The sequence below is a fragment of the Miniopterus schreibersii genome (assembly GCF_964146895.1).
Source record: "Miniopterus schreibersii genome assembly, chromosome: 17".
In the NCBI taxonomy this organism is placed as follows: Eukaryota; Metazoa; Chordata; class Mammalia; order Chiroptera; family Miniopteridae; genus Miniopterus; species Miniopterus schreibersii.
The window spans coordinates 33,223,152-33,295,240 of NC_138117.1; the positions used below are offsets into that span (position 1 = coordinate 33,223,152).

General features: G+C 39.7%; 1 protein-coding gene across 2 annotated transcripts; it reads left to right on the plus strand.

Annotated features, from left to right (window-relative positions):
* The first annotated feature begins 12,425 nt into the window (after positions 1–12,425).
* On the plus strand, positions 12,426–54,426 carry FAM91A1 (family with sequence similarity 91 member A1). 2 transcript variants are annotated; one of them, XM_081116665.1, is made up of 24 exons: positions 12,426–12,757; positions 19,632–19,716; positions 20,717–20,868; positions 22,514–22,571; positions 23,276–23,343; positions 23,889–24,002; positions 25,344–25,434; positions 25,818–25,880; positions 29,723–29,829; positions 31,432–31,470; positions 31,984–32,096; positions 32,542–32,657; positions 33,454–33,566; positions 33,917–34,003; positions 36,623–36,755; positions 39,039–39,187; positions 40,508–40,642; positions 40,783–40,896; positions 43,168–43,240; positions 45,059–45,208; positions 47,247–47,351; positions 47,853–47,976; positions 49,284–49,353; positions 51,316–54,426. In XM_081116665.1, exons 1-24 carry the CDS (start codon positions 12,686–12,688, stop codon positions 51,499–51,501), a joined length of 2,517 nt encoding a protein of 838 aa, XP_080972791.1. In that variant the 5' UTR covers positions 12,426–12,685; the 3' UTR covers positions 51,502–54,426. The 2 variants fall into 2 exon arrangements, with proteins under 2 accessions (XP_080972791.1, XP_080972792.1); XM_081116666.1 differs by lacking the exon at positions 23,889–24,002 and having other exon boundaries at positions 12,435–12,757.
* The last annotated feature ends 17,663 nt before the right edge of the window (positions 54,427–72,089 follow it).

Sequence of the window (72,089 nt, forward strand, 5' to 3'; positions counted from 1 at the left end):
GAGAGTACAGAGGGGGGTTGGAATGGGGAGGAAGGCCAGAGGTCAGTGTACTTTGGATTGGTGAGTGTGCTAGTTAATTTTATGTGTCAACTTGACTGGGCTTAGGGATGCCCAGAAGCTGGTAAAGCATTATTTCTGGGTGTGCCTGTGAGGGTATTTCCAGTAGAAATTAGCATTTGATTCAGTAGACATGAGTGAAGAGAAGGTTGCCCCTCACTGATGTGGGGTGTTTCCAGAAGAGATTAGCATTTGATTCAGTAGACATGAGTGAAGAGAAGGTTGCCCCTCACTGATGTGGGGTGTTTCCAGAAGAGATTAGCATTTGATTCAGTAGACATGAGTGAAGAGAAGGTTGCCCCTCACTGATGTGGGGTGTTTCCAGAAGAGATTAGCATTTGATTCAGTAGACATGAGTGAAGAGAAGGTTGCCCCTCACTGATGTGAGGTGTTTCCAGAAGAGATTAGCATTTGATTCAGTAGACATGAGTGAAGAGAAGGTTGCCCCTCATTGAAGTGAGGGTCTCAATAGAACAAAAGAGGCGAAAGAAGGTCCAATTCCTGCTCTCTCTCCTTGAGCTGGGACATCCATCTTCCCCCACTCTTGGGCATTGGAGATCTGGTTCTCAGGCCTTCAGACTTGGACTGAATTATACCACGAGCTTTCCTGCTTCTATGGCTTGCAGAAGGCAGATTGTGGGACATCTTAGCCTCCATAGCTGTGTGGCCCAATTCATATACTATAAATGTATGCATGTATTGGTTCTGTTTCTCTGGAGAACCCTGACTAACACAAGGTTTGTAAAAGCTGCGGTATTGAGTTGAAAGATGGGCTTGGTATTTCAAGGTTGTTATTACCCACCTCTGTGTTTCATTTCACTTGACAAGCCTAGATGTTTTATGAAATCTGCTGAAATAAACCAAACTGACCTACTATGTGCTGAGCACTGTGAAAATGCTAAAGATACGTGATAAAGAGATTATTGGTGTCATTGATTGCATCATTGTTGAGAAGACATGCAGGCATCATCTCATGCATTATGGAAGGCGCTGTGGAGGCAGGCCTACTGTTAGCCTGTGTGCACCTGGACACTCATTCTGGTACCAGGGAGTCACTATCCCATGGCTCAGATTTCCAATGGGAAGTTGAAGACAGGAAAGAGCCAACAGATTTCTCACTTCTCTTACCCCTACATAACAGTTTTGAGTTGCAGTAGTTTCATACTGATGCTTGAGAGTTGTCGCACAAGACTAAGCAACAAACTGTTTTTAAAAATTTTTTAAATTTATTTATTGATTTTTAGAGAGAGTGGGAGGGGAGAGAGAAAGAGAGAGAGAAACATCAGTTTGTTGCTCTACTTATTTATGCTTCATTGGTTGATTCTTGAACGCTCCCTGAGTAGAGATCAAACCTGCAACCTTGGAGTATCAGGACCACACTCTAACCAAATGAGCTACCGGGGCAGGGCAAACTGTGTTTTCTTGAGAAGCTGTGGTTTGCTCAGGAACATAGTATCTTTTATTTACTTTTTATCATTTCTTCATTCATATTTCCCCCCCTCACTCTTGCTGCCCTGCGATTGTACCCCCTAATAAAGTGTTAGCATGCAAGCTCTATCCATCTGTTTTCTAGAGAATTGGGGCTAAGACGTTATTTTTAATGTCTGGAATATTATCCCTAGGTGCCATGGGGTACGTAACCTAGAGTGGAAGAGAGGAGGAGGAGGGAGAGGGGGAGAAAATCATGGAGGGCTTCCAGAAGGAGATGGCCCTTGTATAGGGTTTAGAAGGAAAAGCAGTTGGGCAAAGTGGGGTCAATAAAGGAAGATGAAACAACATGAACACAAGTACAGAGACATGAAACTTAATCAGGGAATAAGACTTCTACTTACAAGGCAAGTAGAAAATGTGGAAGTCTTGGAGTCTTACTAATATTTTATTACTTATTTTTATTGCTACTTAATGATATCAAGTAGTATTAATACTTAATGTTAATGTTATTACTAGTGATATTATAACTTAATATTATTAGTTGCCTGAATATTAGTAAAAAGGCTGCTTTAACTTTTCTCTCAGTCAAACCTCCCACTAAGAGGCAGGTAAGAGGTGAGAGGGTTTAGGAATACCCTGGAATTTGCATATAGGTGGCCTGAGGACTGAGGGCACACAGTGGATTTTTGTTTGTTTGTTTGAATTGGTTGCCAGTCAATTTCACATAAAACTCAGAATTCCTGTTTCTCTTGAAAGATCAGAACTGGTAGTATGGGAATTATCACCCCCCCATGCAAACAGATGGGGGGGGTGGGCACACTTTAGATGAAGGGCTCATGTTCCCACATCACCACTACCCCCTATCCAGGTCATGTTACTCGTTCACATGACTTGCCTAGTCCCTCTAGCATCTGAGTTTGTAAATCTGGGAACTTACTTGATATTGGGCATTTGAGTTTGCAAATCTGGGAACTTACTTGATATTGGGCAACCTTGAACCAGTGAGAAACTCTCGCCCCCTCAGCCTCCCAAGGCCGGATGTCTCTGTAGCCATGAGAGCTCATCTTGCTGAGACTGAGACGACTGACACAGACAGACTCAGGCGCAGGCACGTCTGATGGGTGAAGCTGAGGTCACATGCTCATGCCTTAGCTGCAAGGGTGGCTGGGAAGGAGCATATTTGGCACTTGCAGTTTCTTTGATTGGAGATAGACTCTGCCTCCAGCCGGATTAATGCAACGTTTAGATGCCAAGCAGCCAAATGAATGATACAAGTCCACTAGAAAGGGGGTGACTGTCTAATTGTGGCACATCTGCCAATGGGGCACATGAGATGATTCCAAACAGCCTTGCATCATTTTACGTATATTAGAAACATACAAATAGGGCATCAAATCTGTGAAGGACACAAAAAGTTTATAAAGAGTGTGAAGTATCACAGTTTTAAGAAAAATCTTGAGTAAATAGTAGGTTTGATGATACTTAGAAATTATTCAAATAACTTAACTTTTGGAAGTTGGTCTATCTAGATAAGTGCAAATCATTAAATTTCTCTTTGTGCCATAACATAACAATAATAATATGTTTACATTTAATAATAATATATTCGATAACAAGAATAATATGTTTACATTTATTTAATTCTATGGGCCAGACAGACCCTATTCTAAGCACTTTGCATTTGTTCGTTTGCTTAAACATCTCATCAATTTTATGAGATAGTGACTATTATTTTCCCAATTCTACAGATGGGGACCCTGAGGCACAAAGTGGTTAAACAACCAGAGATCCCTCAGTAAATAGTTAAATAGAATTCAGGCCACGCTCTCTACCTGAAAACCATGTAATTAGGGTGGATGTAGATTCTGTGCAATGATTGTATGGAAAATCTTCAGAACTGATCTGGAATTTGGAGGTGAATGCTTTTGGAGAACTCCCTTTTATGTCAAATGGTCGGTACTATTGACATTTTGGGCCAGGTAATTCTTTTTGGGGGCCAGGCTGTCCCATGCATTTTAGGACAGCATTCCTGGCCTCTATCCAGGAGATGCTAGTAATACCTTCTCCAGTGGTGACTAAAGTGTCTCCAGGCATTGCCAACTGTCCCCTGGGGACAAAATTGCCCCCTGTTGAGAACTCCTGGTCTAGAAAATTCTGAAGCATCTCAGAATTCCCAGAGGAGCCCAGAAATATATCCAGCCTGATGAAATGATATGACTAAGCAGCTCTGGTATGTTTTCCTGTCTATTCTCTCACAGCATCATGTAATTATTTGTTAATAGCAGGTGTGTCTAGTTTCTCATTTCAGAAATAAATGCATGGTACCAGCTTGTACCAGCTATTGGTTTTTAATGCAGTATGTGGTAAATCTTTAACTCTGTGATTTATTATTATGAACAACTAGCTCCTTATTTTTTCTAGAATCCAGTGGCCACACACTTGGCAAGAAATTATAAGTGACCTCAATCTCTTTAAATATTTAAGCCAGTCCACATTTTTTTTCCTTGACTTGGTGTTTAGTCATATAAAGAAATTTTTGGGGGGTGGTGGTGTTCTGTGTAAAATAAACTAGATCCATTCTCTATAATTAAATATGTTTGTTAAGATTTTAATTACAAAGTTTAATATTATGATCATGTTATATTAATATATCATAAAACATTGACAAGCTACAAAAGGTCAAGTCACCTTTCAGGTGAGGAGTTTCGGTCATTAAATCATTGACATCATACTCTAGCAAGAGCTTTAGCTAAGCCTTTTTATTTTAGTGTGCCTTGGCCTGCGTGGCACCTCTCATACCATTCTCTGCCAGTCAAAACACCTTCCCTTCCAATCCTTTCAGATCTACCCAAACATTAAAGCCCAGAAAAAAAATCCCACCTGCTCCATGATTGCTTCCAGAATTTTTAATCAGCAGAGCCACACTCTTCCACTGGGCCTACATATCACCTTGTACCCATCACCATGTTCAGTGTTTCATTGACGTAAGGACCCAGATTCTCAACCATACTAGAATGTAAATCATTGAAAGGTAAGGATCATGCCTTATTAGTCTATCTCCAAATACTTAGCCTAGGACCTAGAAATCACTTAGCACATTTTTGTTGAAAAAAATGTATCCTTTTGTTAAATGAATCCTTCTCTAGAATCAGAAATCAATATATTTGACAGCAAGACAAAATCAGTTGCTAACTATTTCTGCTGTTCGGCTGCAAGAATCATATCATGGCGGGATCCACGTGTCGAGTCTTCCAGCCTCTCCCAGCTGTCTACAGAGTGAGAGATTTTCCTCTGGGATTTTCCTTAATCCAAAATGTTACCTACTTTGTGTTTCTTTCACATTTGAGAGTTAATCACAATCTTTTGTGTTAATTTCATGGATGGGGCCCATGAGGCAATCTTGCACCCCATATACTCTCTGTAGCCCGGATCAGGATTACCTGCCTAAAAAGAATCCCACAGGAACTTTAATCCTTCAACAGATTCACAGTTCCCTTTAGATACAGGCCCTTTGGTAAGTCACAGTCTGAGTCCTCTTATTTATTGTTGCTTCTGAGAAGCCCATGGAACCTGCCATGCTTCCCCTCTTGACAGGCCCTGCTACCCAAGGTGTGCTACCCAAGGATGGTACTGTGTGGACACTGATGCTCTCTTAAAAGGAACATAGAGTGACTATCCCTCTACTTCAACATTGCCCCTTATCTCCTATGTGCAGAAAATAGGTCTTAGCTCAGAATAAAGCTGGCAGTTGTTTGAGATTGAAAATGTTCATAAGAGACTATTCATATAGACAAAGAAAATTGCGGCTGCTTTATTTTTGAAGGTGGACCTAATTGTCCTCACACTCTCGCCTGGCTGGGCAGTGTGTGTGTGTGTGTGTGTGTGTGTGTGTGTGTGTGTGTGTGTAGGGGGTAGAGGTGAGAGGAGTGGGGCCTTAAATCCACCAATTAAGATGCTCTTAATTTGGCCCTTCCGGTTTAAATACCGTCATCTCATCGGGTCAATCAACGGTTTCTATTCGCCAAATGCCCCACCTTGAAGATTCCATCTTCCTCCCCTGTTTCCCCTTTAGATGTGGCAATGGGAACTAAAATAATTCAGAAAACCCTTTCTCAACAGAGCCTGGATTTCAAAACGGTGTTACTCAGACTAAAAATATCCTACATTTTATTTCAAAAGGTGAACCTTGACTTTCTCTTTGCTTTTCTTTTTCATAATTGTTACTTTCTCAGAGGCAGATGGTTGGTGCTGGCTTTTTCATTATTTTTTTCTGACTTCTGCTTCCCTGGATCTACCTTTTATCAGGTATACAATTCAGTTGGCTACACAATTCAGTTGGCTTTCTATATTCTTTGAAAAATAAAAAGAAGAAAGAAAAACAATAATAAAAAATGACTTTGCATTAAGGCTATACAAATTATAAAAAGATATGGTTTCTAATGACGTTTAATTTAATCTTCCCAAATTCTAAAAGAAAGAGTATTCACATTTCTATAGAGCAAGGGAACAAATGCTTACACAAAGCTGGACCAGGAAAGAACCGATTCACCCTTTTCCGGGATCAGCTGTAATGTTGCCAAGAAGGTCTCCTCTCTCTCACTCAGATCTCATTGATAGAGGTCGTGACACAGTCCTACTATGCCTGAATTTAATTCTGGATCACATTTACACTAGTAGACAAACTTGTATTTCTTGTTAGACAGTTAAGAGATTATATGTTGCTAGAGGCGTAAAGTTTCAATGACATAATGTAGAAGGAAACAAAAAGATTTTATTTCAGCCAGGTTCTAAGGCACTGTGACAATGTACCCAAATAAGCTAAAATGATCGGAGATGGACCAATGCCATATGTGTAACGCAGACTCAGATAATTTCCATATTAGTCCAATAGTGTGTAATTATCTCATGGCTCTCCCAACGGTTATCAAAGGGTGGTGAAATTATTTCCTTGGTCTACATGAATGTTGAACAGAGGCCTGCTTAATTCTCATAAGAAAAAGCCTAGATTTATTTTGCATATGCAAAAAATATATTATAGTTGGCTATGTACTCACAAGTGTGTTCGAATGCACATTAGAAGGCATCTTTGTTCCAACTCCTCATCTTACAAGTTCATTTCAACAAGTGCTTATTGAGTACCTGCGACCTAGGGAAGCCTGGTAAGTGGCTGTCAACCCTTGATGTGCCTTGACTCACCTAGGGATATTTTAAAAATATGCATAGCTGGGGTCCAACTGAGGAATTCTGGTATAATTGCTCTGGTGTGAGGCCTGGATACTGGTAGTATAAACCTTCTCAAGTGATTCTCATTCTGCTAGGACTATCCCCTCCCCTATTTTTCAAAAAAGTTGGCATTAACATTTTTTATTGTGTATCTTATCCAGTTACTTAAATTAACTAATTTAATGAAATAATGGAGGAAAAAAGAGGAACTCTCCAGCTGCCTCCTCACTTCTATAGGCTTTCATAACCTCATCCTTTTGCCTGTTTATTTTTCCAGCTAGTCCAACCTCATTTTTTTTTTTTTTTAAATCTTCACTCGAGGATGTTTTCTCCGTTGCTTTTCAGAGAGTGGAAAGGGGAGAGAGAGAGAGAGAAACATCTATGAGAGAGACACATCGATTGGTTGCCTCCCACACACACCCCCACCATGGCACCGGGATGGAGCCTGCAGCTGACGAAGGTGCCCTTGGTGAGAATCGAACCCGGGACCCTTCAGTCTGCCAGCCGATGCTCTAACCACTGAACCAAACCAGCTAGGGCCAAAATGTGATTTTTTCAAAATTTTACTCCTCATCATAGATATTGTGAAAATATATTCAAGTAAGGATAACTCATGCTTTGTAGCTGACTGTCCTGTCCCCCCTACCTGAGCTACCAAAGGGCACAACACTTCAGGCTCAGTGATGACCCTGAGATTCTACAAACCTCAGCTGAACCACTGCCCAGCGGTCCCAAAGGCATCAATTTCCAAGGAAGAATCCTGTTATCGGGCACTGGAGACAAATTAGATCAAGAATTTCAGGGACCTAAAGGCCGGAGAGAATGGTTTGGAGAAAAGTCCACAGTCAGAAAAGGGGAAAAGTAGAGCGTGCGGGTTTCAGGTAAAGAAGTGCTGGGTGCGATCGGCCCCTAGTGGGCGCCTCCGGTATTACAGCAGCTCCTGGAGCGGAGGGGGCGGGCTTGGTCCTGGAAAGGTCATGGCCCGTCGGACCATGAAGCGTTTAGAAATGAACACCCACTGACTCCAGATTGCAGAAATATCACATTCTCTATATTATTCATAAATACATAATGTTAATCTTTCACAGGCTCTATGGCAAGAGGATCTCTCTACCTCTCTCTGAAACAAACTTGTAAATCTTCAGTTGTTTCCCACCATTTGCACAAAATGAAAATCCTGGAAACTCCTCAATGTAAAAAAAAAAATAAAAAAGTCCCACATTACCTTTCCCCTTTCTCACTGCTCCATCCTCGCCGGGATTCTTCAGGATTCCACTGGCAGATGTAGGACTAGAAGTTTCCCAGGTAGAGAAGAGGGAAAAGGCATCCAGAGAGGAGTATTCTGGGTGCAAAGCCCCAAAGAGATGAAACAGCATGGCTTGTTTAGGGGATTGCAAATGTATTTCTGAAATGTGTAATGCAAGAGAGGATGGCTTTTATTTTCTTTACTTTCAACAGAGACGAGGGCACAGAAATATTTCTCCACTCCAGAATAAACAAAGCTCAAGCAGGATGGTTTTCACAACAGACAAGGTCCATAGCAGGCAGTGGGAGTCGTGGAGAACATGGCCCATGAGAAAGTCCCTGTTCCGACCCCACCAGGCGGTCTGTCCTCAGCTCCTGTCCTCTGGGAAAGGGGGTCTAATGCTGTGGGATTTTCCACATTTTCAAGAGAATTCCCAAATCTGGATTTTTATGAGAATTCTGCTTCTTATGCCCCATCTATTCATTCATTCAATATTTATCCAGTGACTACTATGTCTTGTTCTAAGCCTGAGGACACATCAGAGAACAAAACAGACAAAAGCCCCTACCTTGGGGGCACTTCTAGTCTAATGGGAGAGACAAGTAATTCTAAAAACTACGTAAATTATTAAATGCACAGGATGGTAATAAGTGCTATGAAGGAAAACAACGCTGGGCAGGCAGCTGAGGAGGACTGGGGATGTGTTACAGTTTTGAATAAAGTGGTCAGGGAAGACAACCGAGAAGGTGACATTTCAGAGCTCAGGTGTCATGTCACTAGCTCACTCATTCAATACATTCAGTGGTATTTACTGAGCACTTATTGTGTGCGAGGCTCGTTTCTAAGTACTGGAGATAGACTGATGAATGAAACAGACAAGGTCCTTCCTGCACCGAGATTATATTCTCGCTGGGGAGACAGGCAGCAAACAAGAAACCAAACAGGATAACGTGGGAAAGTGACTCCTTGCAAAGAAGGAAATAAAGATACTGCGTTAGAGAGAGGAGGTGGAGAAGTGGGTAAGTTGGACAAAGTAGCTGGAGAAGGCCACTCTAAATGAAAACAGGTGGAATGAAGGAAGCCTGCTATGCAAAAGTCTGGGGAAAAGAGTGCATTCAAGGCCAAAGGAACAGCAAGGGCAGAAGCTGTCAGGTGGGAACGACCTAGGTCATGGCGTCCAGCATCAGGGGGCAATGAATTGGTTCGTGAGACAGAGCAATGCATATACATTAGGAAAACCCAAGGCCAAGGTCAAGCCCAGGCAAAACTGTGAAATAGAAAATGTTTCCAGTGGCTTCCTCCCCTTTCTTTTCTCCAGACACCATTTCCTCCTCTACAGATGCTTCTCTGGTCTCATTTAATTCCCAAGCTCTTTCTATTTCACACTTACTCTCAGAAAAGAATGTAATAGTTCATGTATACAACCCCCCCAAAAGGCTGAAAAGCTATTATTCCTCCTAAGGGAATTTACATTTAAATGACAATGATTTAATTATGACATTTAATGCATAAGCTTTTGGGGTGTTGGAATATATTTCATTGTTGGGGGAGTATATTAATATCCTATGGCTGCTGATGAATGGCTTAAAATGATACAAATTTATTATCTTGGACTTCTGGAGATCAGAAGTCCAAAATGAGTTGGCAGGGCTGCGATCCTTTTTGGAAGCTCTGAGGGTGAATCTCTTTTCTTTTCCAGCTCCAAGAAGCTGCCCACATTCCTTGCCTGGCTGCCCTAAGTCACTCTGACCTCTGCGTCATTGTCACCATCTGCATCTCTGACTCGGACCCTCCAGCCTCCCTTTCATAAGGACCCTGTGATTACATTGAGCCCACTCAGATAGTCTAGGAAAATCTCCCCATCTCAAGATTCTTAACTTAATCACATCTAAAAAGTTCCTGTTGCCATGTAAAATAACGTACTCTCAGGTTCCAGGGATTGAGACATGGACATATTTGGAGTCATTATTCCATATAACACACAAAGTGGTATTCTGGAGTCTGTGAAATTAGATCACCAGGAAGCTCCCTATGTTCAGGTTGTTTCTGCTCACTATTTTTGTTGGAATTGCAGGAATGAAACAGTTCTGTAGTCTTTCTGAAGGGCAGCTTGCCCAAACCATGGGGTAATTTTCCTTCATCTGAGTTGGTAAAATCAGATAAGACTAAATCTCATTGCCCTTGAATTTTTGAACACACTGTTCACCCACAAGGTTCATTTGCATGGCAGCTTCTGGGAAAGGGCTTCTAACACTCTGCAGTTTCTGACCCCTCTGGACTTTGAAAAGCAAATGTCTAATGAAGCAGAAATAGCAGGGGCCTGAGTGAAGGACCTAAAAGGATAGTCATTATTGTTTACCAAAAAGGCGCAGTGACATAATGAGTGCTCCATGTGGAGCCCAGTGAACAGTTGTTTGTGCTTCCTGCTGGTTGAGGGAGCAGTCCTGTCCTGAACTTCCCAGCAGAGGGGCCTTTGAGCCCTGTGGGTTAACCTGTGGTCTCTTTGAACAGCTTTGTTTCCAAACTCTCAAACACCGGTCACCTTGGGGGAAATGAGGCAGATCAGTACTTTAATTAGCACCCTGTATTTCATAAGCCAAACTCTGTCACCAGATTCTACTCTGAAGGGCTTGTCATTTGGATTCTTCCCATACATAGCTTTGACCCATTACCATTTCCTCCTTCAAATTCTGCCTTTCTCAGCTACTTACTAAGTTAGAGTCTTTTCTATTTTTTTCCTACCTACTGAGTCAGAATCTTTCCTTTTCCTGGTCAAATTTTCAAAGGTCTGTGCCTTATTGATTCAGCAGGAGTTCATCTCCATCATCTCCCATCTACTTTCGTAGTTTTTGATGTGTCCACACTATAGTCAATATTTGCTGATAAAAAAGATGAATTTAGCAGGTGTTCATCTGTTATAATTAGCTAAAATAATTGTTTACAGGGATTTAAAAATGATGTTGACTTTAATTTTTGTTGTTACATTGCATTAAATCAAAGTTAGACTTTGGGTTCTGTATTTAGAATCATTAAAAATTATTTTTGAAGGAGATTTATGTTGCTGACTTTAAATGAACATTGTCTGAATTGGAAAAGGGGGCAGAAGAGTCCAGGGAGAGCCTGAATCGAGGAATTAAAAGGATGGCTCTGGCATCAGGGAGCTTTGGGTTTCAGTTTGGCACAGTCCGTACAACCTGTGTGATCTTGCAAGCAAGTCAGGCAGCCCAGCCAGGCCTGTTTCCTCGTTTATTAAATCAGAAAAGTAATAATGATATTCTTTCATAAGGTTGTGAGGAATAACAATCTATTGCAAGTCCAGGGCTTTATACACAGGAGGCAGGTAATCAATATTTGTTAAATGTTTCATAGTCAGAGTTTTGTTAACTTTAGCTATGATGACGAGGGTCTGTAAACACAGGATTCAAAGCACTTAGTTGTGGGCTCTTATAATTGGATAACCTGAGACCAATGCATCTATGCAAGGGCAGTGTGGACCACATTTGTTTCAACTCATCAGACACAATGGGGTTCCTGCTATGAGTCGGACTGCTCGGCTGCTGAGATGCAGGCTAGACATCTTATAAAAAATTCCTGAGTATACAAGTGTCTGTGTATAAAAAAAACATTGTTTAAAACTGAAAAATAGTTGCAAATATGCTGAACTTGTCTCTGGGTGCTGCCGGGAACAATGGTCATGGGTTTGCTAAGCTAATGTAACAAATTATGGAAGAAATTGTTCCCGAGCATCTCACTAGAACCGAAATTAAGATAGGCTGGATTCCTGCCTTTAGCAAGTGACTCTGGAGGCATTTGTGTGGAGAGAGCAGAAGAAAGCAGTAATCAAGAGGCTGCATGCCAGGGTCTTTATCTCCTGGATTCCCTTTGTGCCTCCCCTACTTGTCAGCACCAGCTTGTGTAAAATTTCAGCTCCCCGAATCTCTACATTTTAGGAACCTGGATCTTTGAAGTAGATCCCAAATCTTCTCTGCCACAAGATTCAGCTATTACCCAGACCTTTGCTCTGCTGCTTCAGCTTCTCGCTCAATTGCGGGGGGAAAGCTCTGACTTAGAAGCTCACACGGTGGCGTTGCCCCGAGGCACAGGCTTGGGGCTGGCTGTGGGGGAGCTTTTTGGGGGGTTACTGCTCTTGCCCAGCTTGGAGCCCGCGATGGGCCCTTCTCGCGTCGCTCCCGCGAATCGCCTGCTCTTGCGCCACCCGGGTTCAGGTTTCGGGGAAAGCAGGCCATCCAACATGGCAATGCAGACCCAAGCGCCTCCTGTAATTCTTCGGGAGAGTGACAGGCGGAGACTGAGGGCGTGGGCGGGGGGCGGTGACCCCGGTACCTCCGGGCCCCACCGCGTTGCCCCGCCCCCCCCGGGGCAGAGGGCGGGGCAAGAGGCAGGCCGGGCGCCCCGCCCCCCGGCCTCGCGCCAGCGGGCGGAAGTGACGCACGTCCAAAGCCATTTCCGGCGGGCCGAAACTAGGAAGAAACTTGCAGCTCCGGAGGCGTCCCCGCTGCCTGTCCCCGCTGCCCCGGTGTCCCGTGGCCCGGGCCGCGCCGCGCCGAGCCGTCGGGAGCCCTGGCCATGGCGCTGTCCGGGCCGATGGCGGTGTGAGCGCGGGCCTTCCGCGCGCTCCCCTGACAGGCCGAGGGCGGCCCGGCGGGCAGGCGGGAGGCGTCGCTCCAGCCGCGGTCGGCGGCGCCGCCTGCCCGGGCTCCCGGCACCATGAACATAGACGTGGAGTTCCACATCCGACACAACTACCCCTGGAGCAAGTTGCCGGCCAACGTGAGGCAGGTACGGCCGCCCCTGCGGCCGGGCCCCGCCCCGCCGTCTCCGGCTCGCGGCGCCCGCGGGGCCGGGGCCGGTTCCTCGCGGCAGACTCCCGCCCTTCCCCGGCCAGGGTCTCGGGAAAGCCGAGCCGCAGCCCGGGGACGAGGAGGCTGCGGCTCTGGGGCCACCGAGGCAGGAGGGGGCCGTGGGTCAGAGGGGTGGGGGGGGATCGTACCCTGGACTCCCCGGCGCCTCTGCCTGGAGCCGCCGTGCACCCGGGACTGCGCTAGGCGCCCGCGAACCTGAGATTTAAAACACTGACCTCCAGAACTTCAGGGCGGCGGGAAAGGGACGGGAAACGAACGAATACGGCACCGGTGGCAGCAGCTCCTCAGTACCTGCGTTATCATGTATATGGGCGCACAGAGGAGGAGGTAAAAAAGGGTCCAGGCAGCGTCCCGGGGGTATGTACCGGAGGCATTTAAACTGGGCCTTTAAAGGCTGAGAGGGAGTCAAGATTTTCCCGGGAGAGGGCAGGTCATTTGAAAAGGCTCGGACGAGCGAAGGCGTGTTTGAGAGAAGCGAGCGACCTAGTGCCCCCGGAGCTCGGAGGTGCGGGCACAGGCATCTGCTTGGAGCTGGGGTTTCCTGAGAGCGCGGGGGCGGGTCGCAGTGGAGGCGACGGAGCGTCCCGGCCAGATTTTGAAGGGGCTTTGTACTTTGTTTTGTTGGACTTCATCCTCATGACAAGGTGGGTTTATAAGAGACGTTTCAAGAAGAGAGTAATAGGAGGTTTTTGAGAGTGAGTTCTCAAATGCTTGAGTTTAGTTTTTACTAAATTGTTTAACATTTATTGAACACCTACTGCATGTTACGCCTTGTTCAAGACAGAGCCTGCCTTTGTGGAGCTTACATTTTAGTAAAGAAAGATGGTAAGTGAATAAACATATAACGTGGCAGGTGGTGTAAAATTGTATGAAGATGGTGGTATGTGCTACACATGAGGCACTGTTTCTCTGATCATAGATTGACCTTCAAGTTCCTCCCATTCTCCTGGGTTGAGAGTGAAGTTTTGTTTTTCTTTGGTGCTGGGCAGTTGTATTTGGAAAATTTGGGATGGTGGTGGTGATGGTGTAAGAATTATTACTCTGCCTCCTCTCCCAGCTTGGAGACTTACTTCTAGGAAATGAATAATTAAGGTTTGGCGATGCATCATGTAGCAGAGAAAATGCTTTCACTTTATGATTTCAAGAAAGCAGAAAAGTGGAAAGAAATGTTAGGAACTCAGAATTCTTGGCTGTCCGTGGCTGCCCATGTGGTACTTAGGCTGACCTGGAAAAAGAAAGGTCTACACCTGAGGGAATAAGTTTCTGTTAAGCTTGAATGAAGGTTCTGGTGGATACTTGTTCTTTAGGGTTTTGTCACATATCTGAAGACATTTGGAAGAACCAACAGTTTTCTTTGTTTCCATTTTTCCTCTACTCTTCCTTTCACAAAAATAAATGTAGCATAATGGAAGAAGGATGGATGATTCGATTATGTCCAACATGAATAACTGACCTTTATTAGTATTGGTAAAAACATTTCTAAACCCTAGCCATGACTATTAAAAGTAATCACAGAACAGTGTTAAAATTAGGTACAAATGTGACATCAAATTAAAAAAACTTTTGGTAAGATCACTTAAAAGAATAGCTGTTTTTAGCTTAGGATAAATTTCCACTTGTAGATGGTATTGCATAACCCATCTCTACAAGGTACTTCCATGGTCTTTCTCTAGTTTTGCCACTGCTTCCCTAGGTCAAGCTGCACCAGGATTACTGCATCAGCTTTCTATCTCTGGTGTCTTGCTCTTAGAATAGGACCCTCCCATCCAGTCTTCATACTGTACTGGGGTGAGCTTTCTAATACACAAACCCAATTCTGTCCGTACCCATGTCCTGTAGATTTGCATGTAGCTTCTTTTTTAATCTCAGATATTAACTCCTCTGGGAAGGTATCCCTGACCTCCTAAATCTGGATCAGTTGACTCTCAGATATATTAATTGCCACAGCACTGTATTTCTGTACTCTAATAGCACTTATCCCTCTATGTTGCATTTTCTGGTTACATTACTTGTTTTGCTTTAGTATTTTGAGCACCTATCACATAGCTGGCTTTTAGTAAACATTTTTGAAGGGAATGAGTGATGGCATCAGTCTGAGATTTTTCTCCAGGAGCTAAATTAAAGCTCAGGCAATTTAAAAGTGGGGAATATTCCTTGTATGGAAAGGATTTGTTTTTTGCATTAGAGATACTAAGTACTTTGATAGAGTTTCCAGTAACTTTTGCTAAATTTAATTTGGAAAGGACTCATATTTTCCAATTCTGAAAGCTGGGGGAAGGGGGTTCAGATTAAAAAAAATATATATTTTAAGCTATTGTTTCCAAACTTGTTCAAAACTATTGTTTTTATATGGATGAGATGAAATATTTTTGTGTGTTATGGGCTATACTAGACTTAAAAACCACACATAGGAAGTGAATAGGGCCATGATTTTAGGATTTTAAAAATAGTTTACCAGTATCTTGTATTCATTGTTCAAAACAATTCTGAATTGTTTCATTTTAAATCTTATGATGAGGTTCTATATTATCCAAGAAGGGTCAATTAAAAAAAAAAAAAATCTGTGTATTTTTTTTTGAGATGCACATTGGGATTGGGGTTTGCAGGAGCAAAAGCTTTTAGCATAATCTGATGGTGGGTGTTTTACACCCATTACCTATGTTGCTCCTTCATCTGTTACAGGTCCTTTTATATGCAGCCCAACTCCATTTGTCAGACCTGGTCAGTATTTCTGCAGGGTCAGCACTGTCTGAGAGTAAATCAACTTTTAATGTAGTTCTCAGGTGTAAGTGTGCGCACACGTGTGTTGATCAGGACCAGTCATTACTTAATGCCTACTACAAAGACTTAGATGTTCAAAAGATATTGTATTCTCGATTGAAACAAGATGGCAGAGCAGGTAACAGCTCTACCCGCCGCCTCCCGAAACCACATCAGAATTACAACTAAAATACGGAACCACCATCACTCAGAACCTCCTAAGATCCAGCTGAACAGAAGCCCCACAACCAGGGAACTGAAGGAGCATCGAGACCGGTAGGAGGGGCGGAGACACGGGTGGATCAGGGCTGAATTGGAGACTCTCCTCGGGCCCACCCCGGTGCCGCAGGTTAAACCCGGGAGGGAATCTCTGCGACAGGGGTTTCCCGGAGGAGCGAGGGGTTCCAGCCCCACAGCAGGCCCCCAGCCCAGGGCTCCAGGGCCGGGAAGAGACGTCCCCACAACTTCGGGCTGTGACCAGCGGGGACTGTCCCTGAGGGTCTCGGAGGCTGCGGGATCCCCAGCAGCTCCTCTTAAAGGGCCCACGCAGGGGCTCACTCAGACGTGCTCCGACTGAGCCCAGCACTGGGCAGCAGCCTGAAAGGACCTGGGACACTTGGGGTGGAACTAACCTGCCTGGAATCGGGGCGAGAGCTGGAGGGGCGGCTTCCTCCCAGGCAGAAGGGCTGGCAGAGGCCGTGGCTCTTCTGGCGAGTCCTCCCTGCACACAGCCAGCAGGCAGGCACCATATTTGAATCGCCAGCACCTGACTCACACCTTTGGCCCTGTCCCGCGATTCCCGGAGGCCCCTCCCCTCCCCACCTGCAGGCTCATCTGGGCCATTTCCAGGGGCTTTTCTATGCAAGTGGCCTCTCGAGCCTCATGCTTAGGACTTTCCTAAAATCTCTCAAACAAGCAGCAGCGTGCCCCATAAGTGGCCCCAGGCCTGGCACTAGCGGCAGCTGCATTGGCTCATAGCTTGGCATCTCTTGGACACCTCCAAGCCCAGCACAAGTAGCAGCCAACTACATGCTGGGTGGTCCTGGGCAAGGCACTGGCACAGGCTGACTTTGCGCCTCCCGGGAGGCCCCAGAGACAGTGCACCTGGTGGTCAAACTTGACCACGCTGGATTACAACCCTACCACATCCACGAGTGACACTCAAGGGGCACACTTGGTGAACACTAAAGCTCCATTGAAGTAAATCCTGCTCCATAGGGGTGTCTCCGGCACATCAGCTCTCTGGCTTTAGTTTTAGCTGGTCCTCACAGCTGATTGGCCTAGGGGTTAATGCCTCCCAGTGACACCAACAGCAACCAAGGCTCAACTACAACAGGACAGTGCACACAGCCCACACAGGGGAGCACCTAGAAAGCCAGCTCAGGTGACTGGGGAGGCTGAGCCGCTGGACCCTACAGGACACCTACTACACAAAGCCACTCTACCAATTCCAGGAGACATAGCAGCTCTACCTAATACATAGAAACAAACACCTGGAAGCAGCCAAAATGTGGAGGCAAAGAAACATGTCACAAAGGAAAGAACAGAAGAAATCTCTAGAAGAGGAACTAAATGAAATAGATCCAAGCAAGCTAACAGATGCAGAGTTCGGAATCTTGTTTATAAGGATGCTCAAGCATGTTATTATGAAAACAACTGAGAAACTCGATGACATAATAAAGTACCAATTTGACTTGAAGGCTACACGAACTGAAGTGAAGAATAATTTACAGGGAATCAACAGTAGAGTAGAGGACTCTGAGAATCAAATCAGCAGTTTGGAACATGAGGAAGAAAAAAACACCCAACCAGAAGAGCAAAAAGAAAAAAGAACCCAGAAATATAAAGAGAGTGTAAGGAGTCTCTGGGACAACTTTAAGAGGCTCAACATTCGTATTATTGGGGTGCCAGAAGGAGAGGAAAGAGAGCAAGAAATTGAAAACCTATTTGAAAAAATTATGACAGAAACTTCCCCTACCTGGGGAAAGAAATAGACTTACAAGTCCAGGAAGCACAGAGGGTCCCAAAGAAGAGGAACCCAAAGAGGCCCACAGCAAGACACATCATAATTAAAATGCCAAAGGTTAAAGACAAAGAGAGAATCTTAAAAGCAGCAAGAGAAAAGCAGTTAGTTACCTACAAAGGAGCACCCATAGGACAGTTATTTGATTTCTCAACAGAAACTTTGCAGGCCAGAAGGGAGTGGCAAGAAATATTCAATGTGATAAAAAACATAGAACTACAACCAAGATTGCTCTACCCTAATAAAGCTATCATTTAGAACTAAAGGTCAGATTTCACAAATAAGAAAAAGCTAAAGGAGTTCATCATCATCAGACCAGCACCACAGGAAATGTTGAAGGGTCTTCTTTAAGAAGAAGCTAATGAACAAAAGAATCTCACAAACTCAATAGATCCAGAGACATTGACGCATGCAACAGACGATCATATTTCAGAGGAAAGAGGGAAGGGGGGTGGAGGGTGGGAAGAGAATAACCAAAGAAGTTATATGCATAACCTATGGACACAGTCAATAATGGGGTGAAGGCCTGGGGAGGGGGTGGGAGCGAGGTGGAGGGGGTTAATGGGGGGGGAATGAGTCACTTGTAATACTTTCAACAATAAAGATAAATTTAATAATAATAAAAAAAGATATTGTATTCTCTTATTAGCTAATAAATAGTGGACCCTTATATTTTGTATGAGTGGCTTGATTTACATTTTTTATTCTGGAGTTACCAGGAATGGAGTTGGAAAGAGAGAAAATGGTTTTAGGTTAAGATAAACTAAGGGACTTACCTTGAAACAGAAGAGCGAATCATCAAGTTTGAAAGTTGCTAAGATTTTAGCATATTGTCTACTCTGTGTGTGTGTGTGTGTGTGTTCCTTAAAAAGGAGACTTTGATTTGGCATTAGAGCTAGAGAAAATCCTTTAAAAGTTTTACAGAAGCCTTAATATTTTGAATCTCCTAAATATCTTCAGTACTTATCCTAGCTTTGGTGCTTAGGAATTTTATTCCTAGCTACTTCTTATGTTAAAATGGATGAAAATAATATAAGCACGTACATTCTGACAGTAGTGTGAGTTATGGTTTAACCTGTGATAAATAATCTAGTTGCAGGAAGAAAGGAAAAAAAAACTAAAAAAGTTTTCTCACATCACCTCTTTTTCCTTAAAATACTACCCACCAGTGGTTCCAATTATTTGCTAGTTTATGTAGATGTGAGTTTCATCTGTTTTATGAAGATTGCCTTAAGTGAAAGGATGTGTATGGATATTTACCTTGGCTTTCAAAAACCTGAGTAGGAAGTATAATAACTGAACCGTCTGATCTTTCTGTCATTAGTCTCCTAAGAGGTCTCATTTTATTTTATAGCATGTTGGAAATATCATACTTAGTAATTAGAAGGAGGATAGCAGTCACATATTCAATTAAGTATATAGTTACACATTAAATATGATTTGACTATAATCAGGTAGATGTATTCTTTGCTTTCATGAGAACCCAACTTTGAGCTTAAAACCCTAGGTGCACAGTTAGAAAGTGTTTTGAACATTAAAATATATTGGAATTCTAAAATCATATCCCTCAGCTATAAATAATTATCAGACAGGGATTTGTCCTCAGTTGCCATTCTTATATTTAAAGTAGGTGCAAAAATCTATCCATCCATCCATTCATCCAACAGTCATAAATTGGGGACAGTGAGAAAAGGAAATCTTTGTAAGTAGAACTTAGTGCCTTGTTAAGTGGAGATATGCTCTCAAACTGCTCTTTTATTTGATAGTAAATAGATCAGATAATTTCAGTAAGTCGTTTTAGAAAGGCAGACTGAAAATAACCACATCACATTTTTTCTCTGAAACCATAGCAGAAAGTTAGTACTATAATATTTAAGAAATTCTTCTTTTTTCCATTTTGGAAATGAGAGATTCCAGGATAAAATTAGGGGGCATGGTTTTGAAATCTTACTGGGAAAAAGTACTATAGTTTAGAAGCTATTTTAAATCTATTTGAAATTTTTTTTAGAGTCTTGGAAATTCACAGAGAGAATATGAAAAACAGGTTGTCCTGTACAGTATCCGCAATCAGCTACGGTACAGAAATAACTTAGGTAAGTAGAGACATTTTTACATTGAGGTAGAATTGGACTGTTGCTAAATTTTTATTGTCATAAATTTATCCTGTCTTTTCAATACATATGTTATAGTACTGAAATTATTCTGTGTACAGACTTTAAGAAACTATACTGACCCATCCCACCTAACAATTTGCATTAGCAAGTAGATTTTTCTTTCTAATTCTGATGAAAATTATTTTTTAGAGTATTGTTAATATTGTTTTAGAGTATTAATAGAATATTAATCTTGATTCAGATGCCCTCTTTTTACTAGATAAGAAAACATTTCAGAAAAGGAATACATTAATTCTTAATAAGTTTTGACTTTGAGTTTTGTTTTTGTCTCCATAAATTTTCCAAATAATATAGCTTTAATGAAAACTCTTTCTAAATAGTTGGAACAATTTTTAAACCCAGTTAGTTCCATGTTTTAATGTTTTCTTTTTATTTTCCAGGTTACTTTGATAGTCTATTCTGTTGTCCTGCTAGTCTTCCCTCCCAGGTGCTACTCTTATTTTAAGCATAGTATTTCAGAGATAGGTTTTCTTTTTAAACTTACTCCATGGAAGTCAGATGTCTTTTTACATATAAATCACAAAAAACAGCAAATAATTTTTAAAAATAGACTTGATTTTATAGAAAATTACCATTCAGTTTGGCTGTCTTGTAAAGTGACATAGTAAGGGGTTGGATGAATTATAGATTATGTTTTATACCTTTTGGGTAGACATTCCATTCTTTCTTTGCTTCTTGATTTGGTAAGAATTATTTCTCTATTTGTCCTATTATACATTTTACTTATATTTATATTACTTATATATTTCTTGTGGTATAATTGTTTCTTTGTTCCAACTTAGTTTATTTTATTCATTCTCTTCCAATTTATATACTTTTTAATTAATATTGATTTGTAAAGTATTTCTCATTGCATTTGTAATTATATGTAAGTATAAGACACCTGAAAAAAACTGGAGAATTACCTTCTTTCCCCTAGTTAAACATGTCAAGAAAGATGAACGCAGATATTATGAGGAACTACTCAAGTACAGTCGAGACCATCTCATGCTGTACCCTTACCACTTATCAGATATTATGGTAAAGGGCCTGAGGATAACACCGTTTTCATATTATACTGGGATTATGGAGGTGAGTTTACAGTGTACCTGAACCATTAGGAATGGGGTGGGACTACATGTCAGGTACACTTTGCAGATTATGACCAGCTCTTCAGCTCTCAGTGACAATGAACATTATTTCTGAGTTTATAGTGTAAAAAGTTCTGATGGTTACAAGTTAATTGTTTTAGCCAGCTTTTACAGTAGTTGTCATTATCGGTATTTTCACAGTGGAAAAGTATCTGTTTTGTATTTGTTCTTGAAAGCCTTGTTTACTCTATGCTGTTATAACATTAATCAGTCATTTATGTCAGCAGAGTTTGTATAACATTTATTGCATTTAATGCATGATTAAAGTTAAAAATGTGGGTGACAGAATTGACCATTAAGCTCAGAGAAACTTAATGTATATAGCTATTTACTAACTGTAGCAACAATAAATGATTATATAGACCTAGCATTATATAATACATGTGTCACACTGCTAATCTTTCTGTAATTATTAACTTTCAGATGTTAGCCTTTGTCCAAAGGCAGTTTTAGGCCTCTGATGAATAACTGTAAATACTAGTTGTATACTTATTAAAACTGAGCTTTTTTGTGAAGATTGGCAATATTTATCTAGTATTCATTTGCTGCTTACTTATATTTGAGTGCTACTGTTTTGCGCTCACTGTCCACTTTAAGAGCAGAGAGAAGTTTAGGACTAAAGGAATTGGGAACCTATAGTAACAGTAAGGTTAGCTCCCTTTATGATGTGGCTTACTTTACAAAAGCTCCCTTTGCTTATGTCCTTAAGCCCCTTATTCACGGGCACTTCTACAGTCCCCTATCTCCTGTGTCCCTATTTTGGAGGAAATACAAAGTAAAGCTTGAGGCCTGACAGCCTAGGTTTCTATCAGTCCCTTTCCTGAGAGCCAGAGTAGCATAATGAAGGTGGCTGCTAATCAGTGAGTAGAATCGTTGTTGCTTCTCTTTGACTTTTTCTGGTGTTGTCCACAGGTTTGGGGGAGATAATGGAGGTTTTGTCCTATTTATCAGTTTCCAGTTATGTCTACGTGTTTGCTGCTGTCTGGTTTCTGTTCTTACACCATTGGACATAGCTTTTGGGTTGAAAATGGGTCTTATTTTCACAGTAAACAGTTGGTTTGTTATTGGAAAAGCAGATGGGAGTTGGAAGAAGCTGGATATTGAGTTTAACTCTGCAGCTGACTGGGACTCCCAGGAGCAAAGATGACTAAGTGGTTAAACACTTTGCTGGTAGTGCGTGTCTTAGATGTGTGTTGATGGAGCTGTAACACATTATTTTAGGCCTTTTCTCAGGGTAGGAGTCGAGGCCCAGGTATGAAGTGTGGGGAGACTGGAGCCTTGAGCTCTCATAGAGGTATTTCTCTCATAGCTTCCATAGGGCAGAAGTTACAGGGCAGCTGTGTGGGATTCACAGAGAGTGCTATGAGAAACCCAGACCTGAAAGTCTGATCTTTAGTTATTTGGTTGAGACCAGGAGTTACATGCCACTGTGTGGCATGTGTGCTTTAGGTTGCCAAACTCTGGTCTCAGTGCTTTGTGTCATAGTTATTGTTCCTCTGTTTGCTATAGAAAAATATATTTAGACACATGTTTTTATCTAAGGACATTTTGCATTTAAAATTTTTTCCTTTTTTTCTTTTAAAAAGGACATTATGAACAGTGAGAAAAGTTATGATTCTCTGCCCAATTTTACTGCTGCCGACTGTAAGTATTTAATCACACTAAAGGAGGTAATGTTTAGAGTATCGTCATGCATGGGTGCAGTTGTGTCAGTATTGTAATATGTATTTTTAACCTGAAACACTTGAAAGATGAGAACAGGAAGCATCATTGTTGATGGGAATTTTATCAGGTGATACAAGTCAAATGTAAGATTTAATCTAAATGTCTAAGAGGAATATTTTGGACTGTTAGAATCAGAAAAATGGAACTAGTCTATATATTTCTAGAGAGTGAAGTTCTTTCTGATGCTTGGGCTGTGTTGTGCACCAAATGAGGGGAAAAGACTTGTATACATTATTTTTACACCATGATACACAGTTGTTACCAACATAATTTGCTGGTGTTTTATTATGCTTATTTTAATGAAATGTATATTTGGAATGTGACATAGTTCTGTTGTATAAGAAGAAACTTTTCTGAGAGGTGCACTTTGACTTCCTGAGATTGGGAGGATTTCTGCTTTTTAAAAATTTTCTCATTTAACATTGTCAAAAGTGTTATCTTGAATTCATCTCTCTCACTTTCATTTTCTTTTATATTTTGTTTGAAGAATTCTTTTTAATATGATATTGCCAGACAATATCAGGAGATGAACAAGAGCCCAGGGTTTTTTCCTAAAGGACTGTGAGTGTACTGACATTTCAAGATGTACTGGAAGTTTCTAAAGGAAAGGCTCTTCCTTTCAGGTCTAAGGCTTCTTGGCATAGGAAGAAACCAGTACATCGATCTGATGAATCAGTGTAGATCGTCCAAAGTAAGTTAGTCATTTCCTTCTCACTTCTTATCCTCCTGTCACAGTCTGGTTAATTTTTTAAGTGTAAGAAATAATGAATTGTAATTTCTCTGATCAAATAAAATATGTTTAATACAGAAACGGTACAAAAACTCCTCAGCATTCTCTAGGCTATAGCTTTTAAGTGATTATTTAATTAAAACAATTGAAGGCATAAGACATACAGTTTGTTTTTAAAAATCAATTTTATTGTGCTGGTCTTTTTTCTTGCTCATTTCACTCCCAGGGTTCACTTAGTGGGTGAAATGAGTACACTTTTCCAAATGCATTTTCACATCTTGGGTTTCATTTTAGTTTCTGGATTTAGATCTAGATTTAATGATTAGTCTTTTTTAGTAATTTATTTCTAAATAATTTGAGTATGATTTTCTCCACTCAGTGTATCTATAGTAAGAGATTTTGAAAATTAAGAATTTAAAAAGGTTTTAATATGTTAGAAACAGTCTTCTTGTAGGATTGATAAAAAGAAAGTAAATTTAGACCAATTGCAAATTGTACTATTGCAGAAATTTTTCAGAAGGAAAACGGCCCGTGATCTTCTACCAGTAAAGCCAGTGGAAATTGCCATAGAGGCATGGTGGGTGGTGCAGGCTGGATATATCACAGAAGATGACATAAAGGTAGTTATCTTATAGATTTTTAAAAATTACTAATTATAGTAATCTAATTTTTTTAAAAAAATAACAATATATTTGGTTTTCCTGAAGAAAATTAAACAAATTCAAAATTTAAAATGATCTTAGTAGGCTATAATATTGGTGGGTTCCCAAGATACTCTTTAATAATAAGGGAGACTTGACTTGGTTCACGTACAGTAATCTGGGGGTTTTAATTAGATAGTAGTTTAAATTGACATGGTGCTACAGCTACCGACGATCATATTGGCTAACACTTTTGAGACTTGCTGTGTGCTGGATGTGCCTCATTTGATGCTCATAACAACCTCAGAGGTATGTGTGATCTGTACCCCATTTCACATACGAGGAAAGTGAGCACAGAGAAATGAAGTAGATGGCTCCAGTCATAGTGGTAGTAGAGACCCAGGATTTTAACGCAGGCTGTTTGCTGTGGAACCTGTGTTCTTTTTTTTTCTTTTTAAATTAAATTTATTGGGGTGAATGGTTAATATGAACACATAGGTTTCAGGTGTGAGTTCCTTTGTTACAAGATCTGTATATTGCTCTGTGTGCCCACCACCCAAAGCCATATCTTCTCCCATCACCATAGGAACCTGTGTTCTTAATTACTCCGCTAAACTGCTGTATTGGCAGGTGCTGTGATAGGGTGATAGTGTCAAAATGAAGGGAAGTGGTATTCTCAGTGGTCAGACCACATTTAATCTGAGCCTTATGCATTTTTAGACGAGATGATGTACAGGAAAGGGGTGCGGTGATGGACAAGGGCCCTAGAGACCAGGTCATATCTCTGTGTGGCTGAAGAAATGTCAGTGAGCATGTGGACTTCTTGTTGTTTGCATTATATTTTACCCCAGAGGACAGATAAATCAAATGAGTGGAAGGCTTAAAAATTTTGCTTCAATATAAATACTTCCTAACAAAGCTTCAAATTATGTCATAAGATAGTGAACTTCTTACTCATAATAATCATGTGGAGTTTGAATTAACTTTATTTTTGAGAGGTTCAGAATCACAAATGGCTCAGATTCCAATTCAGAGAAGATGAGTAAGATTGGTATTTATTAGTGAACATTTATTACCAGCAAGTATTGTTATCTATAGATACTTTGTTCTCTAAGTTCTGTTGGTAGCATCTTTTGGCACCTTAATTGATGGTTATGTACATAGCTGTTTTTGGTTAGAATTCTGAAGTGATTAATTAAAAAAAAAGTAGTTGATTCAACAAATGACATATAATCATTGGTATAAACATGAATAGATTTGAGGAGACATGAATTAGTTAATTTGGACAGAACTTAATTGAAAATATTTTGCTTTTCTTAGATATGCACTTTGCCTGAGAAATGCGCTATTGATAAGATCATCGATGCAGGCCCTCAGCTCTCTGGATCACTAGATTACAATGTAGTACATAGTAAGTGGTTAGTAGAAATGGTCTTTTGTCAACATAAAAACGTGTTTTAAGCCATCGACAATTAATAGCAATTATTTATTAATTAGGCAAAAATAGTAATATTTCCTAAAGGCATGTTATTGTATGAAATGTAGCCATAGTCCATTGTTTTCCACTGTGGCTCTAATTAGTCACATCCACTAGAAATTTATACAAGGAAACATTTTGTAGTTCTAAGCATATGAGGGAAGCTGAGATCTGAGAACTTTAATTCTTCTATTTTACTTTTTTCTTTCTTTTTCACATGACATTCAATTGTATGAATCTTTACTACAGAAAATCGGGAATCAGTTTTTTTCAATGTTTAGCATTCCATCTAAAAGAAGGTGTTTTTGTTTCTGTAGGTTTATATAACAAAGGATTTATTTATCTGGATGTACCAATATCCGATGACAGTTGTATAGCAGGTAAGCATGTGCTAATATTTTTCCATTTTTTTGTTGTTGTTTTTAATGGTTTTGGGCACTGATTATTACTCTAATAAGTTAGACACAAATCATTCTAGGATCTTTGATGTTAGAATTTTGCAAAAACATTTTTTTTCTCATTACTCTGTAACATATTGTGGTGATTTTACTTAAATTCCTCATTTTCATTTTTATAGTATTTGGTGGACACACTATATTAAAGCAGTAGAAATCTGAGACCAGTTTCTCACAATCCTAAATCAAATTATTGTTTTTTATAAATTTAAGTCACATTTTAGTCCTTGTTTAGTGCATCACAGCTTTTACATATATTCAGTAAATATCATGGAACTGTGCGTTACCCATTTCCACTTATCTTTGCCTTACATTCTGTGTCACTGCCGTCTTTTTTCTCTTCATCTCCTCCTGCCTTCCTACTTCACCCGCCTCTCCTAGTTAAATCAATATTAAGGCCCTTGTGTATTTCCTTCTACACTTATGGGTGTATCAGTTCATTCAGTCATTCCCCTATTGCTGGTCATTTAGATTATTTCTAGTGTTTTGCTACGATAGTGATGTGGTTAACATTTTTGAACAGAGTGGAATTTTTTTCCTATAGGTTAGCTTTCTTACCAATTTGTAGAAGTACTTGTTATATTTAGGTTATGTGTTGCAAGTATGTATGCCAGCGTATCTTTTAGCTGTTGTTCTTGTTTGTGTTGTCTGTCACCATTACTAAGATATTTAATATTTGTATAATCAATTATAAAGTGTCAAAAAAATTCCAAGGAATGGCCTTACTATTAACAATTGACTGGCTTATTACAAAAATATGACTGTGAATCTTGACCAGTTACAATGCTCTTGTGTGTCCTGATATTTATTTGTTAGTGTGTATGATGATTCTTTAATGATGCATTTTGAACCATGCATAAACATGAATTCTGTTTTATGCTTGGGAGACAGCTGAGAAACTCAATGAAAATATGATTCTGGTTTGTATAGTGGCCCCTATAAAAAATAAAATACTAGTTTTCAAATTTGGAATGTTCTGACAGGGAATTAATTTCTGGAAGACAGGTAGGTGGTAGTGGTTTCCTGTCACTACTGGAAAATATGAAAGCATTACTCTGGTCCCTGCTCTCCTTTGATAAACTGACATTGACTCATTTGAGATCCACTTACAGAGATTGGTCTTGATTAGTTCATTTCAGTCCATTTCGATAGTTTGAATATTGACTCACATTAGCAATACGTTTGAAGGAAGCATTAGAGAAGGGCTAAATGGGTGGCTTCTCTATTATCATGGTCTGCCATGCTTCACACAGCATCTGGCAAGTTTTGGTGGTACAGACAAGACCATGGTATTTAACTGCTGTCACCATGTGACCTCTGGCTGTTCCCCAAATTGGAATAACCCATGAAAGGAAAGCAGTTTGATAACATGGAAGCCATCAAATTCAGCACAAAAGGCACCTGAAGGTGATTTCAGAGGAAGCAGTCCAGCTGTGTTTCAACAAAAAATAAGTACTGTTGTCGTCATACTTTATACTTGTGCATTTCGTGTCTACCTTTCCCTTAGAGTTTCTAGGTTTCTTTATTCTCAGGTACAGTGCTTCTAGGACATATAAATAGTCTAAATATCCTTGAAAACTTTTGTCATATATATTTAAACCTGTAGTCTTGGACTTAGTTTCTTATTTGATGTGAGTTGAGGGTCCAACTTGGTTTTCTTCAGTTTGCGTAACCAGTAGTATTTGGATAGATGCTAGAGTGTTTTTTCAATAACTCGTTAACCACTGAAAGGAAGCATAACTTTTGTCATATATTAAATTTCCTCTCTATGTTGGATTAATTCTCATATCCTTTATTCACGTATTCGTTTTTATTCTTAGACCATATTATTTTCATTATAGTGACTTAGAGTAACCTTTTCCCCCCCTGAGGATATTTTTCCCATTGCCTTCTCAGAGAGAGAGAGAGAGAGAGAGAGAGAAAGAAATGTTGATGTGAGAGAGGCACATCAATTGGTTGACTCCTGCTTATGCCCCAACCAGGGCCAGGGATCAAGCCTGCAATCGAGGTATGTGCCCTTGGCTGGAATCGAACCCAGGACCCTTTACTCCGCAGGCCAACAACGCTCTAACCACTGAGCAAAACTGGCTAAGACATAGAGTAACCTTAAATATTAGTTATAGCCAGGCCTTCCTGTGTCTTTTCTTTATAGCTTCCTTGGCTATTCCTAGGTACTTTGTAAAGAATATTTATTTATTTATTTTTAACATTTTTTGAATAGGCAATAATTATGATAGAAAAATCCTAAATTTATAAAGGAGTATAAAAACATTTGCTTCCCACCCCTGTCCTTAGCTACCCAATTTTTCTCTCAGCAGCCACTGTTACTTTTTTTGTATAGTCTTTGAAAGTATAAAAGGCATATATGTGTATATCTTTTATGTGTGTGGTGTTTTTTTTATACAGGTTTTGTACTCTGGTTTATACTTTTTTAAAAACTTAATATATATTAGAGACTTCTATATCTCATCATGTAGAATTGCCTCATTCTTTTTGCCTAGATGTGAGTTGTGTATTTCTAACTACTCAGTGCTGTGGTTTCCTTATCTCTAAAATAGGGGTATAGTATTGAACAACCCATGGGGTTAAGAGGATTGAATGAAATTGTGTTTGTAAAGTACCTGGCAGTAGTCTCGCCCTTAGTAAGTCTTCAATAAATGTTTGTTATTACTAATTATTACACAACTGTAGTGTAGGAAGATAATTATATCAATTATGGGAATCTGAAATATTTTTAAAAAGAAACCTTTTATCCGTAATGGCTAAACTATGGATGGAACAATGGGTAGCACTAACTTAAAAAAAATGGTGTGCTCCAGATCTGAAGTGAATAACCTGTCCTGAAATGTACATTGTGGTTTTTCATGGTGCCTTCATTTGGACCACTTGAGTTTTGTCTTATTTCTGTCTGTTGGGAATAAGTTAGGTTTGGGGTGCAATTAGATGGTATCAGGGTCAGGGACACAAGAATACCCCAGTTCTGCTATGGCCTAAGCACTCTGCCTTCGCAGAATATTTTCAAGGGAAATGTGCCCACAGGGCAGCATGGCAAAGGGAAGTATAGTGCTTCCATTATCACCTGGGCAGAACACTATTAAATTGGATTAGAGCATCTGGACCAAAGAGATGGAAACAGGTGGGTGTGAATAAACTTTCAGTTGGAGAGCCAGGATGGGCAGCGCCTTGTGCTGCAGAAGGTCTTGGCCTCGTTCGCACTGAGGAGGGTACAGAATAGAAAGCCCCAAAGAGCAGTTTATACCAGTAATTACTGGTAAAAGGTGGGTGGCCGTCACACAGATGCGTTTCCCTCCTCTCTGGATGGAGCTGGGTGATGAGAGAAAGGCAGAGAGCCAGCACTTGCCTCCACCTGGTTTTTGTGTAGCCCAGTAAGTCAGTCCTTTGCTTTTCTGCCCTTGCCCAGTACCTCTTCTGCCTTCACCATTCTGAAACAGCCCCAGGCCCCCTGCCTTCTTACCAAGCCCATGTCCACCAGCACTTTCTCTGCCTCTGTAGTGCTGAGAGGTCCATGGGAATTAATTACTCTTTGTAGGATTTATGCTCTACCATGGGAGTCTTCTCTGTAGACAGGGTTGTATATGACTTGAACTTTGGGAGTTTTAGAAAACTTACTACTGAGTAGGTAAAATAAATCACAAACTGAACTCATTCTTTTAAGTTAGAGTTCTCTTTTTGAATAGATTTTTGGTTTACATGTTCTTGTTTTATAAAATTGTATTACTGAGAAAAGTCTATTTTGTTTATTTTAGTTCCTCCCCTTGAAGGTTTTGTAATGAATCGAGTGCAAGGTGATTATTTTGAAACTCTACTCTATAAGATATTTGTTTCAATAGATGAGCATACTAATGTTGCAGAGGTAAGTGTACCAACGTCTTGCGAAAGAATTTAACCTCAAGATTGTAAGTTAAGTTTGTATAAAGTAGGTAAAATTACTTAATGATATGGTTAAAATGTTTTAAAAATCTATACATGGGTAGGTTATGGACTGTTAATATATTTAAGTCACTCTTCTTAAGTTACTTCCTGCATTTATAAAATTTGGTAAATAACTTTTCATAGGACTTGACAGTCTTGCACCGTGTAACAACATGAGAGAGGGACCACATATATGACGGTGGTCCCATAAGATTACAATGGAGCTGAAAAATTTCTATGACCTAGTGACATGATAGTGTTCCTAGGGTCACACACAGCACAATGAATTACTGTTTTGTGCTGGTTTCAGTCTATGGATAGTAATGCTGTCATCCAGAAAAGCCTGAGGGCACTCACCTGGGCCCTGTGCACTTTCCACAGATTTCCCCTTTCTAAACCAGTGTTACTGCTGGACCTGCCTTTGTGGTTCTTACTACAATTTTGCAAGATTCCCTTCAGCAATATCCATTAGGAAACTTTGAAGATAATAAGTTTCTTACAGGCCCTGGAGTGTACAAGGCAGCTGGTTGGGGTTGGGGGGGCAGGTCCAGAGAAGAAACAAGTAGCCCAAATGCTAGTTATTAATATCAAGATGTCCAAAACATGTGGCTCAAATGGTCACTTATGGAAATCAAGAGTGGAGTGCGGTGGGGTTGGGGGGATGCTCTTTATCTAGTCCTGTGGCTGGCAAGGTGTTTATTCCAGATAGCCTTCCTTGCAGTGGCCACCTTTGCAATCAAAGCTTAAACCAGACACTTGCATTACAAAAAGAAAAGCCAACTGTAGGGCTTAAACTTACTCAATTACTCACATGTTTGTGGTGATGATGGTGTAAACCTGCTGCACTGCCAGCAATGTGAAAGTACAGCACATGCAATTATAGTAGTAGGCTATACCATCTAGGTTGGTGTAAGTACTCTCTGATGTTCACACACTGGCGAAATCGTGTCATGTCGCATTTCTCAGAATGTATTCCTATCTTTAAGCATGACTGTAGAGTAAAAGGATTGTAGACTATTGGTTGATCTAGGAGTTAATTACTCTAGGAGTTTTCTTATTTTATTTATTTATTTAAAATATATCTTTATTGATTTCAGAGAGAGGAAGGGAGAGGGGGAGAGAGAGAGAGAGAGAGAAACATCAATGATGAGAGTCGTCATTGATCGGCTGCCTCCAGCCTGCCCCCGACTGGGGATCGAGCCTGCAACCCCTGCATGTGCCTTGACCAGGAATCGAACCTCGATCTCCTGAACCCTAGGTTGATATTCAACCGCTGAGCCACGCCTGCCAGGCAAGTTTTCTTATTTTAAATGAGACAAAATTAAAGAGGAAGGAATCTTAAATTGTTCAGATCACTACCTGGATTTGTACTACTATAAACATCTTAGAGATATGGAGAGAAGAAAGTTCTGATTTCAAAATTTATTCAGTCTTTCAGTTATTCATAATTTAAAATTTTGCTGATTATGGTTAAAGTGTCTACTGCAACCATGTAATATGCTGATAATTCTAAGAATGTAAAACAATTTTTTTTATTTTTCAGCTTGCAAATGTCCTTGAAATAGACTTATCCCTGGTTAAGGTATGTAATTTTTATACTCTTTTTACTTAGAGTGTAAATACTGAATGGATTTTATCATAGATTTTGTCTTGATAAGCTACAGAGAAACAGGCAGTGAGATTCTTTTTAGCTGTCAGAGGGAGTGTGCACAGTATGGGGGTGCTTACAAGATAGAAAAGAGCAAGATAAGCTCCTGAATCAGTGTTCCACCCCACAGAGTGAAAGGGAGCACCCACACTTCTGTGCAGAGCAGGAAGCAGGCTGATCGGTGTCTTGTAATGAGATAATTAAAGCAACAACTCCGCCACTGGGATAGATCTAGGAAGGACCAGGCCAGAGAATTGGATGCATTCCCTCTTCTATATATGTGAAGTTCTAAGGGGAAGAACAGCCTACTGAAAATGTTTTTTTCTACTTATGGGATGAAAATGTTTGAGGATCACTATAGGCATAGTCTGTGGTAATATTTTGTCTACAAAGGTTCTGATGTCTGGTTTATTTTAAATGCTCATTTCCTATATATATTTCTTTCAGAATGCTGTTTCAATGTATTGCCGATTGGGCTTTGCCCATAAGAAGGGACAAGTAATAAATTTGGATCAACTTCATCCGTCCTGGAGAAATGTTCCATCTATAAACAGATTAAAGTAACTCATTTATTTAGTATGAGATATTAGAGTTTTCTTTTGGAAAGTGAAACAAAACATACTTTTACCTACAAAAATTTTACTTATTCACCCTGTCATTTGAGATGAATCTTTAATATTAGTGGGGTTTTTAAATCTTTGTATGTGTGTTGAATCTTTTTTAGAATCTGAGGAAAACTAAGAACCCTCTCCCCAGAAAAAGCATATACAATATTTCACATATAATTTTAAAGGGTTTTTAAATTCCCTGGAGCCTGTCTATGGGTCTTGGTTAAGAACCTTTGCTCTGTGAGGGCACAGCATTTTGGGGCTACATCTCAATTTCAGGCTTGATTATGACTGGATTTAGATGGGTGTTTATAATTTAAGTACTGACTTCATTAGCTACCTTTATGTAAGATTATTTATATGATTTTTAAAAAGTGAATAATTTCTTCATTAATAGGAGTACTTTAGACCCACAAAAGATGCTTCTATCCTGGGATGGCGGGGAAAGCAGGAGTCCTATACAAGAAGCTTCGTCGGCTACTGACACTGATACAAATAGTCAAGAGGACCCAGGTTAGCAGTTACTTAGTTTAATTTGGAGTTTCTCTACAGATATGGCATGTGTCTGCACAGAGTGAACTCTTTGGACTTAGTTATTTTATAGTTTTGTTCTAGATGTCACTCATTCAGTGTGCAGTCTTGAGTACTAACCAACATGTTGGGCACCATGCTAGGTCTTAAGGGTATAAAATTGATGAGTAAGGTACTTTCCTTGTAAGAATTAAATCTAGGGAGAGAGAAAGCAGTGTAACCACAGAAACCACAACAGTGTGAGAAATGTTACAGTGTTTGTGGGGGCAAAGAGGTAGAGCCCCTTGCTGGCTGGAGAGGTTCAGTAAGCCTTCTGGGAGAAGATGATATTTGGGCAAGAATAAGAGCTAGCTGGTGAGTGAGGGAAGGCCGTAGCATGGGCTCAGCACAAAGGGTAGCAAGGCATAGGGATTGGGAGGCCGCACATGGTTTTATGTCGAGGTGGAGAGGAGGAGCACAGCAGGGGCTCCCAGTTCTTCCCCAAGTGGCTCTGTTACCTGTGCCAGGTGACCTGTCTGAAGAAGTTAGGCTGGTTAGTCTTAAGATCTCACAGTTATCAAGTCTTGGTTTATTACTGCTTTTCAAGAAATTTACTACAAAAGTGAGTGCTTTTAAAATCCTTTTTTTTTTTTAAACTTTATATTGGGACCTCTTAGGTTGACAGTATTGCTTATACTTAATTATGTACTTTCTGGTTATTAAATGAAGCCAAAATGATAAGCAGATCATAAGCAAAGAATACTTTTCATTTACTTCATTTTAAATTATTTTTTTCCAGCTGACACAGCCAGTGTAAGCAGTTTAAGTTTGTCTACAGGATATACAAAGCGTATTGCGTTTCTGTTTGACTCAACTCTCACTGCCTTTTTAATGATGGGAAATCTTTCACCAGTAAGTCAAATTCTTGTTTAAATACAAAAATGTTTAAAGTAAAGATTAGATATAAAATAATTTAGTGCTGTGTATCTTTTTTATTAAGTACTATATTTTATTCTTGAAAACGTAACTGCCTTTGCTTTTATTCCTTAGGGGGAGTATAGTAAACTTTTAGTGACCTTTACTTTTGTAATGAGAAGAATTAGCCTCTCACCTCACCCACCCTTAAGTTTAAATATATTAGAAAGCATAATATAAATATAAGATGCTATGCTCAGCATAAAAAGGGAAAACTAGAATTTGAATGACTTGTATAAGGCACCAAAATACATTTTAGTGTTTTTGTTTTCACTTCTATATTGCAGAACTTGAAAAGCCATGCAGTCACCATGTTCGAAGTTGGCAAACTCTCAGATGAGTCTCTGGACAGCTTTCTTATAGAGCTGGAAAAGGTAAATCTAGATTGCTTGTTGTGGGCTGTCAGGGCGTTTGGAACCTTTTCTTGCTTGATAAAGCATCAGTTATTGATTTATGTAGATTCATGGTGTATTTCTCGTTTCTCCTTCATTCCCCACCTGAACACTGTGGTAGTCATTTACATTTAAACATATCGAGTAGATGAATGAAATTTGTGATTTTAAAAATGACTTATCTATCTCATCTAACTCAGCATAATTTGATATAAAGAAGAAATAGGGTATAGAAATCTTAGTCTAGTGTAATTTTTTAAATTGCATTTTTCTAAAATAGTCTTTTTGTATGTATGTATGTATGTATGTGTGACTCTCTGAGATCTCCTCTTACAGTTTCATTTGAAGTTTTTGTTCCACCTGTCCCTGGGTATCATATTTATGTCCACTTACTACCCCCTTTATCCTCCTGAATACTTCAGCCATACAGGGTGGGGCAAAAGTAGATTTACAATTGTTTGTATGGCAAATGATTAATAAATAATGATATAAGAATAAACTCTTGTGTTTTGTGTACTCACAGCTGTAAACCTACTTTAGCCCCAACCTTTTGCTTTTTACCACCATTTTTCCTGTGAGGACAGCCTTGGTTTCCCTTAGCTCTAAACCTTGGTTGCCCTTTGAGTGTTTTCATGCCCTGGATATTGTATTCTGTCCTCTGCTCTTTATGCAAATATTTCTTGTGCCTAATCTGTTTCTCGACTAGTAATTGTGGTACCTTTTGTGCTTTAGTGATGAACACTGTGTGTTAAATGGGCTGTTTAGAGAATTTTTGATGATTTTGTAAATTCCTTTATATCTTCTCTTTAACATACAGCAAAATTCACTCTCTTGAGTGTACAGTTTTATGAATGTGTTTCCAGTTTTTGTGAGACAGTGAATATAACTATAATTGTATGTGTGAACATAAGTTTTCATGTCTCTTAATTAGACATCAAAGATTGGGAATCCTGGGTTATATGTCAGTTATATGTTTACCTTTACTAGCGATTACCAAAATATTTTCCAAAGTTGCTGTGCTGTTTTTGCATTCAAGCCTGCAATAGGTGAGTTCAGGTTGCACTATGTCCATGCTATGTGGATGTCTTTTTGATTTGAGGCAGTCTGTGGGTATGTAGAGGTTTTTTATTGTAGTTTTAATTTGCATTTTCCTAATGACTAATGATATTGAGCACCCAGATTTGTTATTATTTTTCTTCCATATCTAGTTTGGATATTAACATTATTAATTTAGATGCTATCATATGCCCACCATATATCTCTTTGGTGAAATGTCTCCACATCACTTGCGTATTTTATTGGGCTGTTTGCTTTTCTTATTATTAAGTTTTTAGTGAACCATATATTTTCCAGGTACAAATCCTTTTTCAAATTCATCTTTAGCCAAAATTTTCTCCTAGCCTGTGGCTTGTCTTTTCAGATTGGGTGTGATGTATTATAGAATTGGACCCCTGAATCCTGTATCTTAAAAAAAAGACTTTCCATAACATTTTTTCATTGCTCCTTCTCCTAGGACCTTTACTTTTTCAACGTAGAAATAGATTTGAGGTAACCCTTGTCATTAACTGGTCTCTTTTACTTTAAATTTCCATTATTCCCTCAGTGCCTTTAACACCTTATTAACCCCACTTCTTATTGTGTATCCTCTTTTGCCAATACATTTATATTATATTCTTGTGCATTTTAAGTTCTGTTCTTCTGACTTTTATTTTTCTTACCTCATCTAGTCTTTTATCGAATATGGCAAATTGGAAAATCACTTTTACTCTTTATGTATCTATAATCTTTCTTAGCACATAGTCTTTCTTGGGAAGATCTATTAGTGTGAAGTTTAGTTTTTAAAAATAGTTTCTTGGCTGTTTTTTAAGACACCTCATCTTGATTAAATTTAATTGGTTGATCTTATTTAATGCAAATCTCATTTAGTTATTTCCCGCTGTAGACCTGTCCTTCCATGTTCTGTGTTGTTTTTGGGATGTATGTGTTTTCACATATTAAACAGGTGACTAACTCAGAGTCAGAAGAACATGCATTAAAATGAAAGCCCAGTGAAGGTAGGGGTTTTGTTCAGTACGCTATCCTCACATCCTAGACAGTCATAGCACATAAGAGGGACTCAGTAAATCCTTGTTGAATGAATTTAAGCTGTATTTTCAGCAATGGTGAACAGCTATAAGTCACATTCTCTATTGTCCCTTGTACCCAGTTATCCAAAATTGTGAAGAGGGTGATGAAAATTAGAGGCATAATTGGTGGCTGTGGATTGGAGTACTTTACTGGATGAAGCAGAATATAGACCTTAGAGGTTTTTAAGCACCCTATTTGAATCATACATAGGACATATAAATTATATAATTGTATGATTTAGTATTATTTGGTTGCTAAAATTGTTTTACTTGTTGGGGTAATTCCTACTATCTTCAAAGTTGTGGTCAGATGGAAAAATAGAGATTGAGGTTAGTATTGTTTCAGTAACGCTGGGGCAAATTTTTGATTTAATGATTTTTAATAATGTCTAAATATCTCTACTATAGAGTTACATATTAGAACGAATGGCATAAGAGCGTTATTTGTTGGAAAATTTATTTTCTCTTGGTTTAGGTTCAGAGCACCGGTGAAGGAGAAGCACAGAGATATTTTGACCATGCACTTACTCTGAGAAACACGATACTGTTTCTTCGTCATAATAAAGATCTAGTTGCACAAACTGCACAGCCAGACCAGCCCAATTATGGTATGAGATATATTCTTGATTTTGAAGATGATCCCATGGAACTTCTAAGAAATTAAATAGCTCATGTTCGCTTATTTAATCACTTATTTAATACATTTTGTGTAAGCATATTGAATTTATAGCTAGAGGCTTGTTATGTAAATTTCCTTGCTTGTCAAATGTTTCTTACCTTATTTTACTGTTTCTCCTCTTACGTGCCACTGATATCTGTAGTTTTTAAATCGGATTAGTACCTACAGAAAGGGTTGGGGTGTTTAATTTGTTTTAGTAGCTGGGGAATTCAGAACAGGCATTATTTCTAGTTAATGTAGGAAGCATAAAATTTCAAGAGTGAAAGATTCCATTGTATAAAAGTAGTAACAGGAGTTTCCTATTCAAGTGCTGCTGGAATATTTGTTTACTGAAGTATTTTACTTTAAAAAATAGACAAGGGAACAGATAACCTCTTTTTAAAGAGTAAAAGAAAGTAGTAGCAATTTTAATCTATTGGTGAACTGTGGCTGCTGCCTTAGGGCGAACTCTTAGTTTTGATAGATAGGTAGTGTTCTCCAACTTGAGTTGGACTGATGGAATTAGAATTTCAGATTCTGATTCAGTAGGTTCTGAGTTGTGGAATGGCACCCAGGAATGTGTGTTTTTTAAAAGGTGGAATGGCTTGAGCACTAGTGTAAGAGCATTTGGCTCAAGTCCTTGGACATTCACAAGAGTTGCATCTTAGGACTTCATGAGTTCTTAGCACCATGAGTTCTTTCACCCATTCTTTCAAATCTGTAACCTTTTTTTGTCTTTTATGACGTTCATATTTTTTGAGAATATAGTCCCTTTTTGTTGGTTTTGCTAGAATGTTTCTCATCTTGGGTGTATGTGATGTTTCCTCGTAATTAGATTTAGGTTACGCATTTACCTCTAGAATATTATGTCAGTAATGTGTCCTTCTAAGGGAGTGACATCTGGAGGCACATGATTCTCACCTGTCCCCCACTGTGATGTTAATTTTGATCCCCCAGTTAATGTGTTTTCTGATTCCTGTGCTGTATAGTTAACTATTCCTCCCCCACCCCACCCTGCAACTAGTAGGCAATCTGTGGGCAGATACTTTCCTACTAGATTCATCATTCATTGTTGATTCTTGCCTGGACTGTTTTTTATTTTTCCAACTTTAGACTTCTCCCATATTTGATAGTTGGGACTAGACGTTCTTTTATATTCTCAGTATGGATTTGTGAATTCTTATGTTTTTTCAGTGGTTTATAATTAGTCTTTACTGTCTCTTAATTATTTTATGCTATAGTTCTCTCAGATTTTGCCAGTGGGATTTCTTTCAAGCTGGTTCCTGTCTCCTTGTGCTATGCCTCCATCTTTAAAATTTTTTTTGAGCAATTTTTCACTTTCTGGCAAAATAATCTTATCTTGTACTTCTGTCCCCCCTCTAATCCCTCTTCTTTTCTTTTCTTTTTTCTTTTTTTTACTGAAGGTATGGTATTAAGCTAAGATTCTGACCCTAGTCATGCTCAGGGCTTCTAGTCCCTTTCAGCAGAGAGTGGAAATCCTTAAAATCTGTTGTATACTGAGTGAATTCATGTTTTATGGACCAGCAGTCTAGGCATATATTTCTTTTTTTTCTTTTCTTTTTAAATATATCTTTATTAATAGATTTCAGAGAGAGGAAAGGAGAGGGGGAGGGAGAGATAGAAACATCAATGATGAGAGAGTCATTGATCGGCTGCCTCGCATGCCCCTGATGGGGGATCGAGCCCGCAACCTGGGCATGTGCCCTGACCGGAAATCGAACCCTGATCACCTGGATCCTAGATCGACCCTCAACCACTGAGCCACACCCGGCTGGGCGGCATATATTTCTAAGTGCGCAACTCCTGCTCCTATGCTAAATTCAGAACTTGACTGAGATGCTTTTTGTAGAGATTGGAAATTGGAGGAGGGAAGGGCACAGCTTCCTTGTGGCACTCAGGCTTTCATAATTCCATTGGCCTGGAGTTGATGGTGATGGAGAGGAAGAAAGGCAAAGCAAGCACTTTCTTACAATTAAAAGGTAGTCTAAAGAAATACCAGTGCACAGTTATCTTTTTAGACCAGAAATAAAAACTATTAGCTTACATTTTAAAAGTGTCTTCTTAGTAGTCACTTAGGAAATTTGGAACTTTCAATATTCTACCTTTAAGAAAAAATTAAAATCTAAAGGTAATTAATTGGTATTTTGTCTTGTACATTTTTGTTTCATATTGTCACAGTTTCATTCTCTGTGTATGCTTGGTCATAATTCAGGTTTTCCTCTGGATCTCTTACGCTGTGAAAGCCTTCTTGGTTTGGACCCTGCAACTTGCAGCAGAGTTCTAAACAAAAATTATACACTACTTGTTTCCATGGCTCCTCTCACCAATGAAATTCGGCCTGTCAGCAGCTGCACCCCTCAGGTAAAGACCCACTTGGAAGAAGGCTGGTGCTGTCATTTCATTCTTCCTCGTGGTGACTTGAAGAAGAGGTTTAACAGTCTTATTGGTTAATTCTCAACTTGCAGATACCAGATTTAAATCGCTGACTCAGAAAGCAGTTTTGTATTTATGCTGTTATAAGATAGTATGTTCAATTTGTGAGGTATAATTGGTACATTTTATTTATGTGTCATCTAGTGACTTGTGACACAGCAGATTAGTTTTCTTGAATGTAGTCTTTTAAAGAGAACGTTTCCGGATGCTCTGGGAAGGGAGTCTAGGTTGCCTTGAGGGATAAGATAAATTTAATGAGGAAAAAGGAAATGTTTTAGAAATGGGGCTGTGATGTTAAAACTGAAAAGAGGATTGTAGTGGAAAGGAGGTAGATCTCTGGTTATCTTTAAAATTTATTTGTGAAAATGACTTCTGGTTTTTACTTTTTAAAAATAAATCAGGTCTGTTGATTTGTATACTTAGCAAGGACTTTGTGGTCTGTGCGGTTTCCAAACAGTGGGGATTATGTTGCTCTTTTTCAGTGTTACATCCTGCCTGATTTCCTAGATGTGCAAGGTTTAATGGTGTAGGATAAAGGAAGGGATTCTTGTACAAGGATGATTTTGTTACCTGTGCTGATCTAGCTGCCTCAGTGAGCACACCCCCCCCCCCCCACATTTGTCCTCTATTCAACTGGAGTGGTTATTGGTTTGCATTTACCAATCTCTTTTTATAATTCTTTGTGTGCCCCCTCCAACCCCACCTCACTACACACTTCCTCCTATTCTTTAACACAACCTCTAGGCATAGTAGGAATTCATGAACTGTAAATGAATGGGAGAATAGTCCCTTTGGTGAGAAATTGCATGTGATTAATAATAATTATAATGAACACTTTGATATAGAGCTTACTGTATACCAGGTACTATTTTAAACTTTTTTGAACAACCCTACTATGCCCCTATGAGGTAGATATTTTATTGCTACCTTACAAAAGAGCAAAATGAGGGCACGGAGAGCTTAAGTAACCTTCTTAAAGTGATATGGCCGAGGGGATGGAGCCCCAGTTTAAACTTTGGTCTGCCTCAAAGTCCATTCTCTAAGTGCAGTGATAAGACATGCTTTCTTAGTTCCAGCATAAAATTGAAACTATTTGAACAGAGCATTTGAAAGTTATTTTCAGAAGGATAATAATAGTTAGCGTTTATATGCAGCATTAGCTGTTAATGAGACTATACTTGGTCACTTGTGAATTTGGCTTTTTTTGATAAGTATTACAGCTTTACCTCACCTGCTTTATGATTATAGCATATTGGACCAGCTATCCCAGAAGTCAGTTCTGTCTGGTTTAAACTGTACATTTACCATATCACTGGGCAGGGACCACCATCTCTTTTGCTGTCCAAAGGTACAAGACTTCGAAAACTGCCAGATATTTTCCAGGTATGTTGTGTGAGATTTGTTTGTTTTAATTATTTTTGAGGAAGGTAGAAATTGGTATGTGGTATTATGGATAAATTTCTTAATTTTTCTCCCCATATTTCTAAACACCATTTTTTCTTTTATTCATTTCTTTCCCATAGGGTTATGATCGATTACTAATAACGTCTTGGGGTCATGATCCTGGAGTAGTTCCTACATCAAATGTGCTCACAATGTTGAATGATGCTTTAACACATTCGGCAGTTTTGATTCAGGTACAGTGACTTTATTTGAATCAATCCGTTTTGGATTTTATTTTAAAGATTGTAATTTGTGCATCTTTCTGCTGAGTCGCAATCAGATGTCAGTACTTTGAAATTTGTAAAGCTGAACTGTAAGGAACCAGATCCGGGTTTCAGGCCTGGCCTTTGTCTGGCAGTGTGTGAGTGGTAGAAGTAACATGGACTTTGAAGCTAGACTCAGCTTTGAATTTCAGCCTCACCTTTTTTACCCACGTGGCTGTATTTTTTTTTCCTTTAGGAATTGCTTTATTGAGCTATAATTTGTATAGCATATAATTCACCAGTTTAAATTGTACAATTCATTTTTTTTTTTTAGTATATATTAGTTCCCCTTATTGGTGGTTTCACTTTCTGTGGTTTCAGTTACCCATTGTCCACCATGGTCTGAAAATATTAAATGGAAAATTCCAGAAATAAGTAATTCATAGATTTAAATTACACGACATTCTGAGTTGCATGATGAAATCTCAAGCTGTCCTGCTCCATCCCTCATGGGGCATGAATTGCCCCTTTGTCCAGCGTCTCCACACTTGTATACACTTCCGGCCTGTTACTTAGTAGCCGTCTTGGTTATCAGAAAGAGAGAGAAAGGGAGGGAGAGAGAGAACATTCACATACCTTTTATAACAGTATATTGTTACAATTGTTCTATTTTATTTTTGGTTATTGTCAGTCTTTTACTGGGCTTAATTTATAAATTAAAAACATAGTATGTGTAGGATTTGGTATCATCCTGGTTTCAGGTATCTACTAGCAGTCTTGGAGGGTTTCCACCATGGATAAGGGTGAACTCCTGTGGTCACAGATACCTGCAGCCATCACCACACTCAGTTTTAGAACATTTTCATCACTGCACAAAGAAATCCTGCACCTTTTCCTCTCACTCCCCTATTCTCCCAGCCCCCTAGCCCTAAACAGTACTATTTACTTGCTCTCTCTCTCTAGAATGCCTATTTGAGGCATTTCCTATACATGAAATTATATAATATGTGGTCTCTTGTGACCCACCTCTTACTTAGTAGGATGTTTTCAAGATTTGTCATGATTCAGCAAGTATCATTACTGGATTCCTTTTTATGGCCAAGTCCCTTCTATGAATACACCACGTTTTTTGTCCATTTATCATTGATGAATATTTGGGTTGTTTCCACCTCTTAGCTATTATAAATAATAATAATCACTGTTACAAACATTCATATACAAGTTGTTGTGTCGACATTCATTTTTCTTAAGTATATGGCTAGGAGTGGAAATGCCAGGTCCTATGATAACTCTGTGTTTAATTGTTCAAGGAACTTCCAGGCTGTTTTCCAAAGTGGCTGCACCATTGTACATTTCCACCAGCACTTGGTATTATCTGACTTTTTAAATTATAGCCACCCTAGTGGGTTTGTAGTGGTATCTCATTGTGGGGGCAGATGATGATGTGTTGTGTTGTGGGCATGTTGAGTATAAGGTGTCTGTGGGACATTTGGGTGGTAGAGAAATCTAGTAGGTAATTGAAAATATTGTGAAATTCAAATGAGAGGTTGAACAGGAGAGACTGATTTGAGTGTCAGAATCAGCATGTATTAGTCTCTGCTGTGCCCTCTATATTTCTTTATGCAAGTGCAGGCACTTACACACTGACACGCCCCATGCGTTTTCCACTTAGCAATCGGAGATCTTTCCATTTCAGTTTGTAGAGCGCTTCCTCTTTCTTTTTATTTTTGTAGCAGAAAATACATTTATTTATTTAACCAGTCCCCTATCAATGGGCATTTTGATTGCTTCCAGTTATATATAATTATAATATTGTAACAAGTAATTTTGGATATATGTCATTCAGTGCAGGTTTTTGAGTTTTGCACTCCTGGTCAGTGGTATGCCAGGTGATTATGGGGATTTTCACCACGTCTGTCTCAGAACTAACCCTTGTGCCTGTACACTTGATCTCATCCAATCCCCACTTGGCTGACTCCCGATTTATGTTTGTTAAATTAGCCTCCTTTTTAAAATTTAGCCCATACACACAATTTGAGGCCCATTGCCTCATAGGTTCATATGTACTTAAGACTGTCTTTGCTTGCTGGAGAAAAATAGAAACTTGTTGAAAGCACTTTGATGGAGCTAAAGTAATGTAGAATATACCACCGCGTGTAGAATATACCACCGCGTGGCACAGTCTTATTTAGTGCTTCAATGTCTGTTGTTGGAAATGTAGGTTTCTCATGTACCTTTCAACTTGTATTTCTTCACGTTTAGGGCCATGGTTTGCACGGGACAGGAGAAACTGTCCACATACCGTTTCCCTTTGATGAGACAGAACTACAAGGAGGTACCTCACTTCTGATTTGTATTCATTTGACTTCTTTATTGTCAGTCTTTGTCACCAGTTTGGTGGAAAACATGGCAGGAAGTGAATGCTTAAAATTTTGAAGTTCTGGGGTGTTACCTTTTTGTTTTTAAAGATTGCTGGCCAAAGGGAGTTTTCTGTCATGTGCGTTTTCCCACAAGAATTGATAGAATAAGTCTCACTTAGGACCTTTGGAAGAATTCTCATCTGTCTCGGAGCTGAAGAGAAGTCATTGTCTTGCCCAGGTGGAAGACTAGGTTTTCTGTGTGTTTAGTTTTTAGTTTCCTTTTTATTGTTTATTTATTTGAAGCAAGCCATAGGGAAAATTTTATGCTTAGAAAGTTGATTTCTCCCCCCGCCATAATGTTATACACTGGTTTTCTTTAAGGGGCTTTTTTGGTTACTTTAGAAATCGGTGCTAATGAACATTTGTCTCCTACTTCAGTTTATAGAACACTTGCATGTATTTCCTGTTTCCGCTTTTTTTTAATTTTTTTGCTGTTAAATTTTATTTTTGCTGATGAGAGGATTTGAATGGATTCCAGTTTGAGCTAAGTTAAGCTGGTTAGAATGGAGGGGAAAAGCCCTGTTTAATGTTAGCTCTTCCTAGACTTGGATATGCAGTCTAGTATTTGATAAAGATGCAGGGAATTTCTGTAACAGCCAGTTCACTCTTCCTTTCGTCTAATAGAGAAGATACCTCTTTTCTGTTGAGTATTAAGAAAATATGTACATTCAAAAGAAAAATACTATCTGATTAAAACAACATTTATGTATATAGCACTTGGGTTTCCTGCTACATGCAGAACTGCTGTTCTGTAATCTGTTTTCCTGGTTTTCAGAGCCATGTTGCTTTGATTTCGAGAGAGCAGTGACTGGCCCAAGTAACTTGACCTAAGTTAATTCATATAAGAACTTACTGTTCTTTCAGAATGTTGGCCACCACTGCCCCACCCCCCAAAGGGGAAAGGCGGAAGATTGTTACAGATATCTTTTCCTTTTCACGTGGCCAGACTGCAGAAGCCTCACGCTTGAAATTAACTTCTCTCTTTTGCTGTTGTAAATGTGTACAAAATGTGGAGAAGAGAGTTTTCTCTTCCAAAAAATAGCCACTTTTCAGAAATAAGTACTTGTCTGCCACTAAACTTTGCTATTTAACCATCTGATACGTTATAAATTCTGTGGGGAAAATAATTGTTTATCTGAAGATGCAGGGTAGTGACCACAAAATCTTAAAATTCAGAAAAATCTTAAGAACTGATTGGTAAATCTCTTGCCTTGGGAGATTACTGTGTGAATTATAAAGAAGAAAAATCTTCATATTTGGATATAGAGCATATTTCTCTTTTGTAAGTTTACATATTTATAAGAACTTGAGCTAATATTTAATTTATTAGGAATATAATTTCAAGTATATTAGTTTTAATTTCAATAAGGGTAATTTTACTTTTCTTAAATTAAAATATAATACATATTTAATAAAGTCCTGGTAGAAGCCCACTAAGTATTTGGGGTAGAACCACTAAGAGAAGTCTAGAGAATTTGTCACTGACTGGCTCTGTTTGCTTACTTAGCAGGTAATTTGTTCTGATAGAACAAATGCCTCCTGAAGGCTCTAAATCTGTTATATGTGTATAACGTCCTTTTATGTTCACAGATATTTCTTCACTTGAATCAATCTTGGTAGATTAAAGTATAAAAGGAGTTCTAAGAATTGTTTAATAAAAGTATATTTTAGGTTTTTCGTGTTATTTTGTAAAACTGTTCACTTTTAATTTGATGTCAACTCTTTGTTCTTAGAGTTTACTCGTGTCAATATGGGTGTTCATAAAGCATTGCAGATATTAAGGAGCAAAGTCGACTTGCAGCATTTTTGTGGATATATCACCATGTTGAATGCTTCGAGCCAGCTTGCAAACAGGAAACTCAGTGATGCTTCTGATGAGAGAGGTTAGCCAATAGTTGGGTTTTGAATTAAGACCATTGGTATTGAGTTGATCACAACCTTCATATTTAAAAAGAATGGAGACTTTGTAGGGATGTTGACTTATTTAATACTTAATGCTTTTTCACTGAAGTATGAGAAAATGTTCTGTGACATCATTTGGACAAGTATCAATTGTTCAAATGGCGAAAATACTAAGTACATAATTAAAGAAGTAATGACCTGGGATTGGAATACAGAATGATTATTAGGTTGTAGCCCTTTACTGGCATGTCTCTGTTTATAGGCTTTAAACGAACTTCTTTTATGGGGTGATGGTTTCAAAATTTTAGTCTCTTTGTAAAGATGTTTCCAAAACAGAAAGAACAGTTCTTCCTTTTCGACCTTTGTCTTTCTGTCAAGGCACCATTGTCTCAGGTACCCAGGCCTAACGTCCCCTCTCTGGCATCCTCCTTTCCCACTCCGTCCAGTTGCTTCCAAGTCCTGTAAATTAGTCTTTTGAAATGCCTCTCATGCCCATTTCTTCCTGCTCTCGTTTTGTTCTTTGTAATGCCATTCGAGCCTGAGTCCTGGTCCTGGTCCTGGTCCTGGTCCTGTAAGCAGCCATTTCCTGCTTCACCGTCTTGGCCTCATTCTCGTTTCTGTCTGTCTCCACCCTATCCTGCATATTAACCATGGCTAGTTTTCCTTACATATCTTTTCCTTGCTTTTTAATTTAAAATTTTATTTTCCAGTTACCTTTTCATGCTTACCAATTGATTCTGCTCTGACCTAATTTTGGCTTGTATGTGGCTGTGGTTGCCATGGTGCCAGCCCTAGGCCATGACTCTAGAAAACCTTTCAATTCAATTGTCTGTCATCAGTTGACTATTCCTTGAGCCTCTTAGTTTGAAATCCTGGGGAACTATTTACTGCTAGCCATCCAGTGGATTGGATTGGCTCCCTTTGAGTTAGGTATCCTTTCCTGGTCCATTTACCTTTGGCCAGAGGATCTGGGTAACTTTTTATTTTTGACATAGCAGGTTTTTACATTTATCATTGCTGTATAATAGGCAATTTTCAACAGTTGACTGCCAGGTATCACAGGGGCATTTTCCAGAGAAGAAGGCTATGGGTTAGGCAGTCATTTCAAAGCATGTCTGCTATAGCTGTCATGTTTTATTTCATTCATTCCATGAGCATTTATGGAATATCTGCTTAGGTGCTGGAGATATTTAAATTTGTAAGCCCTAAGGAGTAATAACCCTAGAAAGGGAGACAAGCAAGTGAATCAGTCTTTGTGTAGTGTGAAAAGACTGCAATAGGGTCTGCTCTAGCTCACAGTGCTGAAGTAGGACAGAGAAGGCATGTCTCAGCCTAGCGGAGCTATCAGAGAAGGCCTCATACAGAAAGTAAAGTTTGGGCTGAATTTTGAAAAAAGGAGTTACCTCCATAAAAGATGATTGTTGTTTATTTGGAGAGTAGCAGTCTTTCAGGCAGAGGGAATCAGGGAAGAGGGTAGCTTGTTTTTGCCAAAAGAAAGGATCTATTGGGCAGTAATAGATGAGAATGGAGAAGTAGGTGAGATCTTGGAGCATCTTATGTGCTGAAAGATGGGAAGTCAAAAAGAATTTTGAAGAGGAATGACATAATCAGGATGCATATTTCCATGGTGATAGAAATGACTTTAGTAGTGCTCTAACTGAAAGTCTAAACTTCTTTTCTGCCTTTTGAATCCTTGTTTCTATAACCTTAGCACTATTTACTTTCTGAGCTTTGTTGTGGGGCTGCACTGTGCATTGTAGCATGTTTAGTATCCCTGAATATCACTGGCACCCCTGTTACCATTTGTGACAACCAAACCTGTCTCCAAACGTTGCCTAGTGCCCCTTGAGGGACAAAATTGCCCCCCAGTTGAGAACCACTGCTTTACGGCTAAGGACTATTCATTGTTTTCCATTGCCATTTCTGTTGCCTGAATCTTCTTTTATGTTAGGACTGATTTATTGACAACTTATACCAACTGCTAGAATCTTAATATGGCATTTATCCTTAAATTACAAGGCGAACCTGATTTGGCTTCTGGCTCAGATGTAAATGGGAGTACAGAGTCATTTGAAATGGTCATTGAGGAAGCAACTGGAGATTTAGCAACTAAACAAAACTCTGGTAAGGTTTTAAAAATTATTTGCAATCTTAGACTAATTTCTGAGGTTTAACTCTTTTGTTAAGTTATTTGGATATCATTTGTCTACTGTTACTCATAATGGACCTTTTAATAGGAATTTTCTAGGAAACTTTTATATATTTAGGATAATAAAGTATTGTAAAAATATGACCTGAGAATAGTGACTTAAGTTTCATTTTTTCCGTTAAATATTTAGGTTAATTTGTGCATCTTGTAGATACCTTGCAATTGGGTAAAAGACCACTTTGAACGCCTAATGAAAACTAGTACCTTCTCCTCTGAAGCATGTACATACTCAAAAAAACATTCTTCCCTGTTTCAGAGATTCATTGACACACCCCTACCCCTGAGTTCTCTCCCCATTGATGGGCCATTGGTGGGGTGAGGGGAATCTATGAAAATCCATGGACCTCAGTTGAGAAACCTTGGTCAGTCATAATATATAAAATATGTGATTAATAAGTTTACATGTCCTTTTGTAGTTGCCACAACAGAAGCAGATTGGGTTCCTCTGGAGCTGTGCTTTGGAATTCCACTGTTTAGTTCTGAATTAAACCGGAAAGTTTGTAGAAAAATTGCTACCCATGGCCTTTGCAGGAAAGAGAGGTGAGGGTTTATATTCATTGTCATCTTTTCATCTATGAGACTTTAAGTCAGTAACAGTTGCTATATCTTTCTTTTATTTTACACATGAACATAGTAATTCCATATTTGTTGATTGAATAAAGGTTGCTAGTTTAAGGGTTTTGTTATATTTTCAGAATTAAACTTTTGTACCTCAGAAATTAGGCACATGCAAACATTTTGGGCATGTGTTTTGGTTAATTATATTTCCTTAGTTACCCAGATTTGGTGAGGGTGTGGTAAACTGAGAATGCTTATGTAAGAGTATGAATCTAGTTTCTTAAAATATGTATATGTCTGTATAGATTTCTCTTGTGGACTTCTCTTGTGGATTTCTCTTGTAGAGTATGAATCTAGTTTTTTAAAATATGTATATGTCTGTAGAGATTTCTCTTGTGGACTTCTCTTACCGTACACACGCTCAAGTTATGTTATGCTAATAGTGATTATGTCTTATGGTGGAATTACGGCTGATTTTCGAAATTGTCTTCAGTTTCCACATTTTCTAAAATGAGCATGTATTACTTATCAGAGATGACATGTAGGTTTTCCCTCATGACATCTCTGATCCATTGGTCGTGGCTGCTAAGAGGTGGTATTGTAAAGGTCTGAGACTGTCTGGTTAGTGGAAAAGAATATCATTGAATCTGATTGTCATAGTGGGTAACTTGGTAAGGTGATACCCACTGATCTGTTCGACTTATTTAGGAAAACAAACTTGGGTAATAAATCACTCATTTAATTGGCATAATGTAGCTTCTATCAGAAGATTAAAAGTATTCAGTTGACAAGGAATTTTTAACAACTATCCTCTGAAACCAAAATAACAGACATGAATAAAAAAGTAGAAATACTGCAGCTTTAAAGATTGCCACTATAATTGTTACCTGTTTACATATTTGGAAATATTTAGTTTGGTGGGTTGATGTATGTTAAATCTGTCAAACTTAATAATTCCCATCCCTCCAAGTGCATAAATTTTTATTTAAAAAGGTTTATTTAATTAACATTTATATTTGCTAACAGTTTAAACCATTTTAACAATAAATTTTAATTTTGATAATATATGATGTTTTATCTTTAAAATGGTCTTTCTATAAACTGTTATCCCCTAAAAGGGAAAAATTTCATTGACAAGAACCATTGAAATTGGTTTTTAAAAAATTTTAATGTGGTTATTCACGATTTATATGCAGATATAAATGTTTTTAAATTATTAAAATTAAACTCTTGTTAGGTTTAGTCCTTGTTATTATATGTGTTCTAAACTTTTCCTCCCTTTTTTTCAGCCTTCAAAACCTCTTACATTCCAGTCGAAAACTTTCTCTACAAGTCCTTAACTTTGTTCACTCATTCCAGGTAACAAAAACCAAAAGATCCAAATGGTGTTTGTATAGAACTTTAAATGCAAAACACTTCCTTATTTGTTTTGAGTCTCCACAGCAGTAAGACATGAAATAAGCATTAACTTTAAACTATAAATGAAGACACTGAGATTCAGGAAATAAAGGAACTTGTGCCTGAGTTCAGGTATTCTGGGTCTGAAGCTTGGACTCTATTCTGTGCTAGTGCTTCATTCAGCAGAAGGGTGTTAAACATCTTTACAGGCCATGCACCCTATGAGGTGCTAGTTCTTGAGTCTGGTACTCCATCAGTAACTGCAGTGAGCCTCCACCGTCTGTTGTGGTAGTAAAAGCCAGTGCTCTAGACCTTTTTGTGTCCTGTGCCCCTCCCAATGAAGGAAAGGAAGGATACCTAGACTTGATTTGTAGATAAATTTCTCGAATGAAATATTTCTGTTCAGAATATCTGATCTAACATTATGAAGTCAGTATTTTGGAGTTTTGTTTCATTCTTTCAATAAATACTTTACTCCATGCCTGACCCTTCACCAGGTGCTGGAGAAACAATGATGTCTAGGACACTAGTGGAGCTTATAGTGTTGTGTGAAACACTAGTCAAGTAAACATTGAAATATGTAAGTGATTACAGATTTCAGTAAGTACTTTGAAGGAGTCAGACTCCTTCAAATCTGATGGACTCCAAAGGTAGACCTATTTTAAATAGGTAGAGATGATGTATTATCTGAAACCTAAAGATTGGAAAAGAGTGTTCCAGGCAGAGCTTAGCAGGCACAAAGGTCCTATGCCAACAAAACAGATGGCCAGTGTTGCAGAAGCCTTGTGAAAGAGGGGTAGTGGCAAGAGGGGAGGGGAGGGCCTTCTAGAATGTATTAAAGAATTTGGTTTGTGCTGAGTGCAAAAAGAAACTATTAAAGACTTAGAGAATGACATCATTTTCTTAAAAGATTAGTTCTGTTTAGAGAATAGATTAAAAATGGACAAGTATAGAAGTAAGGTCAGTTTGGAGGCTATTGTAATAGCCCAAGTAACAGATATTGGTAACTGAGCACCCTTTCTTATTAAAAAACACACATAAAAACAAAACAGAATGACAGTTTTGTATATATCCACAATAAAGATTTGTTTATTACACATATATACTGTTAAACCAATATATTATGTGTATTATAAAACCTACGCAAAAATAGAAAATTTTAAAGGGTGCAATAAGTAGATATAAGATTTTTAAAATTTTTGTAGTACCATACCCCACTTCAGAGTGAGTACCCCACTTTGGGGACCACTAGCCTAAACTGTGGCCGTGGCTATGGTGAGCAAGGTAAATTAATTCGGGACCCATGTTGAAGGTAGATTGACAGAATTTGGTGATTAGTTAAATGTGAGGAAGAGATTGAGGGTGTGGCAGGAAGGGAAGGGTCAAGAGTGATGCTTGTATTTCTGACCAGCTTAATGGGGGGAGTAGGGAAGGCTGGGGAGGAACATAGGCGGGAGATTTGAGAGTTCGTTAGGAACATGGTAAGCGTGGGTGTGCGGTGCAGCATCTGAGAGCAAATGTCAGGTGCATGTTTGAGTCTGGAGTTCTGGGGAGAGGTCTGTGCTGAATATGTGAATTTGAGAGCCCTGGGAGTGGATGAGTTGTTCTGGGGCTTAATGCTGTGCGAGGGTTTTTAGAGATTGTCTGAGAACTAACCTTTTCTTATGCCATAGACTCATAGCCTATTATTTCTATTTATTGCAAAGCCCTTATCATAGTCTAACTTGTTTTAGCCATTTATGCATATGTTAATACCTCATTGATTATTTTGGGTTTGTGAGGTAGGTCTTTGCATCTCCCTTAGTGCTTTGTATACCATAAACATATCTTGGGTAATCAAGGTCTATTTTTCTCATTACCTATACTAAGTGGTTTGGGAAAGTGTTGAATACAGGATTTTTCTCTTGTTTCTTGATCTTTTAGGAAGGTGCTTCAACATTGGATATTCACACAGAGGCCAGCTTTTCAAGTTTGCTTTCCCAGCCATCCTATGCCGATCTGGGAGTTCCACTTCCGGCAAAAAACTTAATATTTAAAGATGGCATCTTATCAGAATGGAGTGGACGGTTACCTTCCTCACTGCGCATTGCTAGTCTCCATTTGCAATAATTTAGTTACACCATTTGTTGCTCACACTTTCTGCCTTTTTTCTTTCTTAACATTAGCTTTATAGTGCCAGCCACTAAAAAGCATCCTGCTGCCACCTGAGATTCATGCTTTACTGGTGTTCAAAGTTTGGGGACCTTATTCATGTTTTCTGAAGTTTTCCTCATCAATGCACCTCCTAATGCAACAAAGAGCTTTTTAGCAGCCTGCACTGTATTTTTTACCTTGAGACAATCTGCATTTCTTTTATAAAACAGGATATACTTTATAGTTATGATGACTGTTATGTTTATAAGCAGTCACTACAAATATTGCAACGGTAATTTTATATGTTAGGTTATCAAACATAAATCTTGTTTAGTTTTGTATTTTGTTACCTACTCTTTAGGGAATCAAGGGAAGAAGGTAACTCTTCCTCTGCAAAGGCCTCTTGGTATTAAAGTAGCAAAACTATGAAACAGTAAACATCCGGTATTGAGAGATGACATGATGGGGCATTAAGAATTCCTGTGGCTTCTGTAAATTATGTATATCAATTGAACATTGTTGAAGGTATGTAAATCCGCATAGTTATGTATAACTTACCCTTGATTTATAAGGTCTTAACTCTGACTCCAACTATATATTGACATCTCATGAGAAGTTCTGGAAAACATTCTATTTTTAAACACTGTTTATATGTGGACTTCTGTTGTCACTCACTTTGGGCTTTATATTTTCATAAAGTCTTTCTGGAAAAAGAGAATTTATTTTCTGTTCTCGTAGCTGTGGCTGCTGCACGTTTTCACCATGACTTATTTTTTGTTTGTAGCTTTACCAATGAATTGTTATAAAATTGAATTTGATGTTTGTAAAGCAAGGGTTGTGATTTTAGGTTAGACTTATATAATAGAAGCATTAAAGCTATGTCTTCTGATCAAAATACTTTAGTGAAAAGCCTACTTTGAAGACATATTCTTAGATAGTTTGGATCTTAAATTTGTGTGAATAGTTTGGGAGGAAATGATAAAGGAAAATTGAGTAATTTCAAAATGTTTCTTGAGTCATTGATTCTTTTAGTGTCTCAGATGTTAATTAGAATAATTGGAATCACTTTTTAGATTTTTTAAGTTACCTTGGGAAGTTTGTGCAGTGTTATAGTTTAGTTTAGCTCTTCTCCTAGGATAATTGCTAGTTTAATACTGTAACCAAACTAACTGGTCAGAGAACATATATCTAAAACACTTAAGGCATTAGGAAATTTGGGAATGTTAAAACCTAAACATTTTTGCTGATGATTTTTGTTACTTATAGAACTGATGTTTGTGGATTTTAACATACTTCTGGAAATATATGCCTTTTTAAAAACTTAACATAACCATGCATTCAGTACCATGGCCTACCTACAGAATTGGATCTTTTTGAGCAGATTACCTGTGGCACAGTCAGTGCCATGTTTTGGGTAAATGCAGTTAATGTTTAGTTTTCTACTTTCTCTTATATGAGGTAGAAACCAGTGTATGTTATATGTGTTTGTCTATAAAAGGAAAAATACTAATATTAAAATAATTTCTTATGACTGTGAATCACTCATTTATTTTTCCAATAATTAATATTGTACATTCCTAGTGCTATTAGGTATGTATGTAACTTTTACAGTTTTTCAACCGAAAGTTGCATTTCTTTTGATCAGGGCTCTTTAATCTCATTTTTATCTGCTTTGTTTCAATTAACTGTAGTTATTTTATTTATTCCTGTATTACCGATCTATGCCTACTGTAGTGACATGTACACTAATAAAGAATCAAATATTTGTACTTGTTGTCAGTGAACCCAGTTGTTGGTGAATTTAAAACTTAAAATATGGGAGTGATTTGCTGCTGCATTTCCTTTGAGAGGTAATGAAGGAAGAAATAGAACCTAATAATGATCATGAATTTTAGGGAAAGTACTGAAAAGGCATGTGGCCTGCTCTGGTTTCTTCCATGAATGAGGAAGGATTCTGGTTCCCAGCTGAAGACCTCTCACTTTTAAGGAAGGCAGTCTGCATGTTTTTTTGTAATCCTCACGCACGGACATTGATTTTTAGAGAGAATGGAAGGGAGGCGGGGAGAGAGAAACATCTATGTGAGAGAGAAACAACAATTGGTTGCCTCTTGCATGTGCCCCAACCGGACCAAGGATCAAATCTACAGCCCAGGTACGTGCCCTTGACGGGGAATCGAACCAGTGACCCTCTGGTTTGAGGGCTGTCACTCTAACCACGGAGCCACACCAGGCCGGGCAGGCAGTCAGTCTGCATTTTGAGAGCTGTTAGCAAAATGTGAAGGCTGCTTTTTGCTTTCCTTTATGAATTTGACTTTGTTTCACTCATATGTTAACTCATGTAAAATGCATCTCTTAAATCTTAAATGTTGATCGATTTCAACAAAAAAGTAAATTTAAAATATAGACTTTTTTATTTGCCAAAGATGATTTGTGAAATAATTTTTTTGCAGATGTTTTAAGTAATTTTATTGGCTTTTGCTACCTCCCATTTCTTTTCCCCTGTAATGTAGCTTAAACCATGGCAAACATTCCTTAGAAACCAAGAGAAAAAAAGATATCAAAAAGGACACGGAATTTTGTGTAATACAGTTTCACCTCTCAAGTGGGTCTGAAGAACAGCAACTTTATGTCATTAAAAAAGATATGTAATCAGATGTTTGTGTTTTTTTTGAATATTGGTTTATTTGATGTTTTCAGTTATCTCTGCCATTCATCTTTCTCTTTATGTTCAGTATTTCAAATACTGTTTGTATTTAAAGATTTTAAAGTACCAAAACTGTAACTAAGTACAGTGGATTGTTTTCTGGTATGATGTTAATACTATACAATGAAATGTATAAAGTGTTGTCAATTTGATTATTGACACATATGTTTACAAATAAACTGGTGTTGATCAAGTTACTGAGAAAATGTGTATAATCTTCTGTAAGTCCCTTTTTAAATGTAGTCATGCTGCTGTGGCTTTCCTGTACATTTTTTTAAACAACCTTTTCATTTTATAATAATTTCACATTTACAGAAACTTTACAAGTATAGTCCAGAGATGTTCCCTATGCCCTTCCCTGAGCTCCCCCTAATATTAACACCTTATGGCACACCTGTTAAAACTCAGATATTAACACTGATGCAAACTGTTTACTAAACTACAGACTTGATTTGGTTTCACCCATTTTTCCGCTAATGTTCTTCTGTTCCAGAATCCAGTCCAGGACACCACATTGCATTTGTTTAGTCATTAGTGTGTCTTTAGTCTCCTGCTGCCTGTGACAATTTCTCAGAGTCTTTCGTGACCTTGACACTGAAGGGTACCTGCTCGGTAGTTTGTAGGATGCCCCTCTCTGTGGGTTAGTCTGATGATTTCTCGTGATTAGAGTTGAGGTGTCCTTTATAGAAGACGAGCACGGAGGCGACGTGCCCTTCCCCACTCTCACGTCACGGGGTGATGCTCCTCTGGTTTGAGGTGGTTGGTGTCTGCTAGGTTTTTCCACTGGCAAGTTACCATTTCCCCACCTTCCATACTCGTTCTTTGGAAGTGAATCACTAACTAGCCCACACTCAAGGGGAGGGGGCAATATTTATATAATTTAGACTTTTTCTTAAAAATCTGTTTCTCGTATTTATTTGTTTGATCATTTCTTTTTATTGTATGTGACCCTGGGTATTTATTTTATACTTTAGGTTAAAATCCAATACTGTTGTGCAAATTGTTTCAGCTTTGATTATTGGGAACACTTTAAGATCCTCTCTTAAATTCTTTTGACATGCCATCATCTGTTTTTTTAAGACTATATTCTTACTTTGTAGCACTACAAGTATTATCCGGACACCTGCCCAGGAATGAGCTATTTCTTCAAGCAGCCCTGGTTCCTTTCATTGGAGAATGGTATTTAGGAGCCAGGAGCTGGGGGTTGGGTGTGCTTGTTGCTACTGCTTTCACGCTTCTTGGGTGAAACACGCTAAGAGAGAGAAATAAGTATACTAACCGATGTGTAGGTAGACATTTCTATATTATTTCTAGATCTAGCTTTGTGTATATTAAACATTAAGCTAAACCAATCCTCTCTCCCCACCAGGCACATTCTAGTTTTGCCTGTGCTTATTTGTCCTTCTTTGTCTGAGGGAGAAACCTGGCTCCTTTCACCTGCAATTTATTTGCTTATTTGTTCAGCCCTGGAATGCTTATGAAGTGGTTTCAGGATAGTTAAGTTGTGCCTGTGATAAACAAATCTACCAACTACAATATAGTGTTTAAGTACATTTTTGCCTTTAGCCCTATAGTACCTACTCGATACAGTGTCTGTTGCAGTGGGGTTTTCACTTCTGTAATGAAAGATGATGGCCACCTTTTCATAAGCTTATTTGCCATCCATATACCTTCTTTGGTGAAGTGTCTGTTCAGATTTGTTGCCCATATTGAAAAAATTGGGCTTTAATGTTGAGTTTTAAGAATTCATTATAGGTTCTGAATACAAGTCCTTTATCAGATAGTGTTTTGCCCATTTCCCCCTCCAAGTTTGACTTCTCTTAATAGTATCTTTTAAAGAACAAAGGTTTTTAATTTGGATAAAGCCTAGTCTATTAGTTTTTTTCTTTAATGAATTGTGTTTTGATGCTGTTATCTAAAAACTCATCACCAAACCCAGGGTCAGGCAGATTTTCTCTGTTTTCATCTGAAAGTATTATAGTTTATGGTTAGGTCTTTGATCCATTTTGAGCTAATTTTAATATATGGTACGAGATGGGTGTGGAGGTTGATAAAGCACCATTTCTTGAAAAGGCTATCCATTCTTCATTGAACTGACGTTACACCTTTATCAAAATCAGTTGTTGACAAAGTAGATTGGTGGTTGCCTGAGGTGGAAATGGGGAAGTGACTCAGGGACATACAGCATTTTCTGGAGTGCCAGAAATGTCCCAGAATTGGGTTGTGGTGGTGGTTGTACAGCTCTGAGTTTACAAAAATAAAAATAAAAAAATACTGCATTGTATACTTAAGTGAATTTTATCCTATGTAAATCATACTTCAATAAGTTGTTTTAAAACTCAGTTGTCATGGTTTATATGGGCCTATTTTGGGGCTCTCTGTTCTGTTCCATTGATTAATGTGTCTGTCCTTTTAAAACCACACTGAAATTAGATAGTGTGAGCCTTCCAACTTTTGTGTGTATTTTTTTTAGTTCATTTTGGCTCTTTTAGTTCCTTTGCTTTTCCTTACATATTTATTTTTATTTTTTCATTTTTTAAAGTTAAATTTATTGGGGTGACAGTGGTCAACATGAACATACAGGTTTCAGGTGTGGGTTCCTATGTTACAAGATCTGTATATTGCCCTGTGTGCCCACCACCCAAAGTCATGTTCTCCCATCACATCCTTATATATTTTAGAATTAGTTTGGCAATATCTACACACAAATTTGCAGGGATTTTCATCAAAACTATTGACTCTACAGATCAAATGGAGGAAAGTTGATATCCTAATGAATATCGCTCCATTTATTTATAACCTCTTTGAGTTGTACTGTAGGACTTGTCTCTGGGCGTGAACAGTGTTAAGTGCCAGCCCTAGTGGCCCAGTGGGGACCCTTAGGCTGTCCCTGGCTGAAGGAGAGGCTCCAGAGGAGCCTTCCATTTCCTGCCCAGGCGTTGTGGGCGTGGCCACCAAATTCGGGGCGCCAGGAAGGACCGTGGCCTCAAGCTCTCACCCACCCATCCTCTCTGACCCTCGCCTTGCGGAGTCAGTGTCTCCTTTGGTGTCCCAGCCGAATGAGGAAGAGGGGACTTTGGTGGCTGCGATGCGCTTTTTCTTTTTTAAAATGTAATCAGACCAAGGTTTTCTTTCACCCGTCCCCCCAGCGCCTCCCCCTTGATGTCTAATCCACTTCGAGGGGGTTTTGGGGGTTTTGTATGTGGTTTAAGCTGCCCCAGCTTCGTTCTCAGGGCCCTTTATAATGAGCCCTGTTTTCTGCCGAATCCCTGGTCTGCTCTGCCCGCCGCCTGCCCGCTTTCCCTCTTCGTGCCTGTGGTTTGGTTAAAGCCTCTTAGTTTCATTTGTTTCCCAGTCTCCTTGCGGTTTTAATGGCTGGTTGCCGAGAGAAGGGTGAAACCTGATCATTTAAAATAAAAACTCCGCCCAGCCTCTTTATATTTTATTTCTTTTGTTTGTTTTTTCCCCTTTTATTTTTTTTAGGGGACAAAGAACGCCACCCACAAAAGCAGCCCCCGTGGTGGCAGGTGTAGGACAGGAAGGTGCCGCCGTGTGGGAAGCTGGCATTCCTGTGGGCTCGTCCCTGTCCCTCTCCCCCCCACCTCGCTGGAATGGCCGTGTCGCGCTCTGTGCGATGTCCTTGCTCAGTCACAGGCTGGCGGCTGCCCTGAGGAGCTGCCCAGGCGGGGACGAGAGGCCACCGGTAGGAGCCAACAGCTGGAGGCTGCCGGTGACCGCGTCCTTGCAGCTCGAGAGCAGGTCCATCCTTGAAGCGGGATCTGCGGCTGCCTCTCTGGGCCTGCTACACAAACTACACAAAACAAGGAGACAGGCCAGCGTTTGTATTGTTGGTGTTTAAAAATCGCCACCCACGTCCCTGGAGTGTTGGCGACGGGACTCAGCCAAGCCCTGATGTTTAGTTTAAGCTCCGGATCCAGGCTGCCGAGGCCCGAGGAGCTTCAGTTCCTCTGCAGGCTCCGCTCCTCCTGGGGGTGGCGGTGTTTCACTTCGCAATCCTTTCTCAGGGACTTCTCAGCTTGCAGGAGGACAGCACAGATTTTCATTTCAAAACAACAAAACAAATTGGTAGTTACAGAGTATTACGGGATGTAAACTACAGTATAAGGAATATAGTCAATAATATTGTAGTAACTCTATGGTGTCAGACGGTTACTTCACTTTGTAAGTTATATAAATGTCTGGTCACTGGGTTGTACACCTGAAACTAATATAATATTGTACATCAACTGTAATTGAAGAATAAAAAATTATTTAAAAGAATGGACAATTTGTTTATAGTCCTCCCTCTTCACCCACCACCCCCAGGCCTGCTGTGGGTTGAGTTTGGAAAACTACTTTGAGGACATCAGGTTGATTATGAATAAATGTCCAGAGGTCAGGAGAGAGGGGAGACAGAAGTGGAGAGAGGAGAGGGAGGTATTGGGCATCCCGACCCCTGACAATGATTTGGTTCCTGGTTCCTGCCCTGAGCTCATAGGACTTGTTCTCCTTGTTTCTACAGGCCTTCAGTTCTCTGAGATACTCCAGCATCCTTCCAAATGAAGCCCCATTTCGACATAAATTTCGGAATTGGGCCTAAGCCTCATAACTGGAGGGTTTCATACCTAGAGATATGAAAGGGAAAGGAAAAGAGAACAGAGACTCTCGTAGGCCATCAGCCCCTATCCCTGTCCTCACCCTAATTCAGCACGCTTTCCCTGAACCCACCTGTACTGTCATCAGAATCCTTAACACAGTGCTCCACGCAATTGTAGTTCACAATAACAAACAGATTGGTCATCCCTGATGTAGGGACTATACTAGGATTATCAAATGTATTCCTTGCAACAACCCCAGGATGGTGGCACCCTCACACCGCAAAGGAGAACTGGTGGCAAAGTGGGTCAGTGAGTTGCCTAAGGTGACAGCTGGTACACACCCAACCTGATCTGTGTGATCAAGTCCAGGCTGCTCCCACCGTGCCCCACTGAAGTCGCATGGAATGTCACTGAACCAGGGCTTCAAGCTGGGCCTTGAGACCATGGTGGGACTCCATTCCCCACTCAGTGAAAGAAGTTATTCTGAGAAATGAGCATTAGCTCTAGAAATGCAACTGTCACCACGTCCCAGTCTGAAGATGGCTGAGAAAGGCAATTCGGTGACTGGTCCCTAAGAAGCTGTTCAGTGGGTGAATGCATCATAGGAACCTTAGTCCCAAATGCAGCCTGCCTGTCTGCAAATAGCTGTGTCTGGAGATGAGGGTTATTAAAGAATTCTCAGTTCCCCATAGGAACAGTGCGAGATAAATGGGAGATATGCGTATTCCTGTAGTTGTTTAACTACATTCGATTAATTTTGTTGTTAAAATTAATGTGTTCTGTGCGCCCCCCCCCCAAAAAAAAACCCCCCCCCACTATCTTGAGGATTTAAAACATTTTATTTTGCTTGGGAACAAATGTGCCAAATAAATATATTCTGAGTAGCCATTGTTTCTTTTTTAAATCCAACTGAAAATCCAAACTAATGAATATCTGCAAAGTAAAAATGACCTAAATGGGGGATCATTTTATAAAGACTTATGCAACACATCCTGTAGGGGTTGGTTGGGGAAAAGAGGCCGCATTAGAACCAGGGTTTGAGAGACAGTCAGATATTTGGGGCAATATATTAGTGATCCTCACTGCGGTCTAAGACCAAATTTGCAAGTCATTTAGTTAGGCTAATTTGCATGTAGCCTGGAATGGAGGGCCCAAATAATAAAATCTTCCTTGTTCTCTATTTCTTTTGTCTCCAAAATGATTAATTGACAGGAGGAGAGAGTAAGAGCAGAGAGTGTGGGGCTGAGGATTTAAGAGGCCTGGGTTCAAATTGTGACACCACCAAAGTGGTAGCCATTAGGGTTGCCCCGAATGTCCCATTTCCTCTTCTGGCCCATGGCTGATTGTATTTCCCACCTCCTTAAAGTTAGTCCAGCCAGTGCACAATTTGCTCATTTCCTTCCCTTCATGGTCACAAATGAGGTTGCGGTGGCAGAGGAGCTATCAGCCTGGGTCCCCGGGTGAGGGTGCTGCGGAGCCGAGCCCCCTGCCAACTTGTGACGGGTGGAAGGGAGCCTGAGTGAGAGACCTTTGTTGTTTTAACCCCTGAGATTTGGGAAATGCTCATCACCAATGCATGTACCCTGGTCACCCTGAGTGACTCACCACGGGGCCCTGGCAGAAGGCACTTACCCTCTCATTTCTCAGTTTCTCCTGCCTCTACCTCTGCCACTAACCTCCCCCCCCCATGTGGTCCCTGTTCTTTCCTCTCACCAGTTCCTACAGAGGGGCTCTATCCCATTTTTCCTTTCTCCCTCCTCCCTCCCTCCTTCGCCTCCTTCCAAACCCCCTAATCCAAGGCCAGAGCTGGCCCTTGCATCCCAGCACCTGCGGCCTTCTGCTCTCTTGCCTGCAGACATTCTGAACACACTGGGGTCACCTGGGCTCCATGATCTCTTGTTTTCGTGACTTTGCACATGCAGTTTGAAGCCTTGTCATCCCAACAGCCAGCATACGCCTCCAGGTTGCCCACCTCTGGGCTCCCATAATAACACTTAGCACACTGCAGTCCACTTGCCCATGTCCCTGTCTAGTCCCCTCACCAGACTATGTGTCCTTGAAGATAGGCTTGTCTTGCTCACCCTTGTGCCCCAATTCCTAGCACAGTTCCTGGTGCATCTCCAGGCTCAATCAATAGAGATGGTGCAGGAAATAGGGTGCAGGCTGGCTCCTTACTTTTTGGTGCTGGGAAAAGCCATTAAGAAGCTCAACTCAATGCAGGAACACAAGGGGGGGGGGGAGCAACCTCCTTGGTCCTTACGTTCCTCTCACGGGTCTGGGCCACCCTCTGTCTCAGAGCCTTTCCTTTCATCACTGGCTTGGAGAGTGTGGTGGTTCTTGCCCCAATCCGAGGTCTTCCCAGAGGCCATCGTTTCAGCCCAAATTGCTTCTTAGAGGAACATGGTCCTTGTGTTCGTTTCCTGAGCCTGCTGTAACAGATCAGCACAGACTGGGTGGCTTAAAATAGCAGAAATTGGTTCCCTAGGAGGCTGGGAGTCGGAAACCAAGGTGTCAGCAGGGCTGTGCTCCCTCTAAGTCTCTAGGGAGCGTCTTTCCTTGCCTCTCCTGGATTCTGGTGGCTCCAGGCATTCCTCCCCTTGTGGCTTCATCACTCCAGTCTCTGCCTCCGATTCTCACAACCCTTTCTCTTCTCTTAAAAGAAAATTTATTATTGGGTTTAGGGTCCATCTTAACCCAGGATCATCTCATCTGGAGATTTTAACTACTGTAGTCTCTGTGATCTGCAGTTTCACTTTCTGTAGTTTCAGTGACGGAAGCCCAAAAATATTAAGTGGAAAATTCCAGAAATAAACACTTCATTAGTTTTAAAACACTTCATTAGTTTCCTTGTGTGCTGTTCTGAGTAGCGTGATGAAATCTCTTGCAGCCGGGGATGCGAATCAGTTCTTTATCCAGCATCTCCAAGCAGTAGACACTCCCTGCCCATTAGTCAGTAGCATCTCGGTTATGAGATCGAATCCCTCGTGTTGAAGTACCCTTGTTTTACGTAATAATGGTCTCAAAGTGCCAGCGTGGTGATGCTGGCAACTCAGATACACACAAGAGCTTTAAAGTGCTTGTCACAGTGTCTAGGTCATTCACCTGATGTCATCTCATGTGGGCATTTTATTATCTCACATCATCACATGAACAAGGGTATGTTTTGACAGAGGGAGAGGCCATATTCATATAACTTTAATTACAGTATATTGTTGTAATTGTGCTATTTTATTATTACTCATTGTTCGGAATCTCTTACAGTGCCTAGTTTATAAATTAAACCTTATCATAGGTGCTTGTATATAGAAAAAAAACAGTACATATAGGGTTTAATTCTGTCTGTGCTTTCAGCAGCCACTGGGGATCTTGGAAAGTGTCCCCTGTAGATAAGAGGGGACAACTGCACATCTGCAAAGGCGCTTTTTATAAATAAGTTCACGTTCACAGCTTCTGAGTGGACATGTATTTTGGGGGAGTCCACCATTCAACCCACTACAGTCCTTATGGTCACTCTGATGGGTGACCTAAAAAGGCCCAAGAGGTGTCCAGGAGTCCCCTCTCAAGCAATGGGGGAGGAAGGTTCATCAGAGGGAGCCTGTCCTCCCTCACTGTGCCCTTGAGGGTGTGCGAGGGCCTGAGCAGAGGGCCTCCATCCTTGTGTGTTTGTGTATGTTTGTGCACGTGTGTGCGTGTGTGTGTACAAACTAAGCAGACTTGCTCACACCTGCAGACTGCCACCTGGTGACTTCCCTGTTCCCACGTGTCACAGATCTGGTGACCAGGCCTCACACTGTGCTCCTAGACCAGACCCTCGGGTTAAATCAGTCCAGGCCTGGAGTGGCGGAGCCTGTTGATAGCCCGTGGTCTACCCCTCGGGCTGTTCCCCTCTGACAACAGAATGCTGATGGGCCTGCGGGCACACTTGGGGAAGGAATCTCAGCATGAGTTGGCCCATATTGCAGCCCCAGGGAGTTGGTCATAATCGATGCAAATTGCTTAGGTAATCTCATCCCCTTGCCTTTGGCTGATGAGATGTAGGGTGTCTACTCTGGAGAGTTTCCCTTCCCAAAGGAAAAAACGAAGCCTTGTGAGGAGAGATTTTTTCCCTCCCCTTCTTCCTACCTGGAACTTGGATGTGATGTCTGGAGGTACAGTAGCCATTTCATAACCATGAGTGTCAAGTGTATGACAAAAAATAATAAAGATGGTAGTGCAGAAAATAGAGCCAGGTCTTTGGTATTATTGTCAAACAGCTGAACCAATGTCAACAGCCTCTGAATTCCTTGTTATGTGGCCAAAATAACCCCCATTTAAGTCATTCTAAATTAAGGTCCTTGTTATTTGTAGCTAAAAGTATTTCTAAAAGATTCAGATTAGGAAATAAAGAATCCTGGTATATAAACATTTAAGATTTTAAAGAAATGAAAACTTAATTTGATTTAAGTTCATCATCATTTAATTTAAATAATAGAGTTTGATTTTAAATATAAATAAATATATAATTTAAAATTATAAATAAAATTATTTATATTAAATAATTTAATTTAACTTAAATTGATCATTATTCAAGGAAATAGGCTTATCAATTTTATTTATTTAAATTTTAAAAAGTTTTTTTCAGTTACAGTTGCTATTAATATTGTATTAGTTTCAGGTGTACAGCATAGTGGTTAGACATTTACATAACTTGTTAAGTGACCCCCCTGATAAGTCAGTACCACCTGATGCCATATGTAATTATTATTATTAACTATATTCTCTATGCTGCACTTTACATCCTCTACTTTGCTTGTCTATAGCCTTAGCTAGAGAGTAAGCTCCATGAAGATAAGGAACTGTGGTTAGCTCACCAGTGCTGTCCCAGTGCCCAGGATATAGTAGCCACTCAATAAATGTTTGGGGAGTGAGTGAGTGTATTAAGCTCCACTCACCTGGACTCGTCTCATACACAGTTCTTTTTCCAGAAAACTCTGAGGTATCCCAACACGGTGCCACCAGACTCTTCCTTTTGAATGAACACATTTTTACAAGCCCATGCATCTAATTTTTGTAAGGTTATACTAAAATCTCCTCACCTTCTTTGGCAAAGGCTGGATAAATGATCCCAAACCCACTTCTTTCCAGGAAAATCACTAGCCTAAATATTCTAGCACTTTTGCATCTGGGTGGGGCCATCTTGCTGAAGTGTGAGTAGAAGAGATGGGTGGTGCCTCCAAGCCAAGGCGGTTAAGGGCAGGAAAGCCTTGTCCGTATTGTCTCTCCTTCCCTCGGCTACCAGCCAGATCCAGCAACAAATGGAAGGAGCCTGAGTCACCGAGAAGTCTCATCACCTGCACTGGCATGTGACTGCCACTAGATTATGCGGTTGTTTGTCACCGCAGTTAACCTACCCTGACCAAATATACCCTCCCTTGGGATCACCCTGATTCCCTTACATGTCCTCAGGTAAAAAGCTATGAAAATTCATCCCGTGCATTGTCTTCTCCTGAGTTTCAATCCTCTCCACTTTCTGGTGTGTTTTTTTGTTTTTGTTTTTTTTATTGGCTTGAGAGAGAGGGACAGAAAAAGAGAGACATCGATTGTTGTTCCACCCATTTATGCTTTCACTGGTTGCTTCTTGTGTGTGCCCTGACCAGCTATTAACCTGCAGCCTTGGTCTATTGGGATGATACTCTAACCAACTGTGGTACCCAGCCAGGGCCACTTTCTGCTTGTTTTTGATCACTTATTATTTTTTTAAAAATTATTTTGTTTGGAGTTGATATATGGGTTAGGTGTTAGGGGCTACTGGGCAATTGCCTACCTCATTGCTTCTCTGAGAACTTCCAGCTCTAACAATTAGTGGTTGAGTAACAGTGGCATATTTATACCCTTAAGTTAGATTAACTTGTTTGGTAAAACTGGTACTTCAAAAGAGTTTCAGAAGAAGGAAACAAAGTGATAAGAAGCTTGGACGATCCTGTGGGAGAAGCCACTTAGCTAGGAGCCGGGTGGAAAGAGTGGGGCAGCCATGGAAGAGCCCATGCTCCTTTGAGGATGGAACAAGCGATTTGCTTCTAATAGCCAAATGTGAGCCATCAGATTGGAGCCCGGGGTCATCTGATGCAGAGGGTTGTGAAAATGGGAACAATGCTAATTACTGTAGCCTGGGGTGACGGGAATAGCAATTGCTGCTCCTATTGTGCACGGGTGGTTTCTAATGTGTTTGAATCCTCTTATCCTTAGACACAGTGAAAGCACTCAAAGAACTCTTGTCTTATTAGCCCTGTTAAACCAAAGTCTTTTTTTCTGAAGATAAATAAAAATACAGGTTTATTTTTCCAGAAACTGAGCACGGATCCTTCAATTTCGTGTCCAGTATCTATCGTACAAGACCTAGTACGTAAGTTTCAAGAGATATAAGTTACATGGCTGATGCTATAACAAAAAGAAAAACCCATTGCTTTCTGCAGTTAGGCAGCAGAATGCCCGGGGTCTTCTTCTACTTGAAGAATAAGCCACTTCAATATTCTGAGTGTCACCAGAACCTTGGTGGCTCTTGTATTTGCATCATTAGTACAAGAAGGTGGGAACTTAAGGGCAGAGCCCTTTGTGCCGTCTACATCTGGACATCCCGTGGGACAGCCAGAGACAGTGTGGTCACATTGCCCGTCGAGTCCTTCGAGGTCAGGGTGAGTCTTACTCTTTGTAACGCTGCTCAGTCCCGCTGAGAGTCTGACTCGCTGTTGGTGGTCAAAGAGCCTACTTGATAAATAAGCCAGATTGAGACAAAGCTCTTGTAATTAAACTCAACCATGGTCTGTTTTTCATCGTTTTCTATGTTTCCTGATATTTTATAGAAAGAGATAAGGATCCCCTTGTGAAATAGTTTTCCTTCAGAGCCCCTCTCTCACCCCTCTGAAATGTGAACGTCTACGCTTGCTGAACGTCTGGGTTTCTGAAGGATAATTTACATGTTAAGACTCATAAACCATGTCTAGTGTAAGAGATAATGACAGTGGTGTAGCCTACCACTGTTAGTCACTTCAGCTGTATCTAAACAAAAGCCAAATGTTCTTTCTCTGCACTTTTTTTCAATTTAGAGTTAAGTCATTTGTTTTGTATGCTTAATATAGCATCTGGTGTTTAACAGAGATATTTATAATTGCTGTCTCATGCTGCTGAGGTTTTCAAGAAATTTAAATTATATAAAAGTATTTTGGACAGTTTTATATTGCCAAGTGTAATTATCTACAGTACTCAAAAAATTCCTCTAATTTTTAATTCGTCTGAATTCTATCAGAAGAGCTGTGAGAAAGAAAATTAATAACCTGATGTTTGTGGTTCAACCATAGCTGACCAGAATGATATTAAGCAGCCAATGGGGAAAAAAAGTCAGGCACTCAATGTTTTCCTAAGACTAGGTTTTCTCAAAAAGGAAACCAGGCAGCAATACCAGTACTGATTCTAGTTGTCATGGTGATGATCTCGACAATCTTCAAATCTAAGACTTATAGAAGCATAAGAAATGCTTCATTAGAAACATGATCCAAGAAACTCCAAACTCCCTGAGGCAGTAAAATTCATGTTTAGAAATTTTAGTGCAAATGAGACAAGTCTTGTTTTTATGTGCACCACGCTTCCCAAATTTCCATTTGTTCACCCACCAGAAGCCCATCCTTTTGGGTTTTTATGGAGGCTTCATTACACAGGCATGATCGATTAAATCATTGGCCATTGGGGATAAAACTGAACCAGCAGCCCTTCTCCCTCCCTGGAGGTGGGGGTGGGACTGAATTCTATCAGAGTTCAATTTCTTTGAAATTTCAACCCTCTAATCATGTGGTTGCATCTCTGGGCACCTGCCCCCATCCTTAGGTGACCTAGGGGCTTTCCCAAAGTCACCTCATTAATATAACAGAAGACATTTTCATTGTGCTCATCTCTTAGGAATTCCAAGGGTTTTGGGAGCTCTGTGCAGGAACAGGCTAAAGAGCAAATGTATGTTTCTTGTTCTAAATCACAACAGCACAAGCCTAAACCGATATTTAAACATGCCAGGACATGTTTGATGAGCTGAAGGTCCAGGGAAGGGCTTTTTTTTTTGGCAGAAAGAGGAGGGAGTAGGTCGGCATGGGTGGATAGAGATGTGGAGTGGAGATTGGCAACTTGGGTGCTCTGAGACAAAAGCACCCTTGGCATGGACATTCTCAGGATGGGGGCAAGAGAAGCAGAAATGTGATCGTCTTGGGCTGAGTTCATTGACGAGGGGTGCTGGAGAGAAGTGTATGGTGAACTTTGTGAGGTGAATGTATGTCTTAGTTATAACAAAATACCGTAGATTGGGTGGCTAATCAACAATAAGAACTTATTTCTCACAGTTCTAGAGGCTGGAAGTCTGAGATCATGGAGTCACCATGGTTGGTTGGGCTCTGGTAAGAGCCCTCTTCTCACATCCTTAGATGGCAGAAAGATGGTGAGACAGTGCTCTAGGGTCTCTTTTATTAAAGACACAAATTCCATTCACGAGGGCTCCAGTGTAATGACCTAAGCACCTCCCCAAAGGCCCCACTTCCTAATATCATCATACTGAAGGTTAGGATTTCAGCACAGGAATTCAAACGTTCAATCCATTACAATGTAGTTGGCACACCAGCCCAAGAGCGCATGCAAGACGCGCCTGGGATATAACGTTTTTTGAGAAAATTACGGTACCTTTGACCACCTTGTAGGAATTACAACACATGTAATATTTTTATTTCTTTTTTTCTGCTTCCTTCAGGCTTAATTCCCTCTTATTTCTTTAGATTCCTAAGGTGGACATTTAGGTTATATATTTTAAGTCTTTCTTCTTTAATAATATGGCATTCAATGCTATAAATTATCCTCTCTCACTGTATCCGAAAGTTGTATTTTTATTTTATTTAGTTCAAAATATTTTTAAAATTTATCTTGAGGCTTATTCTTTGACCCATGGGTTATTTAGAAGTGTTAGTTTCCAAATATTTGGGATTTTCCAGCTATCTTTCTGTTATTGATTTCCAGCTCAATTCCATTGTGATCTGAGAACAATCCTTGCATAATTTCTACTAAAATTTATTTTTTAGTTTTTTGTTAATCCTCACATGAAGATATTTTTTCCATTGTTTTTCAGAGAGAGGAAGGGAGGGGGGAGAGCGAGAGAAACATCCATGTGAGAGAGACACATTGACTGGTTGCCTCCTGCACACAGGCCCACGGGGGTGAGGGTGAGGGTGGGGGTGGGGAATGAACCCACAACCCAGGTACATGCCCTTGACCAGGAATGAACCGAGACCCTTTGGTGCGTAAGCTGACGCTCTAACCACTGAGCCATAAGGTCCAGGGCTCTACTACAATTTTTTTTAAAAGATGTGTTTTATGGTCCAGAATGTGATCAGTCTTAGTGAACGTTCCATGTGAGCTTGAAGAGAATGTGTATCCTTCTGCTTTTCAATGGGGCAGTCTATAAATGTAAATTAGACCAAGTTGATCGAGCTGATCAGGTCATCTATATCCTTACTGATTTTCTGTCCGCTCGACCTATCAATTACTGAAAGGTGAGTGGTGGCGTCTCCACCTATAATAGTGGATTTGCTTATTTCCCCTTTCAGTTCCATCGGTTTTTGCCTCATGCATTTTGATGCCCCTTTGTTAGGTGCATATATACTTAGGATTATGTCTTCTTGGAGGATTAACTCTTTTATCATTATGTAATGTCACTCTTTTTGTCCCTGGTAATTTCCTTTTGTTCTTGGTAATTGTTCTTAAGTTTTCTTTATCTTAAAATAACACAGTTACTCCAGCTTTCTTTTGACTGGTATTGTTAGCCTGGTATAATTTTCTCCATCTCTTTACTTCCAACCTATCTGAGTCTTTATCTTTAAAGGGAATTTCTTGTAGGCAACAGATAGGTCTTCTTAAAATTTTTTCTTTTTACCCACTCTGATAATCTCTGTCTTTTAATTGATGTATTTAGATCATTTTCATTTAAAGTAATTATTGTTATAGTTGGGTTAATATATATCACATTTGAAACTATTTTCTATTTATTACATTTATGCCCTTACCCTCCTACCCTCCCCCCATTTTATTCAGCTTTCTCTGGAGCATTTTATGTGATTCTATTTTATTTCCTCTCATAATACATCACTTATACTTTTTAAAAAAAATCTTGGTGGTTGCACTAGAGTTTACAACATACATTTTTAACTAATATAAATGTACTTGCAAATAAAACTAGACCACGTCATGTGTAGTTCAGGTGCCTTATAACAGAACATTCCCAATTCCTCCCTCTCGCCCTTGATGACATTGCTGGCATTTATTTCACATATCTATATGCTATAATTGCCCAGTACATTGTTTCTATGATTTCTTTAAACAGTTACCTTTGTTGATCAATTAAGAATAAGAAAAAGAAAATATTTTGTTTTACACATAATATTTTGAAAGAATTGCTAACTTGGATATTGCTCTTTAAAATGACATATTTCAAGTGAAATATCTAAATTCATTCCAAATACAGCTGTTATTGTTGGTGAAATAAAGAAGTTTATCTTTGAGTTGAGATCAGAATGAAGAGCAGAGATCGCAGTCTATGACAGATACCAGTTGTGCATCAGTCTTGCTCCACACCCCCACATTTTTGCTTGTGTTTTTATAAAAGCCCTGCCATCCTTTCACTAAATTTAAACAAAGACCCAGGGCCACTTCTTACAGAAGATGGAATTTTACCCCCCATACCTTTTTCTCCTCTTTAATCTTCTTGGTAACTCTAAAAGTAGGTTTGTCAGATTTAGCAAATAAAAATACAGATGTCCAGTTAAATTTGAATTTTAGATGAATAACAAATAATTTTTTATATATGTTCCATTTACCTGAAATTCAAATATATATATACATATATAAGTGTGTATATGTGTGTATATGTGTGTATCTGAAACTCAAGTTTAACTGGGTTTCTTGTGTTTTACCTGGCTGCTCTTTCTAGAAGACATTCATGCTAGAAGAAACCCAATAGGTTTCTTTCTTGCTGGGAGTAAATGACCTGATTTTGTTTGGGAATCTACCACTTCCTATATGGATTTACTTCAGAATTAAATCCCGATTGGTCTAAGTGAACCATAGTAGTTCCATTTCCCTTGGCATGATTGGTTTAGACACAGGTATGTGATTCAATTCTTGAAAATGGGATTTGAGAACAAGTCTCCTGGTGTCAGGATTCTGGGAAAGGCTTCTTTGGTAATTGAAATAAACATATGAGAAGAACTGGCCACTCATTCCTCTGAATATTTTTGTCTGAATGCAACACCTGGTGCTGTGGCAGGCATCTTGGGACCATGAGGGCAGCTAGACTGTGGGACAAAGCTGACACTCTGAGATTGTCAGGGCAGAGAGTTGGGAAGAACCTGGATGGCTAATGATGTTACTGAAGCCTGAAGATACTTGACCTTGGAACTTCTTACTTGGTGAGATAATAAGAGTTCCTTATTATTTAAGTCATTTTGATTTGTTTTCTATTACACGAAACCCAAAGCATCCTAAATGATAAATTATTTATTAGACCAGAAACCTAAAGTTCAAATTGGTGAGACAAGTTAGCCAGTATCACCGAATAAGGAATTACTGAGGGTGATTTGCACTTGGGGCTGTCTGACTTCAATGCTTTCTTTGTTGTGCCAATTCTACTGTTTTTTTTTATATTATTGTATAATTCTACCACTTCTCTGAACGTTGACTTTCCTACCTGTAAAGTGAGGATGTGCCTCTTCCCTCTCCATGGTGTATGAAAGATTTTAAGAAATAGTGTGGATAGAAAGGTCAGCGCGAAGGTGCTCAGTAGGTTTCTTCCTTTCTTGTCTTCTTTGTGTTTTTATTCTTAGGAGTTTTCATTTACTCCTTGCTGTGAAAGAGACTAGTCTTCTTTGAAAAGGGCTGGCGTTTGATAAGTTTCTTGTTCTATGAAATTACTTAGACACTTGAGTGTCTCACTGTTTCTCTTACTTAACGAAGCTCGTCAGTTCAATGAGTTCTTCAGACGATGGGGATCACTCAGTTATGTCTATGGGCTGGTCATTTCCTTCCATCTTGCTACAGTGCTTCAGTCCAGCCGTCACCCATTTCCAGTTTTCACGCCGTGGATGACAATCCCAGTGGGGAGCAGCCCCCACCAGCAGCCTAGGTGTAATGGTTCTTGGAGCCAGGGACAATGGAGGCAGGGACATCAGTTTTGAGGATACTGGCTAAGTGACCTTGGACAGGCTGCTTAATCATTCTGAGCTTCACTTTTCCTACCAGGAAAATGGGGATAATAAGACTTACTCTGTAGACTGAGGCAAAGATTAAATAAGGCAAAGCAGGAGCATCTGATGCACAGGTGAGCCTTCAGTAAGTCCTGCCAAATGCAGCTCAGCTTCCTGTCACTATCCCCTCTGCAGCCGCAGAGTCACCTACCCACACGTTCCCTTTTCTGAAAACACAGATTCATGAAGAGGGCTTCAGCTTTTCAGTCACATATCATTTCTCTTTGGAGATAGAGCGGCAATCAAGTTTCCGGAGCGAGTGTGGCCTGCAGGGGACACAAATTGGTCCCAGCTTAGTCAGAACCTCAGCTGGCATCGCCCCACTGTCTCTGTTTGAATATAAACAGGAAAACCTGTGAGACTCTCAGGAGGCTCATGTGTGCGGTTTGAGTAACTTGAAACCTAGGCTGATAATTACCTTCCCTCCAAGATTGCCCTCTAAATTAACTTGGGCTGTTGAGATCACTCAGTCCATTTCAAAGGGTAGGAAAAATGCTGAAATAAATGAAGTTTTTCTTAGAATCAAGATAAAATGTGTTTCTAATGAGAAAGTGCAGAGAAAATAGACTAAAAGGACCCTGGCTCGTCACTCAGGCTGTACCCTCCCTTAAATCATTGATCCCGCTGGGCCCTGCTTACGGACAGACCCTCAGCCCTTCCCTCTCTCTGACCTCTTTCCTCTCTCTGACCTCTTCATGAAATTGCAAGACTCAAATACTCTTTGCGTGTGTGTGTGTGTGTGTGTGTGTGTGTGCGCGTGCACTCACAGACATCTGGAATGAATATTTCTAACACCCCAGAAAACTCCCCTGTGCTCCTTAACTAATGCCACCCCCCGCAAGGTAACTACTATTCTCGCCTCTATTACCTTACTTTTGTGTATCTTTGAACTTCATTTGCATGGAATCATGCAGCTCGCATTCTTTTGTACGTGGCTTATTTTGCTCACTTATGTGTATG

Coding starts and splice junctions, on each gene's coding strand:
- FAM91A1 (XM_081116665.1), top strand. CDS start 12,686: ATGAACATAGACGTGGAGTTCCACATCCGACACAACTACCCCTGGAGC. Junction 12,758..19,631: donor TGCCGGCCAACGTGAGGCAG/GTACGGCCGCCC, acceptor AATTTTTTTTAG/AGTCTTGGAAATTCACAGAG. Junction 25,881..29,722: donor CGATGACAGTTGTATAGCAG/GTAAGCATGTGC, acceptor TGTTTATTTTAG/TTCCTCCCCTTGAAGGTTTT.